This window comes from Eretmochelys imbricata, chromosome 25 (assembly GCF_965152235.1).
Source record: "Eretmochelys imbricata isolate rEreImb1 chromosome 25, rEreImb1.hap1, whole genome shotgun sequence".
NCBI lineage: Eukaryota > Metazoa > Chordata > Testudines > Cheloniidae > Eretmochelys > Eretmochelys imbricata.
The window spans coordinates 15,280,650-15,341,597 of NC_135596.1; the positions used below are offsets into that span (position 1 = coordinate 15,280,650).

The window sequence follows — 60,948 nt, forward strand, 5'->3', positions numbered from 1 at the left end:
AATGGTGCAAATAAACCTTGGAACAGTTTACCCAGGCTCATGGTGACTTTTCCATCACTGACGATGTTTAAATCAAGCCGAGATGTTTTCCTAACAGATCTGCTCAAGGAATCATTCGGGGCAGGTCTCTGGCCTGTGTTATACCACAGGTCAGACTAGATGGTCACAGCGGTCCCGTCTCACCTGGGAATCTTTGAATGAAGGTCACACAGAGAGGCTGTGGCCGAGCTGGGAATTGAAGCCGGCTCTCCCGAGTCCCAGGCCGTCCTCCCCCTACAATAACAACACAAACACATTGTGCCTCTCCAGCGCTTTTCCTCCCAGAGTCCCAAAGTGCTTTAAAAAGGTGGGTCAGTATCACGACATCCCATTTCACATATGGGGAAACTGAGGCACACAGTGGGGACAGGCGCTGCCCAAGGTGATGTGGCACAGTCAGAGATGGAACCCAAGAGTCCTGACCCCGAAGACAATGTACTCTAATCACCCAAAACACAGGTGTGTGGCTGTTAGGGGTTGCTGTTACTGTAAGGTTGGTTTTATTTTTATTAAGGGTAGCCTCTAATTCAGGCCACTAGGCCACAATTTACACTGTGTTTCCTGGCTGGGGACGAAGCTTTTTCCTTCTGCTTAGCCCAGTGCCTTAACCACAGACCTTGAGGTCAGGAGGGCTGGGTTCAAGACCTGGGTCTGCTAAGGACACCCTTTGCGCTGTTAGAAAGGTCATTTGGGGACAGATTTTTCAAAGGTATTTAGGAGTCTAAAAATGCAAGTAGGTGCTTAAGGGGTTTTTCCAAAGCTGCTGAACAGATTAGAAACATCAATACCTTGGCAAGCCTGGCCCTGAGCGCTCACTGCGGCAGCTGCATGATGTAGCCAGAGGACCAGGAACTCGATGACCTCCTGCTGCCAGTAGCGGCTGCAAGGTGCTGAGCCCGTCCGAAAATTCTCAGTGTCTCCAACCTGCCTCTGTAACCCAGGGGTGCCAGGGACACTTCCCGAGCTCACAAGCCAGACGTGAGGCTGAACGTGTTAATGGCACCAAACTGCAGGGGAATTTGCCGGCAAAGGGAGCTGAGCCAAAATGTGACATTGAAATGTTACCCTTGACTGCTGCTACAGACCCCCAAACTCTGGCCAGGTGTGTAGGGGAAAGGTCTGCGAACGCTTCCCTACCTCGGGCAGCAGAAATTCCGGGTTGGGCCAGGTCTGTGAATACCAAGCGCTACACGAGGACCCACGCTGCTGGTTGACGACGATACTCAGCTGTAGCTGCTTGAATTTGTCTCTTCGGCACAGGACTGGTTACATTGCTGCAAGAAAGGAATCAGTTCAATCCACCCAGTGCCTTTTCCTCACTTTGGAGTGTGGCATGTGAGCTGGGTAGTGAGACCGTGTCTCAGATCATCTCTTCTGCTCAGGAATTGGCTTCACTTCATGGCCTGCAATATCCTGCTGATTAACATTAGTGTAAGTAACTCTTTACCATCAGCAGTTACTGTTAAAGGCGCCTGTGGAGATCTATACTCATGTGAGCAATCCCACTGAAAGTCATACCTACGGGAGTAAAGTATGCACATGCTGGATCAGAGCCTGGCTGGCAGCGTTACTGGTTGCACAGGTGCAGCTGTTAAAGTTAAATTTACGGGCCAGTCCCTTCGTTGGCGGAAGTCAGCACCTTGTGCTGTTAAAATCAAGGGGGCGCCACCAAGTCACACCTGCTGAGGATCTGGCCCGGGCTTTTCCCCTGGGTCCAGAAGGCCGTCCATATGTGGTAACCTTCCAGGCAGGCTGCCAAAATGCTCTGGGGGACTGGCTGCTGCCTCGATGAGGAAGAGGCAGAAGGGAATTCTTGTAGGTGACTGGCTGGCGTCTTTACATAGAAAGAAATAACTAATATTTTTTTACTCCTTTTCTTTTTGCGAATACAGACTAACACGGCTGTTACTCTGAAACCTAATATTTTTGACTGACCCATCTTGAGCCAAAGAGAGACACAGGGACTAGCTGACTTGCCCGTCCAGGCAGCTTGCCAATGCCCGAGTCCCTGGGCTCAGAGTGCTGCGTTAGCACAGACCCCAGCTGTGTCCCTGTCTCCAGGCACTTCCTCTTCCGTAAGTGTCCTAAACAGGCTTCCCGCCCTCCTCATCTGCACTCCACAGGGCTACAGCCCCTGCAAGGAGCAGAGACAAAGGAAGACAGATGTGCAGAACATGTGGATGCCAAGGGAGTGATTTCCCTGGCAACAGGGGCTGTATTGTCAGTCGCTCCTGTCTCCTACCACCACCAAGTGCTTTTAGAGAGGTATGGAGGTTAACCCTTCCTCGGCTGGTCCTTCGCAGATGGGCTGGGGAATCGTCCGCTGTTAATGTTCCACTGCCATCAGTGGGACACACTCTGGCACACTCAGCAGCAGCCCCGGCGCCTCTACCTGGACGCACCTCTTTCATTCTGGTGTTCCACTGGGACAGTCAGCAGCATGGCAGGGCCTCTGCCTAGACGTCACTGGTACCTCGGCAGCTTGGCGGGCGCCGGGTTCTGCCTGGCTGTACCTCGTGCGTTTGGCCACGGGATGGGTCTCCACCTGGAATGTTCTGCAGCACCCCTGAACTGGAAAATAAGCGGAAGAAGCAGAGCCCGATAGAGAAGCAGCTGAAACTCACAATGGCAGAACACCTGGCAGGAGACTCTCTCCGTTACTCCCGAGACACCCGGCAACCCCGCTGAATTCAGCGTGCCACCATGCCCACTCCACGGACTCCACCCCCTTGCCACCTGCTGGGGGTACATATCCAGTGGCTGCTGTGGCTATAGAGAGACACTCAGCTACTCTGATTCTCAGCGCTGAATAAACACCCAGCGAGGTCCGGACGAGGGGTCTTGGAAGGTCTGGCAAAGCACAGGAGGTGACGAGCAGACTACGTCATGCTTTGGCGCGTGGTTCTTCTCGGTCAGTCACCTCCCTCTTCATTCTGCTTAGTTCCTTTTCCCAGAGCACATGAGCAATCTTCTGCCATTGTGCAAAGCTCAGGCCTCGGCGTTTGCACTTGAAATTCACATGATGCAACTCAAAACGGCCCTAGCAGGCTCCCAGGGGTGGCTGAATGCACCCCTCTCTAACGGGCTTCCCCTATATGCCCTCTCCCTGCAGCCGCTTTGCCTGCACCCCCTCGCCCCAGCTCCCTCTAGGAAAAGGGCAGCCTGGGTCCCTGTCCCAATCCTAGTGGGGCCACATCACAAAACCAGCACCACAGTCCCAGCACATTGAGAGTGAGCACCCCTCTCATGCTTCGGCTAGGCCCCTCCTTTGGCAGGAGGGCAGCATAGGGCAGGGGGGAGGGGGAGCTCACCCTGCCACTGCCAGCTTTGCAGGCCAAAGGAGGAGTTTGGTTCCTCAGAGCTGTCACCATCTTTCCCTGGCGCTAAAGCCCCTAAAAGAAGTTAGAGGTAAAAGATACCTACGGGGGGGAGTGGGATTCCAGGCCCTTCTGTACCCATCCTGCTGCCTAGGATGATCCTCCCTCCACTCCTGAGAGATAGACACAGGAAGGGCCCGGGGGGCAGGGTTGGAGGGGAGCAGCCTGTTTATAGATTGAGGTACCAGGGGGGAACCTGGAGCAACCCAGGTGAGAACTCTGATGGCAAAAGGCCAGGTAGCAAGTGACAAATCGGGGAAGCCCTGCTAGGATCGCTTTCCTTTTGATCAAAAACTTCCAAACCTGCGTTTGAAGTTTTTCCCCCAGCAGCTCAGTTACAAAATGGAGTAATTAAAGGAAGTTTAATCTCTGCCCCTGACAGTCATTTCCATGCCAAAGATACCGTTAAGACATTAGTCACTAGGTCAACTTATTTAGTGATTTGCAGGTGTCAGTTATCCAGGGCTTAGGTTCCCTCTGCCTTTAGCTTCCGTCTGCCCGGGATCATATCTGAACTACAAAGACTCATGTCAAGGCAATGCTAAAGTGGAGGAATAGCGTGTCTGAAAGTCGAGTGATTCCAGACAGGCTGCCTCTCCCACCAGGTTAATCCAGCCCTGTTACTTAGCCAGTCTAAATTTTATGGCTTGCATTAACTCATGACAAAGGCTGGGGTGGTCAAAGGAGTTTAAGGGTGTTAGGCACCCAGCTCAGATTCTGTTCTCTACTCTGCCACAGACTCCCTGTGTAACCTTGGGCAAATCACTTAACCTCTGTGCCTCAGTTCCCAGCTGTATATTAAGGATTTTATTTAACAAGGAGGCAGACCATGCTACAGGGCAGGTTGATGTTGCAGGAGACATTTTAACTGTCTTGGCATTCGATTGCTTGATTTGTCAGCATCACTGTTACATTCAGGCTGTGTTTTTGCATTACATTTCCAGGGAGTTGGGGGGGGCATATTTAAGACATGAAGGAATCTGGTGGATGTGAGACAATGCGGGTGACAATGTCACCAATGAACCCCAAAAGAGCTACAGCCCTGCAGCACTCAGACGCTCCACGGGACTGGGGCTAGAAGAACTGACAGATTTGCCCTTACCTTACGAGAGACATCCTTTAAAACACATGGGTAAAAAAAAAAAATCCCTATTGAAATGTATGAAGGGGCATGCACAGAAGAGCTGATTTGTACACTCAGCATGTACAGCGCCGCAGCTGAACTGATTCCCTTCAAACATGGCTTGATTTTCTTCCCCCCCCCACCCCCGCCCCCGAAGCAAATGATGCCAACAAGCCAAGTCTGACATGTCCACAGTGTTCCTGGAGTGATTCAAGCACAACCATTCGGACTGGGACGCATGCAGCCGTGAAGGATTTTCCCCTTTCACGTCACTCAAAAATTGCTGAACTGATTTTGATCCAACTTCCTCTCTCACACGCACCAAGAATTCACTATCGGGCTAAACCGAGCATGGCCAACTTCAGCAGGCTCTGCAGAAACACCTCCTGCTCCGGGGCCCCTCCCTTCCTGGAGACAGCATGGCCAGGAGCAACGTCCTCTGCAGAACACCTCCCAGGCAGCTCGTGGCACCTTGATACCACAGCGATGGGTGCCGCTGAACTACCTAAAGAGATTAGATGCTGTAAGAACAATTGACCCAAACTGGACAGAAAGGAATAGAACCCAGGCATCCTGGCTCCCAGGCCTGTTCCCCTGCTCCGGTCCCTCCCAGGGCTGGGGCTAGAACCCAGGCGTCCTGCTCAAGGAGCATGGGCTGCACGGCCTGCTCTCTGAACACACCCAGGGCGGCAGGAGCAGGCAGCGAAGCAGACACTGCTGGGGCGAAGTCGGCACCGAGACAGGAAGCAGGGTGCGGCGAGCGACCCATGACGCCCCCCAGACTCCCCCGGCTCGGAGGACTCCACAGCTGCCACCTCCCAGCACAGCATTCCCACTCCTGAGAGGGCCCCTGGGCATCTCCCCCCAATACACACACGCCCCTCTCCCGCCGGAGGAGGCAAGCTCTGGAATGGCCGCAGAGGGACTCGGTCCTGGCACGTTCCCTGGGAGCCCCGGGGGACTCCTGGCCGGCCAGCTCTGCAAGGAGATGTCAGACCAGGGGAGGCTGGGCGCCTGGCCCGCTCCCCGCTCCGGCCCAGAGAAGAGTGCAGGTACCGCGTCCTCCCAGCAGCTGCAGGCCCGGCCTTGTGCATCCTCCCCATTTGCCTGGTTTGCTGAGATCCTGCCCCCCAGTGCATTTAAACACACACACACCCCACCACCATGCTGGCCACCTTTCTCCCACTGGGTGGACTGGGCACCCCCGCCTCCTTGTGCACCATAAAGTGACACCCCCCCGCCCGCCCCCCGTACTGCAGAGAGGACAAAATGACGCCTGCCCATCCAACCCCCTCCCAGCTTGGGAAAGGGCTCTCCTCCTTGAGCACCCATCCCCCCACGTGGGGCTGGGGTAGCTGATCCACAGCCATTTCCCAGCGGCCATTATCTGTCGAGATGGAATTTAGGAAAATAAAATAATGGAGCTGGGGAATAATCTGGGAGACCCCCCCACCCCGTATCCACTCCTCGGGCAGTTCCATCCCGGGAGGCAGTTTCACGGCCTGCAGGCTGCAGGACTCTGGAGATAGGCACCCTGCCCACCCTGGCCCAGGCACGGTAGGGAAGGTTAGAAGCGACACCTAGTGGGAAAGGAGCATCTTGTCGGCCTCTAAGGGGGACTCATATCCATGGCAATATTCATGGCACAGGCCAGGCAAGCAACAGCCCGGACGGACCCCCACGTGCCCAATGGCTGTAGCGAGATGACGCAAGGCGCCCCAGCCCCCAAGACGATCACGAGATTGGCTTAAAAATCACAAGATTCTGGAGGGGAAATAACAATGTCGGGGTTCTTCATGTGGATCGTTCGGAGTCACGTTAGCAAGCCTGCCTCTGCAGCCAGGCAGGTGAGACACTTCCTTCTTTTTAATGAAAGCCCAGAGTCTCCCCTCACCCCATGACTCCAAAAGCTGGGGCTTTAGGGAAAGCACGAAATTCGTGAGAGCTGGTAACACGGCAGAGCCAATCCAATCAAGCTTTCTAGGACTAAGGTCTCAGCTGAAGTAAGTGGGGGGCTGTAGGTGCTCAGCATCTCTGAAAATCAGGCCCTTTCAAAGTGTTTTAAACTGGGACCCAGAAGTCCTGATTCCCAGCCTTCCCTGCTCTAACTACTGGACCCCACTCCCCACCCAGAGCTGGGACTAGGACCCAGGAGACATGAATCCCAGCCTCCCCGGCTCTAACACAGTGTCTCGCCTCACTCCTCTCCTGGTCCTAGGAATAGAATCCAGGAGTCCGAGCGTCACATTCGCCTCTCCAGCTGCACTCGCCTGCCTTAGTTGAATGGAACCCAGGAGTCCGGCATTGTAAACGCCAATGTCTTCCCTTGCCCTGCAGAAGTTCTGTTTACACAGGTGCCCCTCTGTGGAGGTCAGGGAACCAGTTCTGGGGTAAGTCTGACTAAATGGAGGCCCCTCTGTGCAGCCCTAGGGGCTCTCTGTTCTGCTTTCACACACCCCATCGTCCTCACAACCCTTTTCATGCTCTTCCTAGGAGACATAAATGCCGTCAGGCGGTAATGGAAGGATAAATCCAGGCAGGGAACCCATTTATCTTACAAGGAAGACTTGGGCAAAAGGACACAGCGCATGGGTGAGATTGTTACCATCCGTTCTGAAGCACTGTCGCTCCCATCTCAAGGTAACACTGGGGGAAGGAGGCATAAAATATGACAGAAATTCGCATATTTAAAAAATGACATATGGCAGCCTCTCCCCATTAAACGGCCCGGAGTCCTGCTCAGAGAGAGAAAGGACTCTCCAACGCAGCACCCCAGACAGTCGGGGCCACAGGCTGCAAATCCAGCACCCGCCACCCAAGCAGTTAATTGATTTGGAGGTTAATATTTTTGTTAGTCCCGGGGAAAGGGCTCAACCTGGCAGCCCCAGAGACTGGATTCTTCTGGACTTGGTTCTCCATTGCCCTGCACCTTAGGCAGTCATTTGCATTAGTGGATGTAAACCACAAGTGTTTCATGCCCACTTTGCACAAGTGTTAATGATTCCACAAAATGCAATGCAATGGAGAATCAAGCCCATCTCTGGGTATGGCACAGGCAGAAGCTCCCGCACCTGACACACTACCCTGCCAGTCTGATTCACCCCTAAACCAGAGGGATGCCCCTACAAGCTGGGAGGTGAGAGAGGAGTTCAGTCTCTGCCTCCAGCTCGGTTCAGGGATACTTGCCCTCTAGAACTGGACTGAGACCAAACTAACTCATAACACCAAAGAGCCAGCACTGCTCACCTGGTCCAGGATTGACGCTGTGACTGGCCCTGCAGCCTGGCCCGGCCTCAGTCGCCCAGAGCAGAGATGCACAGTTAACTCTGCCTTTTAAGCATTTTTGGTAACATTTTGTGGGTGAGAAGGGAATCTAGGGGCACAGGGGGCATGAGTCTCTGAGTCTCTCTAGTCCTTTACGGAGGGTGGGGGAACCCGGGTAGTATGGTCATTTCCAAAGCACATGGGCAGAATCATAGCTTGTAAGCATTCTGCTAAATCCCTCCTGCTGCCCCCTGGCCTGAGTCCAAGCCACCATCCTGCTGTCTCTCTGGAAGGCCAGGAACTCTGGCCTTTCTCTGATCCCTAAATGTGGCTTCCAGTTTATACTGGGATGCTCAGGGATGAGGACACAATGGGGTGTGAGCAGTACCTGCAAATACCATGTGTGTCTGTGCGTGCATGCCTGCTGCCTGCCCAGTGTGTGGGTGCCGTATGGGGGTGTGTGTGCACCCATTTGTGCCCTGTGAGGCTGGAGTGTAGCTGTGTCTGTGTGTTTGCACAGGGTGTGTCTGTGGCAAGGTGGTGCGTGTGTGCGCTTGTCTGCACTGTGCACCCACTGCTCTTTGTTTAGCAACCTCCTGTCAGAGTCCATCAGCAGAGCGGGCTGGTACGGCTGCTGAGAGGCGCTTTCGGGATTTTATCTCGAGTGTAAGGAATCTCTTTGGTTTTCGCCCAGAGCTCTCACGACTCATGGTTGATTTGCTCCAGGCTAGGCCAGCTGAGAAGCCCAGAGCCCCTTTACTGTTAATTAGGCAGAGAGGCATGCAAAAGTTCCTGCGTCTCGAGGCATGCTGCCCAGGGTCCAATCTGCAGAGACGAAGAGGGGCTTCCGGCTACACAGACTCACTGCAGCATCTACCAGCTCAACCTGGAGACACACCTGCCAGCTGAGCAGTCCCTAAGCTTAGCCTTGGGGGGAGCAACCCCACAGGCAAGACCAGCTCCGCACAGCTCCTACCAGCTGAACCCAAGGGCAGAGGACTCCATGCTAGAAGCAGAGTAGCAGCCAGCCTGGCCAGGCGTACGGGATTCCCAGTAGCGAACAACTCAGCCTCGGGCTGGAGGAGTTCCCTTTTGGCTCAGCTGATAGATCTGCTGCCCATGCACTTGCCGGGTACCCGGATGCAGTCTGGCCACCAGAAAGGTTACACTGGCTGACCCTAGAGCATGACCCTGAAGAGGCTTATAATGCTGAAGAGCGAAAGACTCAACATCCCTGGGCTGCCTGGGGAGAGCCGCTGGGAGCACCAGCCTGACGGGCACCGAAACGAGGGCGGCCAAACTCCTCACGTTCCTCGTGAACATGCACACGGGTGGGAGTGCTAACTTGCCTCTCTCCCTCCGCCTGCCCCCCCTTTACCGTGCCAGGCTCGTCGCCTCCCGTGGTTCATATCCCTGGCGCAAGGGGCACTGACTTCACTTCACCTCTCCGTCCCTCCTGAAATGGGAATACTAATAATTCATCATAGAATAAATAACCCAGCCCTGTCTCACCAGGGGTGAATGGGAGAGTTACTTCATTGATGTTTCCGAGACGCTTTGGGATCCTCAAGCTGAACGGGGCCTTTTAACGGCATCGGGTTGTAATTAATTATTATTAATTATTATTTAACGAGGGTCACCAAGTTCTCAAGCACACTCCAAGTACACCAGAGACCCCTCCGGAGAGGCGGGAGCCAGCTGCTACAGTGTCGCCCGCCCACTGCACATCTGGAGAGCCGGCAGCCAGGTGGGGGGCAGGGTCACCCACCCAGGACACATCTGGAGGCGGCCGAAGCCAACTGGCTCCAGAAGCGTGACGCACGGGGGGGGGCAAAAACTACAAGTCCCGACATGCAACGCGCCGGACCCCTGAGCACCGGAAGCAGGTGGGAGAGGAGGAGCGGGGCCGCCTTGACCCAAGCACCTCTGTGCCCGGAGTCAAGACCCGCCCTTCTCCCGGGGACTGCCCTATCATTGGCTGAGCCGCTGGCAGTCACCTGCAGGACGGCCTGTGATTGGTTGTGGGGAGGGCGGCGTTCCGTGCGCTGGCTCTCTGCGGGCAGCTGGCGGCTGGTCTCGGGCGCGCTCCCCGGCCCCGGCCCCGGTATGGTGAGTCCAGCTGGGAGCAGCCCTGGCTTGGCCGGGGGGCGAGGGGCGAAGCGGGGCTGGCGGGGGGCCTGCGCTGGAAACTGGCCCTGGGTTGGCAGAGCCCGGGAGCGTGCCTCTGCGCAGGAGAGCGGTCGGCGGGGGCCCGCCAGCTGCCTTGTAGCGGGGCCTAGGCAGCCGGTTAGAAACCTTAGGGACTGGTAACCTACCCCCCGCCCCGCCCCCCTGGTAACCTAATCCTCCCCCCGCCCTGGATAACCTACCCCCCCCGCCCCCTGGTAACCTAGCCAGCCCCCCCCCCCCCAGGCCCCGGGTAACCTAATCCCTGCCCGTCTGCCTTGGGTAACCTACCCCCCCGCCCCGCCCCCTGGTAACCTAGCCCTCCCCCCCCACCCTGGGTAATCTACCCCCCCGCCCGTCTGCCTTGGGTAACCTAACCCTCCCCCCCACCCTGGATAACCTGCCAGCCCCCCCCCTCCCCCTGGCCCCAGGTAACCTAATCCCCGCCCGTCTGCCTTGGGTAACCTACCCCCCCGCCCCGCCCCCTGGTAACCTAGCCCTACCCCCCCCCCCCGCCCTGGGTAACCTGATCCCCGCCCGTCTGCCTTGGGTAACCTACCCCCCCGCCCCGCCCCCTGGTAACCTAGCCCTACCCCCCCCCCCCGCCCTGGGTAACCTGATCCCCGCCCGTCTGCCTTGGGTAACCTAACCCTCCCCCCTGCCCCGGATAATCTACCCCCCCGCCCCGCCCCCTGGTAACCTAATCTACCCCCCCACCCCCTGGTAACCTAACCCCCCTGCCTCCCCCCTCGCCCTGGGTAATCTACCCCCCCCTCTGCCCCTCTGGTAACCTAACCCTCCCTCCCCCCAGCCCTGGGTAACCTAATCCCCGCCCGTCTGCCTTGGGTAACCTACCCCCCCGCCCCCTGGTAACCTAGCCCTCCCCCCCACCCTGGGTAATCTACCCCCCCCCCGCCCTGGGTAACCTGATCCCCACCCGTCTGCCTTGGGTAACCTAACCCTCCCCCCCGCCCCGGATAATCTACCCCCCCGCCCCGCCCCCTGGTAACCTAATCTACCCCCCACCCCCTGGTAACCTAACCCCCCTGCCTCCCCGCGCCCCGGGTAATCTACCACCCCCCCGCCCCCCTGGTAACCTGATCCCCGCCCGTCTGCCTTGGGTAACCTACCCCCCCGCCCCGCCCCCTGGTAACCTAGCTCTCCCCCCCACCCTGGGTAATCTACCCCCCCCGCCCTGGGTAACCTGATCCCCGCCCGTCTGCCTTGGGTAACCTAACCCTCCCCCCCGCCCTGGATAACCTATCGCCCTGCCCCCTGGTAACCTAATCTACCCCCCCCCACCCCCGGATAATCTACCCCCCCACCCCCGGTAACCTAACCCCCCTGCCTCCCCCCCGCCCCGGGTAATCTAACCCTCCCTCCCCCCAGCCCTGGGTAACCTGATCCCCGCCCGTCTGCCTTGGGTAACCTAACCCTCTCCCCTCCCGGTAACCTAACCCCTGTCCCCCTGCCACCCGCCTCTGCCTTGGGTAACCTAACCCCCCTGCCACCCGCCTCTGCCTTGGGTAACCTAACCCCCCTGCCATCCCCCTCTGCCTTGGGTAACCTAATCTCCCCCAACCCCCCTGTCCCCTCCCGCCTTGGGTAACCTGCCCCTGGCTCTGTCCCCCCCCACACACACACATCTTGCCCCAGGTAATCTAACCCTCCCCCCCACTGCCCCCCACACCCTTCCCCGGGTAACCTGACCCCCCCACACACACACCCTGCCCCGGGTAACCTAAAGCCCCTGCTCCCCTCCCATCCCCTGCCCCTGGTAACCTAACCCACCCTACTGCCCCCCTCCCCCGCCCCTGGTAACCTAACCCACACACACACACACCAGTGCCCTTCCCCAGCTCTTTACCAGACCCAAAAGCTCCCTGCCCCAGAGCAGTGGCTGCTCTTCACTGGTGAATGAAACCCACTGGCGGGGGAGGAGGCCTGGGCCCCAGGAAGATGCTGAGTATCTGGGCTGCTCTTCCTGCTCCTATAAATAGGACTTCGCCTGGTGCCCTTTCTGGGGCTTTGGAAGGCTTTGCTGCTGCAGGGGCGGCATCCGTATCTGGTTTCCAGGCCTTACGGGCAGCGTGAAATGGCTGCAGAGTGTCTGCAGACGTGTCTCATGTCTCCCGCTGATTGTCAGAGGGTCTTTTTCTTTCTGTTCTCCGCAAGAGAGGTACAGTAGCACTCTGACCGCGCTGTCCTGGGTGCCGTGGTGCTGCCGCTTAGTGGTTTATGCGTCGGGTTTGAAACATGCAGGCTCCCGTCAAAAGCCAGGTTTGAATCCTGGAAGGATCTGCTTGGGCCCCAACTTTCTGAATTAAACAAGTCCTTCCGGAGGCACCAGGACTAAGAAGTTCATGTCTGACTGGAACCGGGGGGTGGTCACGGGACTACACAAACCTCTGTGCACCAAGTCCCATGTTGCGCCTAGCATAGGCCCTCTGCACTCAGCTGGGTTTCAGAGAGCACCGGCCATGTGGAGTATAGCTTTGGAAAACCCAGACGATAACCCTTGGACAGAAAAGCCACTGAACGCTCGTTCATGTGCCCGGGAATCTGGGCAGGGGTGTTCTGGCTCAGAGGACGCGCTGTGATGGGCAGGAGCCCTGTTGCTGACTTCACGGTTCTGATTGTCTTCGTTTCCTTGCCAGGCTGTGTTGGGGGTGCAGCTGGCAGTGAGCCTGCTTACGGCGAGCATCATGCAGAGGTTGTCCCCGCACTGCTCCTTCGCTCGCTGGCTGCTCTGCAACGGCAGGTACAGAAGGTTTTCCAGCCAGCTCCAAATCGTTGCCCCCATTCTACTCTTGCATCTCTTCCTTCAAACACTGCCCCTCAATCCCCACCCCTTTGCTATTCCTGCCTTGAGCTCCCACCAGCATATACACCCAGCTCTGCCTGTGCACCACATCCCAACTCTCAGCACCCTCCCCTGTACAGCCCTGCCAACGTCCTGCAACCCTGACCTGCAGCCCCTTCTCCAGTCGCCTGCAGTGTTGCTGGTTTTCACTCCTCCAATCAGACATTTCTGACTCTCCCCAGCTGTTTGTTTATATTTTGTCCCATCATTGACCCCCTCCTGTACCTCCCTTCAGCCTGTATCGCTACAAGCACCCTTCGGAGGAGGAGTTGTACGCCCTGGCAGGGAAGCAGAAGCCCAAGGCCAAGCGAGACCGGTGAGCGGATCCCCTGCAGTCCATGCTTTGTTATTGGGGGTGACGATGGGATGGTTTGAAGTGCAAATTAGGCCTCTTGTCTTCCAGGCCTGACTTCTTCAACCTGCCCCCATCTGTGGAGAGAGATGGTTTGGTGAGCAGTCAGGGCAGGGGGGTGGACCTAGGGTTTAATAACAGTAGCACCCAGAGGCTCCGATCGGGGACCCGTGGCACAAGATGCACACACACCCATCCGAAAAGGTGGCATCTGCCCCCATCAGTCTCAAGCCTTGTCTAGACGCACAAGTCCTGTTGCTTTACCGACACTGGTCCAGCTGAAGCAGTGCAACGTGCACTGTGAGTGTGGATGCAGCTGTGTCTGGATAAGTGTGCTGGCGGGGGAATAAGTTATATCCATGGTGCTCAAACTATGGGTCGCGACCCTGTTTTAATGGGGTTACCAGGGCTGGCATTAGACTGCTGGGGTCTGGGGCCAAAGCTGAAGCCCAAGGGCATGGGTGGCAGGGGGAGCTCTGGGTGGCAGGGCTCAGGTTACAGGTCCCCACCTGGGGTAGCAGGGTTTGGGTGGGCTCAGGCTCCCCCTCCCTCCCCCCAGGGTCATGTAGTAATTTTTGTTATCAGAAGGAGGTCGTGGTGCAATGAAGTTTGAGAACCTTTGAGTTATACTGATAGACGCTTTTATCCTGGGGTAAATGCATCTACACAAGGCATTGTACCTGTATAACTATACTGCCCTAACTGACCTAGTTCTACCAGAACCAAATCTATGTGCCGACGAGGGCTAAGTCCAAGGTAAGTGACAGCAGCTGGATACAACCAACGGTGGAGGCAGGGAGCCTGAATTCCAGCTCCATGGGCTGCTGTCCACCCTCGCTGTGCTCTGTTCCTGCCATTCTGAGCCTGTTTCTCTCTTGCAGGAGGCTGAACGGGGTCACAGAGGATAAACCCCTGTCAGTGCCCAAGGACATCAACCTGCATTTGGAGACCACCCCAATAACCACAGTGGATGCTCTTGGTAATTCCCACACACCAGAGTCAGTCTGTGACCATCACCACAGTGGCTGAAGGCTTATGGGATAGGGAGGGGGGCGTGACTGACCTGAGTTTTCTATGGCAGAGCCAGGGAATAGACCCCAGGAGTCCTGACTCACAAGTCCCCCCACCCCCGCTTTAACCTACGGGACCCCAGTCGCTTCCCAGAACCTGTTACAGAACCCAGGAGTCTTGATTCTCAGGGCCCTTGTTCAGGCCAGTGGCCCTACGAGGGCCAAAGAGTTCAGTTAGGGAAGTGTACCTCACTGCCCCCCCCCCCGCCCCCCCTCTCCCCACACACACACCTTGCTGCAGGGGGTGGGTGGGCAGGGTGAGCTCGCTTCTTGCACACTGGCTGGTAGTGACAGCCCCGTGTATCTCTGCCTGTTACCAGTGCTGCGCTATTTCCTGGAGTACCAGTGGTTTGTGGATTTTGCCGTCTACTCCACCCTCGTCTACCTCTTCACTGAAGGCTACTACTGCCTGGTGGACCCCCGGAAGGAGATGAATATTGGCATTCTGTGGTGCCTGCTTACAGTTGTCTTCTCCATGTATCCTTCCTTTCCTACCCTGCCTGCTCCGCCTTGGGGGCTGGCAACAGGCTTCCCTAACCATGTGCCAGGGACTGGAGGGAGAGGGACTGTCGGGGCTGGGAGCCAGGAAAGTGACCCTGATGGCGAGGGATACAGGGAGTATGATGGGGAGGCAGGACGATCTAATGGATACAAGAGACACCTGGTTCAGTTCCTGGCTTGGCTGAAGGCTCCCTACGTGACCTCGGACAAGGCTCTGGGTCTGCATGAGGCAAGGCTCCCGAGCTGCAAAAAGGGGGAGGCGTCCCCCTGCCTTGCCGGGGCGGCTGAATCCAGGAATGACTCCCATGTGCTCAGATCCTGCAGTGACGAGGGCTGTGTAAGTACCTGGCCAGAGACTGTGGGTGAGCCTCCCAGAGCAAGGGGTAGAATCCCCGTTATTTATTTACCGTAGCACTTAGGAGTCCCAGGCATGGCTAGTACCACCTTGTGCCAAGCGCCGTGCACACCGAGAACAGGAAGAGGGTCCCTGCATGATGGACCCCCAGAGCTGTTCTTGTCTGGATGGCTTTGGATCAGCTTTAAGATCCTCTCCTCCACGGGCAGGTCATGCCTGAATCCAGCTGACCTGTTCATCTCGCCCCCTGCTCAGAGCAGTGCCGGCTGCTCTGTAAGGCTGCCAGTGACAGGCAAAATAACGGGGGAAGAAACCCACCATCCTCTTCAATTAGAAGCCTAGCTGAGGCCGAATGGCTTAATTTATGGACTTATAAACAGCTCCCTGACAAGTTATAAAGCTGTGTAATGAGAGCCTTCCCCACCGTGAACCGGGCAGGGGCCTGATGAAGTGCATGCTTTACGAGGTGCTCATGCCGTGGCGGCTGCAATCTGTATGGATGAAAGGGCTCCCGGACACTTTTACAGGCTGCTGTAAAGCAGGGACGGCTGTCTGTCCCCATTGAAAGGGCGGCTGGCCCGCTCCCCGGTGGTTTATGTGAACATCTACATAGCGCCACGTGAGCCTGCCTGTCCCTCCGCTTTCACTGCAGCTGATTGATACAGGGCACCCGGGGATTGGCAAAACGGCCCGAGCCTTGGGGCCTGGCTGCTAATGGGGGTGGGGAACCAAATCCTGGCTTGGGGACCCTAAGGAAAGGCCTTAATTGTTTCCTTTTATTACCCATAATCACCCCCTTGCCAGCAGGTGACACCCCAATGAGTCCCTCTGAGTGAACCCCTTAGGCCTTCTCTCCTCAGGTGCAGTCAGACGCTTCTCCCCCTCTCCGGCCTGGTCCCGGGCTGCGGCACCCGGTAGATCGACCGTGCACAGCCAGCAGATCGGGCCGCCTCACCCGCGGGCAGCTCTTCCCTGCAGAGCATGTGGCCAGAGGTGGATACAACAGCCAGGCAGCCTCCCTAATGCAGCGTATTTAACCTCAGCAGTAGGCACAAAGCATTACGCCCCAGGTCCAGATTGTTCGGGGAACCCCTTTTCCCCCCTACCCAGAGTTTTCTCCCCTACAGGCTGAGGCAGGAGCCGTTCCTGGGGTGAGATGTGGACCTGAGGGCCGGGGGTTGGTACAGAACATGTGACAGATGCTGCAGAAATGAACCACGCCCAGTGTGGCTGCTTCTGGGCCCTATTGGGACCGCAGTGGGCAGAGCCAGCTGCTGGTGGGCCTGGGGAAGGATCACCCCGATTCTCCCCTTGGCAGGAGGCTGCACTCTAAACCCCTCCCTGCCGGAGTCACCTGAGAGGGGCTGCTGGCAGCCAAGTCAGCCTTGCCTATGCTGTGGTCACCCAAATAGAGAGGGGAGAATCCCCTTTGGGCTCTCCCTGTCCCTCATAGCTAGCAGGGGCTGGGCTGGGGGTGCCGGGCTGTGCTTCTGAGAGCCTGCCAGCGTGACAGAGAGTGAGCCCTGGGATCAGGCTCCAGTGTGTAAGACAGGGTGACAAAACCTCCCCGGGCTGGGCCACCTGTTGCTTTGATTGTGTTTCCCCCACATGCAAGGACCCCAGTGAGGAGTTGTTACAGGAGCCGCCTCCCACCGCCCCCCCCAACCCCCCCAAACGAGATTGGAGGCCCATTGTGCCAGCTGCTCCCTAGGCCTGTGCTAAGAGACAGCCCCTGCCCCATAGGTAGACCAAGGGGGTGGGGGCTTCACCTCCCTGCCTTACAGATGAGAACTGAGGCCCAGGTTGGCTAAGTGCCTTGCCCAAGGCTGCACACAGAGTGAGTGACGCAGCTGGTCTCTCATCACAATGACTACAAGGGCCTTCCTGACAGCTGCAGCCCGGGGTCTCTCCCAGCCCTCAGACGGTGACTAGACAGAGGCGTGTGTTTGGTTTTATACTGGTTTGTATTCCCCGGTGAAAGGGGCCGGCTCCATGTTCCCTGAGGCTCAGATACACACGTCCCCCCACACCTGAGCGCTGCTCCTCGTCCCTGTTTGGGGGGGCTCACTGTCAGGCCCGAGAGGGCAGCTTGCTCTCCGTGGCCCACCCAGCCTTTGGCATCTCTGCCAAGGCCTCCAGCCATGCCCACGGCAGTGCCCACACATGAGAGGGAGACGTTTCTCCATGAGGAGTTACATCGAGGCCCAGCAAGCTGGCCTCGTCCTGGGCCAGCAGGCAGGAGCCGTCCGAAGGGGGAGAACTCTCTTTAGCCACCAAGTGGGTCCCCTGGTGTGAGCAGTCTGTTCAGTGAGCGTTTGGGGGCACGGGGGGCAATGTAAAGGCCAAGGCCAAGCCCAGCTGGTTTCTTTAACACCAACCCCCCCTGCGCCTGCAGCAAGATCTTCTTCATGGTGATGCACCACTACTTCCGCTCCGAGGAGGGGGGCGAGCGCTCCGTCTGCCTCACCTTCGCCTTCTTCCTCCTCCTCATTGCCATGGTGGTGCTGGTCGTGCGGGAGGACTACTTGGAGTTTGGCCTCGATGCGGGTCAGCGAGCGGTGGGGCTGGTGCCAGGTTCAGGGAGGGAGCTGAGGATTGGGCGGACAGGTGGATTTGAGCGCCACTATGGCAGATCCCTTAGTAGGGATGAGCCGGGCTGCCCACGAGCTTAACAGTTGTGGTTGGAACCGTCTGCAAATGTGGTTGTGGCAGGGGGATGCGTCTGCATGCAGTGACCATGCTAGCGTGCTCCTGCGGGTCTGTGCTTCTGGATCCGATTGTGGGATGGGGGCCCCTGTTACCTCCATGTGTTCAGATGTACTGGGGGGTGGGTCGTGCATAGCACTGTTCTGTGAATGATCCCAGTCTATGGTAGATGCGAGTGTGTGGCAGGAAATCTGCCCTGTTTGGCCATCGTAATATAAACCTGTCCCCATGCATGTTAAACTGTTAGACCCCTGTTTGTCGCAGGCGGGTTGTCTAGACTAAGAAAAGCAGCTGAAGTTAGTTTGGGGTGACCCAACCCATTCTGGCTAACCCCGATCTCTCTCCTGGCGTCAGTGCAGGTTAACCCTTAACTCAGTCAGCTAACCCCACCCTAACGCCCCTAGCACCGTGATGCAGCTCAGGTAGCCACTTTAAATGGATAAAAGGGAAGTGCTTTCCCATGCAATACACAATTAGCTGGTGGAACTCGCTGCTGTAAAACAGCGCTGAGGCCAAGAGCTCAGTGGGATTTTGTGCAAAAAGATGAATGTGGAGGACAAGACTATGTAATGTTATAGCAGTAAGGGTTAAAAAATCCCAAGGGGTTGAGAAGGGCTAAAAATCCCCAAGCTCCAGGGCATGAGCCAACGCTAAGTAGCAGGGGTCAGGAAGGAACATTCCCTGGAGACAGGTTATCCCAAAACTGCCGGGTTTCCTGTGCCTTCCTCTGAAGCAACTGGTACTAGCCACTGCAGGAGACTGGACTGGGTGCATACTGGCCATCCCTTTTCCGATTGCTGAACAGCGCACAGGCCTGCCCTGGGCATGGCTCTGGACCCAGCTGTGACAGCCTGCCAAAGGACCACCCCACCCCCCAGTCTTTGCAATGAGGTCATGGGAAGTGATGTACCACTGTGGGCTCTGAATCCCCCCCTGCTCTTGTCTAGTTACGTGCTGGATAATTGCTTTTACTGCTGGCTTTTGTCACCCTTGGCCAGCCGCGTTGCTGGGATGGCAAAGGAGCCTAGGAAGGGCTGTCTGACTGGTGTGTGGTTCCTGGGAGCCAGCAACTGCTCGCAGGAGACGGCCTGATTCTGCTCTCGCTTATCGCCGGGGATGTCTCCTGACAGCAATGGGGTTACTCCTGATTTACATCGGGGGAAGTGACAAGGGATCAGGATCTCTCGGCCCAATTAACTGGTGCTGTGCAGAAAACTGACTCCAAAACCCCTCTCCAGATGAGCCGTTTAGGGGGCTGGAGGGTGGGATGCGCTTGCTTTCAGTCTGTGGGTTTTGTGGTTCTGATTCCCCACTGGCCCTCATAAAGGGACCCAACTCGTTACAACCCCTTAAACAGACAAATAAATAAATATTTATCCGAGCCAGCTCCTTGCACTCTGAGGGATCTCGCCGGCACTTGTGCATGTGCGTTGCTTTAAGGCCCAGAGTCACACATGTCGGGAAGTGCTCTGCTGAATCAAAGCGCTCCCAGGGTGGGCATAGCGGCACTTGTACCGGTGTAACGCTGTGCTCCGGGGGGTGGTTTGGGCAAGTCGGGACGAAGCGGAGCTTTGCCAGTATGGCTGCATCCACATGAGCAGCGCTTTGCTGAAATAGTTCATTCGTACGCTGGCTCTCTTAAAGCACACCAAAGCCGTTTAAACCACGTCCAAAACAGCATAAGCTAAACTTTAAAAAGGCCCCTTTACTGGATTCAGGGTGTCCGCACAGGGGATTATATACTGGTGTTACTGCAGGGGTTTAAATTCACACCCTATCTTATACTGGTATAACTTTCCCATGTTGATGAGCCCTTAGGTGCTTTTAACCATTTCACCCTTAGTGACTTACTCTTAGGAACCTGCTGTAGCGATTGGAGTAAAGCTACACCGTTACTTTCCCCATCACTTGCCGCCTCTTCCCTTCCAACACAATCTCTCCTACTCACCCACGTCTCTGTTTTCTGCAGGGCTTGCCAATGTCAATGATAACCTGGAGATTTTCTTAAAGCAGCGAGGATGGGAATGGACGTAAGTCTGGTGGAGCAGATAATAGAAAAGCACGTGGGATGGGGGAGGGTTGAGCTTTTTGAGTCTTTGCAGCTGATCCGGTCACCAGCTCTTTGTGTCACCAGTTCAGCAGCCTTCTGTAAGGTGGTTGCATTTCAGTTCCATGGGGGAATTATTTTTATTTTCATGGGGGTTTTTTGTTGCTTGTTTTTTAACCTTAGAAATATCAGGAATTTTGCTGGACGATTTCTTGGAGGTCTCAGAGATGTAAACTGCCTTTAACAGAAGATATGGGAGGGCTTGAATCTTTAACAAAGAATATTTTTCTCCTAAGAGTGTTTTGGACATTGGCGTTAAATGAATGTTAACTAACCAGACCAGAAACAAAGACTGAATTAAAAAAACCTTACCCATCAGATTTCTCTTCTGTGATGTCATAGTTCCCCAGCCACCCATCCTCTTCTGGGGAAAACCAGGGTGAAAAAGGCCTGGAAAGATTCTCTTAAGGCTAGCATTGTGGAGAGAATCTTTCCAGGCCTTTTTTTATCCATCAGATAGAAGCATAAAAAGGGCACAAGGTCTGTGTGTTTTCTCCTCTGCTGGTCCCTGAGGCAGAGCCTTCCCGGTCCTTGTGCTAACTCTGCTGCAGGCTGAATTCTATCCATTAGCATGTTGTAGCCTTATCTGACCCTCGATGACCCCTTGCTCCATGTTTGCAGAGTTCCCATCACCAAACTGACCTTCAAGCTGGGGCTGGTGGCCCTTTGTTCCTTCATTGGCGCGTGTCTGACGTTCCCGGGACTGCGGCTGGCGCAGACTCACCTGGACGCTCTGAAGATGGCTGCAGACAGGCCAATGACCCAGTTGAGTAACCTCCCGCTTGTCTGTGAAGCAGCCAGAGTTATGGGTGAGCTGCGAGACGGACACAAGGCCGCCACCCCTGGCTGCTGTCTGACAGCCGGTGGGGAGCTCTGTTCCCCTGGATACTGCCCCACCCCAGAGGTGGCAGCATGGCAGCAATGTGAGCCACGCACAAGCCCCGTGGCATGGGAGGTGCTTTGCAGATGTAAAGCAGGGGTATCATTCAGACACTTGGGGGAGTGTAGAGGGAGGAGCTCTGCCAGGAAATGGACCTCTGATAAGTTTGGCCGGTCTGTGGAGGTGCTGACTGTATGCTGGGGGCAGGGCAGGGGCCAGGTTACCTGGTTCTGTCCCTCTAAAAAACCCTCCCCTGAGATACCTGGAGGGTGTTGCTTTTCCTGGTGAGCTTTGCATGGCCCTTGCTGGAGGGGGATGGCTGGCGGTGCCTTCAGGTGAATGTCGACAGGAGCCTGTGGTTCAGGGTGCCGCCCTGGGGCGGAGGTGGGGGAAAGCTGGGCTCTGACAGGCTCTGACTCCAGTTCTTTATCCTCCCCCCGGCAGGATCCTGCTCCACGCGAGTTTCTTGGCACCCCTGGTCACGGTGGTGATGTGGATCAAGCCCATTTCCCGAGACTTGTTGCTTCATGCACCCATGGGGAAGCAAACAGTCCAGATGTGAGTGCGACACTGCAGTCAGCAGGCAGGCAAGGGGGAGGGGGTATCCGAGTCTGTTCCCCTCCCCTTCCACCAGGTGCAGACACGGGTCCAGCCTTTGATAAAGAACCGTCCTGTACCCTGCGCTACCCTCGGCCATCGCAGTGTCTGCCGGTGCTTTATTAGATCAGACTCGCCATCCCTGTGAGGTCAGTGACATCAACCTCGCTAGTGAGGGGAAGGGACTTTCCACCAAGGTCACGCAACAGGTCAGTGGTTGGTAGAGCCAAGAAATAGAACCCAGGAGTCCTGGCACCCAGGTGCCTCCTGCCTCTAACTGCTAGACCCCACTGTCCTCCCGGAGCTGGGAACAGAGCCCAGGAGTCCCGGCTCTCCAGCTCTGTTCTGCTGTCGGTAACCTCCCCGACTTGTCTGGCAGAGCTGGCTAAACTCCCATCAGCCCCTGCTGTTTCTGATGTGTCCCTTGCTGTATGGTTCAGGCACGGGCCAAGCTGTGCCCTGTGAAGGTGAATTCTGCCCCCTTCACGCTAACGGCCTCCTGTCCTCTTGCCCCAGCATGTCGGACGCTGCCTACAACTCCACGCGCCTCTGGACCATTGTCGCCCTCTGCCTGCTGCGCCTGGCCATGACACGCCACCACCTGCAGGCCTACCTCCAGCTGGCGGAGCGCTGGGTGGAGCAGATGAAGAGGGAAGCTGGGCGCATCACCGCCCTGGAGATCCAGCGCCGGGTAGGCACCCGCGGGGCAGAGAGTAACTCAGGCAGCTGGGGCAAAAAGCAGATTCAGGCTCCTTGCTGTGCAAACAGCCCAGAATCTGCAGCCAGTCACTCTCCCGCCTCCTCGGAGGCTTGTGAACCAGCTCCATTCAGCTGGCCATAGGGCCTTGGGTCCAAGCGCCCCTCAGCTCCAGGGAGATTCCCCCCTCCTGGCTGTAGCTAAACTGTCCCCCCTGTAAGCACCAGGTCCAAGACGGGTGCCCGGGCAACGCGCTCGAGAATCTAGACAGCACTGGCCTTGGGCAGAGAGCAGCTGGGCAAAGTTTCCTTTCCCAGCCCCTTCCCTCTCGGTCTCTCTCCTTCCTGACTCTCTCCTCTAGTATGGGTTTGACAGTAGCACCCCGCGGGCCTCATCCTGCCAGGCCCAGCACCGGGAGACAGTCCCTGCCCTGCATGGGCAGGACTGGGTGCCAATGGGAGAGGCACCGAGAGGGGCAGTGATTTGCCCAGGCTTGTAGAGCCTCGGGTGTCCAGAGTCACCGTCCGGAGTCACAGTCTGGTGCTGCCCTGCATTGCTCACGTCCCTTCTGTGCTGATTCCCTCTCGTTTCCAGGTCACGAGGATTTACTGCTACGTCACTGTGGTCAGCTTGCAGTACCTGGGCCCCATCATCCTCACGCTGCACTGCACGCTGCTTCTCAAATCGCTGGGTAGGGAGCCGGCTGGGCCGGGGTGACGGGCTCAGGCCAGGGGATGAGTTGCCCTTTGCAACTTGCCATCCCAGGAGTGGGGGCAGAGAGGCTTTCAGAGCCTTGCTTGAGAGATGAGGATCGTGGCTGCGATTTGGAGCATGTCACCGGAGCTGCGTTTGCCTCCAGCTGCTCTTCCTGGTTACCTCTCCGCTGCAGCTGAGGGGCCCCTGTGAAATGAGTTTGTTGGGTCTCAGGCCACCACCTGATGGGCAGGTGTCCAGGGCCCAGACTGAACTGGGGTCCCTGTACCTGGGGCTGGCTGGCAGGGGAAGGGTGCCCTGGCCCTAAACACCCAGCTTGGAAGGAAGGTTCAAAGTCCTGCTGCGGGGGTTGGGAGAGCAGATTGTCCCACATTAGCAGAGGTCATGCACCTCCCCCTGCAGTGGCTGGTGCTGGCCCTGGTCTGAGCCAGCCTGGGGGGCAGTCCCTTGCCCGTTTGTAAACTGGGGCATGCCTCCCCAGGCCCTGAGTCACCGTTTCCAGCGGGCTGAGCAGAGCCGGGAAACGCCCCAACAGCTGGGTGACAGGACAGGTGCTGCAGGGAGGAGCTGGAGGGACCTGTCCCTGCAGGGCTAGCTGGGACTAGAGGGGTGCACTCTGCCCCTGCCAGGGGTGGCTCCCCCCCACGCTCACCAGTCCCTCTTGTCCCCTCTGCCTTGCAGGCGACTACTCGTGGGGCCTGTTCCCCGAACCCCCACCCGTCTCCCCGGTGATGGGCATTGCACCGGCCCAGCCCACTGCTCCCTCAGCTGAGGAGGAGGGAGGAGAGGACATGCAGGCCACAGTGGCGCAGATCACGGGTGTGCTGGGCGCCATCCTCACCCCGCTTTTCTACCGCGGACTCTTCGCCTTTCTGACCTGGTGGGTGGCCCTTTGCCAAGTGATCACCAGCCTCTTTGGCCTCTACTTCCACCAGTACCTGGCAGCCTCCTAACCACAGCTGTAGCAGGGCCAACGGGCCCCAGGACCTGCAGGCCCCTGGGTGGAAAGGACCCTGTGGGCTACAAGCCATGTGCTGGGGCTGGGATGAGTTCCCACCTGATGGCTCTCTGCCCTGCGTCCACCTGGGTGATGGCACAGAGCTGCCCTTGGCCCATCTCCTCCCCTGCCCGAGCTGGGGGACGCCAGCTGCCCCCGCAGTGTGTAGAGACGGAACCGGCCTCCCCGCTGGGCCACACCTGCCAGGCTGAGGCCGCTGCCTGGTTGTCTCTGCCCACCGAAGGGGCAGGAGTAACTCGCTGGGGGTGGCGGCTCATCAGCATCTTCTCAGCCTGCATTGGAGAGGGTTGGGAGGTGTGGAGCAGGGGCCAAGGGAGGGGCCCCACGCACTGCCGGCATGGGGACAGCATCTTCTAGGCGATCTCCCCAGCTTGCTTTGGCCGAGCCGTTCCCCTCCCCACTCCACGGTGGAGGCTGTCTCACCTACCCAGCTTCCTGGGCGTGGCCGGCATCCCCTGAGAGCTCAGGGACCCTCTCAGCCAGTGGTTCCTGATCCAGCCTCAGCCTCCTCCCCACCTCCCACCCAGGGAGGAGCCTGCTGGTGGGTAACATGAGATGGTTCAGCGGGGAGCCAGAGACCTGGAGGGCTGGGGTCTCCGGGGGCCCTGCAGTCGCTGATACCAGTGTGGGGTGCTCCTATTCTGCTCTGATGACTGGGCATGCTCTGTACGGCTATAAATGGCCCCGCAGGGCAATGGCGAAAGGGGGACTAGGCCTGCAAGTCAAATGAGCTTGGCCCCAGGTTCCCGGCTGCAGCAGGGCTCTGGCGCTTGGTGCTGCAGGGAGCTTGGGGGTGGGGTGACGCTGAGACTGGGAAAGTGGGGGAGGACGCTGGCTCATAGCCACGCCTACAAGACGGAATGGAAATCCCAAGGGCAGCCTCCCCCATGGCAGACACAGCGATGGCTGTGCAGCCATCTAACGCTCTCGAGAGCATCCTTCCCTTGGCCCATGGGGCAGGCGCAACCCAGATCCTGGCACTTGGGGTCCTGCTGCTCTAGGGACTGGGCCCTTTCATCTCTTGCTAGCAGGACCCCAGAGCAAACCCCATCCCAGCAGGGAACTTGCAGCCTTTCCCTTGTGCCTTGCCAGGCTTGCACCAGCCTGCCCTGTGCTGGGGGCTCATGGCCTGCAGGGCACTGTGTGGGTGCAGGTGGGAAAGCACGGGATGATTTATTAGAACTAGCTCTTTTCTGGTAGCTTTGTTCTTCCAGAACTCGGGTTCTACCAGGGCAGAGGCACCCGCTCCGCCAGGGAGCTTTTCTGGGGTCATAAAGAGTGATTCCCCCTAAGACTGGCTGAAGGGGTGTTTTGCGTGGGGTTTCTGGGGCCTGCATTTGATTTAATTTCTCCTCAGGAAATCATCCCCCTCCTCTGTGTAAAATTACCCAGCCCAGTGGCCTTATTAATTCTGACTTCTAGAATAAATGCAACCAGGTACAAGGATATTTTATGAATAAACACACAGAACTGGTAAGCCACTTGCTGGTCAGATTCCTGCAGTTGTAGCAGGACAGAGGATTCTTCAAGTCACCATCCAAATGCATGCCACAGTGTTGCTGTGTGCTGTTAAAGCATCTGCTGTGTTCCACTCCAGAGGTGGCTGCATTTGAGTAATGTGGGCGGGGAGGGCACTGCCTCTAGAAGGACCCTAGGACAAGCCTGGGGATCAAAGCTCTTGCAGCAACTTACGCTAAGGCAGGACCATGACCCCTCCAGGCAGCAGCTCAGCCCCTGTGGGGGGAGGAGGGGCAGAGACCGCAGGCCCTCCGGGTGGGGTGGGGGGAGATGGAGACTAGAGCTGCCCTGGCAGGAGTGAGCCAGGGTCACAGCCGGGCCGAACATTTCGGAGGGTGGGTGGGGAGCTTTTTGCAACATCTTGCCCCTGATGTAACCAGTATCTGTCCCTGATGCATGGGGCCTGAGGCTGTGGGGGGGGGGGTGTTGCCCCAAAGTGTGTGGGGGGGAACCCCAGAGATGCCAGGCAGCTGGGCTCCTTGCAATCAGGGATGGGCTCCCTCTGCAGACTGCACTATGTTGGGGGAAATTCCTTCTCCCCAATGGTGGTGGGGCAGCATGGCAGAAGTTAAGTCCTTGCAGCAGGAGGGCAGTTGCTAGGGCCCTGGGTTGTGCTGCGTTCAAACACGCAGACAGTCTCTCCCCAGAGATCTACCCAGATGCGAGCTCGGGGCTGGAACAACGACTGATAGACTAGCCTGGAAAGGGGGGAGAGAATTCCCAGGCACTGTAATCAGGCCACAAAAACAGAAACCCACCCAGCCCCCGCTGCAGAATTATTTGTAAATAAAAAAGCACAAGATGCTAATATAGGAGCATCCCCCAGGCCCGTCCCAGCTCACGCAGGGCCCCATTCCCCAAGCTCAGCCGAGGGGAGCAGCAGTTGGGATCAGTTCTTCACTTGGGGTTGGAATTGCTGGTGAAGGGAGCCAATAGGCCAGCGGCCGAATCCACCCCTCAGCACTAATTGCCCCTTGTGCACAGAAGTCCCCCACTTTGACCCATAATTCTCCCCTCAGGAGAAGAACCATCACCACGGTTAAAGGATTCAAAATTAGGCCTTAGAACAGGGGCGAGCCACATACAACACTCTTCAGAAGTTCAAGAGCTGGGGCGTCTCTGCTGGGGCTCGGCCTTTCAGCCCTGGTCCTGCTGAGGCCCCAGCAGGCACACCTTGCAGGGTTGAAGCCCAGATAGCCCCCTCCCTGATAGGCAGCAGCCCCTACTGCACCACCCTGCTGCAAGGCAGAGCTCCTGAGCTCCCCCCACGCTGGTAAGTGGAGAATGGGAGCAGGGGGAGCTCCACAAGCCACCCTTTAACAATAAACAAGCTGCATGTCACTTCCAAGCCATGGTTTGGCCACCCTTGCCTTATAGTGACAAGATTCCAGAAGCTCAACTCATTTCGCTTCCCAAGGAGAAAGGTAAGGGGTGACGTGATCACGCACTGTCACTACTTGGGGAACAAATATTTAATTCTGGGCTCAAGGTCAAACACGACCCACAGGCTGGAAGTTGAAGCCAGGCAAATGGAGCCTGGAACTAAGGCGTAAATTAACTATTGGAACAATTTACCAAAGGTTGTGGTGGATTCTCCATCCCAGACAGTTTTTATATCATGATTGGATGTTTTTCCTACAAGCTCCGGTCCAGGAATTACTGGGAGGAGGTTCTCTGGCCTGCGTTAGGACAACCCTTCTGGCCTTGGGATCTCTTGTAGCAGCTCCACAAGGGTCCCTCAGCCCTCCCTTTATCACAGCACAGGGACAGATGGGGCTAGAACTCAAAGCCCCCCTGAAATGTCTGCACCCCCTCACTTAACCTAAAGGCGACTCCTCAGTAGGCCCCGTACTGCTGATACCTATGACACACAGTTGAGCAATTCCAACACTGTACAGCAGAGGGCAGCGTGAGGCGTGCACAGTGGGGGTCACATTCTGTGACCGAGCTGGAGCCCAGAGTCTGGTTCAGGGCCAGCGCTGTGGAGGGAGCAGAGCACCACTCCCTGCATGCGGAGCGTCCTGCCTCCTAGATCATGGCCGGTTTGAGAGGAAGGTGACAGGCCCAGCCTGGAGAGAACTCGCTCACCTCATCAAGGCAGCACCTTGTTCCCTTACAGCACACACAGATTAGAGCCTCTCGGGAGCTCGCGTGAGAGAAAATGGGGCATTTGCTGAACAAACCCAGGGGCACTCGCTCCACTGCCTTGGGCTACAGCCCCTGCCCTGCAAGCAAAGGCAACCAAGGCTGATTTTACCACCACTCCACCCAGAGCTGCCCCATAGCTAAAGCCAGCTGGCCAGAAAGAGAATAGGAAAGACACAGGAGAAAAGAAATGAAACTAAGCTGTCCCTGACCCTTCCCATGCACAGTCCCCACGGCCTGGCAGCTTGTAATTACACATTCCACTACGGACAAGGAGAAGCTTCCCAACCTGCCCCCAAGGTGAGGCATCAGCAGCCCTTAAATGAAGAGCAATCGTGGCATAAGGAAGAACACAGAGCCCAAACCTAGCCCTGCTCATGAAGCATGTCAGGGTGCTTGGTGCTGTACAAACTCCCAGGCTCCAATCTAAACAGCCAGACAAATGTACTCCATAAGGGGCAGCTGGCCCTAGGAGAGTAGAGGGACAGCGCAGTGCTTAGGGTGCTAACCCCAGAGACCTGGCTTCAATTCCCTATTTCCCTCTTCTGCCACAGACTTCCTGTGTGACCGCGGGCACGTCATTTAGCCTCTCCGGGCCTCAGAGCCACACCCATCTAATGGCAAGACCAGCACCGGCAGCACTGGAAGCCAGGCAAGGGTCCAAGAATTAGAAATTGATTCTTACAGTGCAAGAAACCAATAAACGAGAAAGCCGTTGCCATCTTATCGGATGCATCTTGCAAATTCTGCTAAAGAATTGAGAGTCCTCCCTGCTGAATGCAGCACCGAGGATTTTAGCATCCTGCCTGCACCTTGCAAACTTCAGCTCAAGGCCTGACTGGGCCTGGCACATGCACCTTTCCCAGCTATTGCGACTAGCCCTGAACTTCTCCCTCACAAAACCCAGCAGCGCTCTCCTCTGCCAGAATGCTCAACAGTGCCCTTCTTTTCAAACTCCTGGCCCGTACACAGCTGGGGTCAGACACGCCTGCAGCAGCAAGCAGGTTGGGCTTTTCCTCCTCTGTGCCTGGCGAGGAGGCTGCTGCCCTTCCCCCAGATACAGACCCTGTGCCTGTCATTCCTGCCGTAGGCACGTCAACCTTAGACCATTGCACCTTGGGAGGGTGCTAGGAAGTCTGGGAGTTGGGTGGTTGGACTGGGGCGCGCATAATGCAGGGTAGTCAATGGGACCCAGGATTCACTTGGGGTTACAAATGAGTGTAGATGCTCAAGTGCTAGGTTAACAAACCCAGGGTTTGCCAGCGCAAGTTTAACCAACCCTTGGCTTACGCTGCAGTGTCAACGTGCCCTCAGAGGCCGGTCTTATGGCTAAGGCCCTGTGCTGGGACTCAGGAGATCTGAGCTCTGCAGAGATTCCTTCTTGGGCAAAGTCGCTCTGTGCCTTAGTTCCCCACTTATTTTCAGATGATCCCTCCTTTCTCCCCCTCATGTCTCTCTAGCCTGTAGGCTCATTGGGGCAAAGATTCTCTCTCACTCCATGTGGGTCCAGCACCCAGCGCAATGGGATCCTAGCAACAGCACTAGAAAGCCACATCCCAGAGATTTCAGGGTTTTCTACAGATTTCAGGGGGTCCTTTCAAAATAAGAGCCCCCATTGGTGAGGGGGAGGTTTCTGACCCCCACAGAGCCAATAGCTACAGCCAAAACAAACTGACCAGCAATTTTCCTTCCATGCAGCTTAGCCGGGCATCAACTGCTGAAAGAAAGTTGCAATGCTGTAACTTCCGTGAGAGGCACCAGCCCATACCTTCCATGGACCAAAGTCCCCCATGCACCCAGAGCAGCTGCCTGGGCTCAGCTCAGAGCCAGAGGAAGTTCAGACTCCACGGCCCATTCAGTCCTGGACACCTGAGCTAAGAATTGCCAAAAAGGGGCCCAGTTTAGTAGCCTTTGGAGGTGGGTTTTGGGAGTCCAGGCACCATGGCTGAAACCCTGGCTCTCTTGAAGTCTCTGGGAGTTTTACCATTGAAGTCAGGGAGGCTAGGATTCCCTCAGCACCCCATGGTTTTGATATTATATCTTACTGACTGTAGTGATGTATTGAACTTTAAACAGTGTGGTATTCTGGGATTACCCTTTATCAGAGAAGTCGTTAGATAGAATACTAGTTCATCGTTTCCTTACTGCGTTGACATACCCGGCTACCACAGCAGTTGCCTTTATCCGGAGTCATGGCATCCCTGTCATACACTGATGCTCCATCCCCCCGGAGAGGGCTGCCCACCGGGACTCTGAATCGGCTGTCTCTTCAGCACAAGCTGGGCTCCACCAGCCCGGTCTCACGCTGGCTTCCTCTTTGGGGTTCTGTAACTGTTCCGAGCGGAGGTTGTTTGGAGGACAGGTTATTGACCTATCACTCATCCCCAGCCTGGAGGGCCAGCAGGCGGTGCTTCCTCTGGTCCCTGCCTTTGCCATGCCGCTCCCAGGTCAGTGGAAGAGAGGAGCGTCCCCCTGCGTTACCATGCCATCCTCAAGGACAGTAGTCCTGAATACACAGAGCCAAATAGTCTTTCAATACCCTGAATACTTAGGGGCATGCTCCTGTGCCAGCCGCTTTAACTGTGACCAGGGTGAGGACGCTAGGAGGTTTCTAGGAGAATGTATTTGGGAAAGACAAGGGGGGTGGGGACCGGATATTGATCTGGGAGCAGAGAAAGTCAGAGATGCCCCCCTCAACCCACTGCGGGAAGCTCTCCCAGAGTGTCTGGCGCCCCGGCCAGCTAGAGCAGAGTCTGCGGTGTGTAAGAGGCAGTACCTGGAGCACCCGTCGTGCTGGGAGAGGGGAGACATCTCTCCTTCTGCAGGACTTCGAGTCAGAGATTTGAGCAGGATCAGCGTGCGCTCGATTCAGAAGAGCTCGTTCAGTGTTGAGTGCTTTGCCGGTACGGGACACTGTTGAAAATCCGGTGCTAAACGGGCCCATTGCTAGTGGCTACAGCTTCCACTTTCTTCCCCTCTCAATGCTGGCCCCAGTTCTGCTGAGTAGAGACGAGAGCCCCTGTTTTGTCCTGTAAAACGTATTGTGAGTGCGACCAGCACCTCCTGGTAGTAGAGATGCAACACAGAGGACACCCAAAGAGAATCCAGAGAGCCAGTTAATTTTTTATTAAATATACTCCTCTCTTGGCACAAATTTTAAAATATATATATAAACATTATATAACAGTGTCATCACTGCATTAAAATAGAACTCCAGACCCAAGGAAAGCAGTCAGGTTTGACACACATTAATGGGTGAGAACATCTTTACAAAAGGCATTTGTTCTCCGTGCATAGACAGTCAACAAGAGTCCCTGCATAACGTGGCATTAAAGGGTACAGGGTGGGTAGGAGGAACCAGACATTGCAATGAAAAAACCTTTTTATAAATCAAGTCTTTTCCATTTCTGGCTCCAAGCCATGGACTGAGCCCAAAACATACCACATTAGCCCTAGTATAAGAATTAAGTAACTACATTCAGGTATTTCCTCATAAATCATAAGAGATGAGTAAAAGTTGCATCGAAAACAATAGAGGCTGAGGGAACTGGGGTTATTTAGCCTGCGGAAGAGAAGAATGAGGGGGCATTTGATAGCTGATTTCAACTACCTGAAAGGGGGTGCCAAAGAGGATGGATCTAGACCGTTCTCAGTGGTAGCAGATAACAGAACAAGGAGTAATGGTCTCAAGTTGCAGTGGGGGAGGTTTAGTTTGGATATTAGGAAACACTTTTTTCACTAGGAGGGTGGTGAAACACTGGAATGCGTTACCTAGGGAGGTGGTGGAATCTCCTTCCTTAGAAGTTTTTAAGGTCAGGCTTGACAAAGCCCTGGCTGGGATGATTTAGTTGGGGATTGGTCCTGCTTTGAGCAGGGGGTTGGACTAGATGGCCTCCTGAGGTTCCTTCCAACCCTGATATTCTAGGATTCTATGATCTCCAATATTTCGCTTCCCCTTTGCCACCAATGCTGTACCCACTGATGCCGGATGCCAGAGACTTCTCAGATTGCATGGTAGCACCACAGTCCATTTATCAAGCACTTGTTAAAAAAGTTTCTTCTGAAATGCACTGACTGCTTCTGTGTTAAAGCAACCACAGTGCAAGACCTGTAATGCTTAAGCACTGCCAGGCCCATGGAGGTCAGGTGGAGTTACAGATGTACCAGCATTTCCTCAGACCAGCTGCTGGACTGGGCTTCTAAAAAATATACCATGAAAGTTTCAGTGGATATTCCCACTCCACTGCCTGCCTCGCAGGGACCATCATCCCCGTGACTTCCACTGATGGTTAATTCTTACACGTGCCAAGGCTCCTCAACATTCCCCTTTCCCCGTCAAAGTCCTCTGCACGCACAGAGATCTGCCTTCCACCTTGGTTGCTGCTGGCCTGTCTTCCCATCCCAAAGCTGTATTGGCACTCTCAGGCCCTGCGGCCATGTGTTCCTGGAGAACAAGGAGAAGACTGCTTGGGGCATGTGTCCAGGGATCAGTGAGGGCTCCCAGCAGCAGCAAGGGGTCTGCACCAAATGGGTAAGTTTTGTCTTGACCCTCTGCTGGAAAGCCTCCCCAGCTTCCCACACCAGTGCCCCTTACCTGGCCCTCAGAACTCCACCCAGGCAACAACCAGTTCACACAGCCAAAGAACTAGGCACTGGGAGGAGCTGCCATTTCACATCCAGTGGGAAAAAGGGAAGGAATCACACCGGACAAACGATACTCGAGGACTTTCCAAAGGAACACACATCCCTGGTATCTAATCCTCGTTAGAAATGAAAGCTCTCACCCCTGCATTCGACAAGGAGGGTTCTGATGCTGGACTGTTCTGGGAACCCAACATCAATCTTGCACTTATGCCAGTTTAGCTATTCTCCATCAGACCTGCCTTCCCCGAATGGCCAGGGGTGGACCCAGGGCACTAGACCATGGTAGAGGGGAGCAGAAGAGAAGGAAATGCAAGTTAATAGTGTTTGGCTGCTAATTATCATAGTAAGACAGCTGACCATTTTAAGAGAGAGTCACATAATTTGGGATCAGATGGTCAACAATTCCAGAGAAATGGGAGGGGAAGAGAGAAGATTTACACGGGACTTGTCTCCTTTTTGGAGGGATACAGAACATACTCGTGGGAGATTCCTGAAGCAAACTGAAGGTCATTCCATTACACACAGTAGCACTGTCCCCTCCTACCCAGCATGCTAGAGGAGCTTCAGGGTCCCTCATTTCAGGCAGCAGATTTGGAACAAGTTTTAATTCATGCAAGAAAGTAAAAGAATTAAGAGTTTTGGGTTTCCCCCTTGTACATCCCAACAGGGGGAAACCAGCTACTTAAAACGTACACAGCGCACACACGCACAGACAGACAGAGAGAGTTATTTTAAGAACTCTTTTGTTCAAGAAACCAAAGACAACTGCTAACATAATTAGACTGAAATCAGGTCTGCTTCTGGACTAAACAAACACAGTCAGTAAAAAGGTTTGTCTAAAAGAGATTTTTAAATTAGCTGCAGCGCTAACAAAAAACCCCCACCCATTCACCCCTCTGGGTCCAGCACTTCCACACCGGCACTTCCTTAGAGTCTCACGTCTCTCCTTGGAGTTTTTGGTACAGATACCCCAGGCTTCTAGACAGAAGAATCACCACCCTGGCACTGGTCTCACTCCTATCCAAGTAGGCACCCCCAGGAGTTATGTGACTGAAGGCTACAGCCCATCAGGACTTCTTGGTTCCAGTCTCTCTTCAGACCAGTGCTCATATTTAATACAATGGGTTGAGGGGGAAGACTATTGACGCAGGGAAGATGTCTCAGAAGGACTCATGCTCCCAACTCAGTTCCATCCCTGAGTCTGGGGCTTTCCCCGCAAATGCATCCCCTTTCGCCAGAGAGTCAGGGTCCTACAAGGAACCGAGCACGCTCCGCTGCTACTGACTGCAGTGGTGGGCTGAGGGGCTTCAGCACACAGGATCAGGCCCCTAAATGAGAGTCCACCTTCAAACGGCAGGTGCAGCTCATTCACTATCTGCAGAGCTGGGTGACCCCCTCTAGTGGTTACTTCACTGCCCACCAGGATGCGGTCTAACCCTGACCATAGTGCAGACAAGGGAAACCAGTCTCCTCTTGCGTGCACACAGCTCCCATGCACTCGATGATGCACCCACCACACAGGAAGCCTCCGCACATCGAGAGCCTGATAGCGATTAGACGTACCTTGGACAACACCACACATGCCACTGGTATGGTATCTCCACTCAGGGAGTCATGCTGCCAGCTTGATACTCCCTCCCCTCCCCCCATCATATAATGGGGACAAAGAGAAGTAACCAGCTTTTCCCCCACTGGGGAAAGGAAAGCGTCAGAGTTCTTGCAAAGGTGCGTGCCACCAATATAAAGAACTTCACGCACCGGATGCTGGCTGGACTCCCCTCCCACCAATGGCAAGGGCTGTTCTTTTAGGGCTCGTTTGTCTCATCTGTCACAAGCGTTTCCAGTTTCTTAAAAATCTTTTAAAAATTGAATTACGTTGTACTTCGACGATGTGACCAGAGACTTTGAGTTTACACTGGATATTCTCTTCAAGCCGGAAGCGTCAGACATCTCACAGAGGTCATGTCCCATCTGGGCACCGGCTGTTAGCACAATACTGATGCTACTCTTTCTAGCGGAAGAACGCGCACACCAGTACTCCAGCATCTAGACTCTCTGGCCAATCTCACGAGAGGATTAAGAACCCAGGGCCAGAGTAGGTGCTTGTCATTAATCACTAGGAAAATATTTGGCATTAGAGGCAGGTTCTGCTCCAAAGAGTGAATGAGTGCAAAGACTATTAAAAAAAAAAAAAAAGACGGGTTTAATTTTACCAATTGCGATTATCTTCATTTTGGCGAATGAACTCTTGATACAAGGTTTGAGCAACAATAATGAACATTTAGTGTCTGGAAGGGACAGATTTTAAATACAACCTAGTTACACACTCTGCTCCATTTCTGTTCCACACAAGCAGCAGTCCTGCCACATGGAAAGGTGTGTTTGAGGGGTATACTGCTTGGGAGCGGGGAGACATTGGGGTCATTAGAGATGGCTGGACAATTTCTTCCTCCTCTCTTGTGCTCCAAGTTTAAAATAAAGCCACTCGCCCTTCCAAGTCTCTCAGTGCTCTGTTCCCAAAATATTATCAGCGTTGAACTGTCACACTCAAAAGGTGCCTTACGGTTCATTTCACACTTGCAGCTGGGAAGGACTGGCACACCTGGCATGATTCCCAATGGGTGACAATTACATTACTCTTGGTAAACTGAGTTTATTTTCTATGAGCCAAGTTGGTCCAGTACAATTCTAGAATAAGCTAATGGAATCAAAGTTAATCAGCTGAGGTGACATGACCTACGGAGTGCGCACACCGAGGGTGTTCCAAAGCAGGGCCGACAGCTTTAGACAAAGATGAGGTTGAACCCATTAAAAACAGCCACCTTGATAGGTTATTCATAGGTGTGCTGACACCCACCCCGGAGTTTATTCTCACATTGCAGTTTAAGCAGCAACCACAATAATGAAGGATATAATTCATTAAAAACTTTGAGTGTGTAACACTTCCCCCTCTTAATCTCCAGTCTTAATACTGCAATTTGCTAAATCCTTCCGAAAATGCTGTGTTTAAAAATACAACAACTCCGGATAGAGGGGTTTTTAAAGTAGTCTGAAAGCAACACTGTTTCGACTGAATCCAGGCAGTGCTGATGGCAGGCACAGGAATTCCAGATTGAAAGTTGATCTAACTCCAGAGTCTTTGCTAATTTTATAGAGGGACATTATAATGTTTTGTTCAACACAAAGTAAAACCAGAACAAATGATATCTGAAGGAAGGAACACTTCCACACTTCCAGCCAGAGCACACATCCAAATTCTGGAGTAAAAAATTATTTTTAAATAAAAAACTTAAATCCTGGATGTTCCATTTCAAAGGCTATTAACCCTCTCAACTCACATGTGAAGTTCATTGCAGACCGACTGAAATACTGCTTGCTAGGGTGCTTACCGATGTGTAGTTACTAAGAACTGCGTAGCTGGAACAGCTTTCACCTCCCGGATTTCCAGCTCCATCCAGGAAGACTGGCGTCCCCTTCACACCACCTCATCAACCCAATGAGCCCAGGAGAGAAGTCAGCAATAGCTTAGCGTGTATCGAAGAGTTAAACACAAGACGGAGGCAGCTACCCTAGAGAAGGCAGCTCTGCTGTCACCCAGAACCACAGGGAGAATTCCATTTGGTGAAGGTTAATTGCATGTCTGGGTTTGGGGATAACTGGGAGGCTCATTAAAAAACAAACAAAAACAAGAAGTAAAATCTCAGCAGCAGGGGGTAGCACTAATAAAATGGGACAATGCTAGTGTTTGCTAGACACACACAGAGTACTTCTCCCCTGTAATACTTTGGAAATGAAGCCACTACCTTTCAATATTAGTGCTGATCTGTAATTTACGGAGAAGGATCTGGGTAAGGTCAAAGGTTGTGAAACTTATTCCCACTGCGATTGGACCTTTGACCCAGTTCATGCTGAGTCCTTTGTACAAGCCTCGGATTAGTCCCTCTTCTCTTATAATCTCTCGCATGGTGGGTAGGATGGAACCGTACACGTGTCCCATGACTCCGGCCGTCTGCATTCGCCGACGCACCACGTCCAGAGGGTAGGAGGCCGACTGGCCGATCAAGCCTGCACAGGCGCCAAACGCGAGACGTTCCAGGGGGTATGGCTGGGCTCTCCCACTGTGATCTGGGAAAGAGGGAGGAAGAGGCAGTGTATAAATTGCTTCCTGGAGTAACTGCATAACTACAAAGTTACATGGTCTAATGGCCAATACAGTAGAGAGGGCGTCAGGAATCCTGGGTTCTCTTCCGCTAGCAGTGTGACCCTACGCAAGCCCTTGAGTGTCAGTTTATCCAGCTAGAAAATGGGCACGATGTACCACATCCTGCTGCTTCCCAGTCCAACAGAGGTGAGGAGAGAGGAGACGTCCTTTGGTGCAGGATCGGGGAGGCAGCTTTAAACCTTTTATGACCAAGTGCTAAAGCTCTGAGAAGCAGTTCTGCTGCCAGCCTGAGCTGCCGTCACCAGGATGTCAGCATTCTGACCCAGGGTGCGCTTTACCTGCATGCAGTTTCTTCAGCGACTCGTAGGTGAAGAAGCTAAGCCCGGCGTACGGGATCACCCCAAGGATGGTGGGCGCAAAGCCCCTGTACAAGGTCTTCAGCCCCTCCTCCCGGGAGATTCGGATGAAGACATGGAGGATATTGCTGTACCTGTAGAAACACAGACCCCAGACATTACCAATGGCCTTTGTGTGCAGGCAGTAATGCTTCCAACCTGACTCTCAGGGGGACCCACAGGTAACCTGCTTGCTCAGCTGGAGAAATCCACCAACATTTAGCTCTGAGCGTACGATGGGGAGCTCAGAAGGGACTTGATTAAGATGCAGTTTTACAATAAAGCTATTGAAAAGAGCTGGCTTTGTCATTTGTCCATGACCTGTTGACCTAGCAGAGGGCATCCGGTTGGGCCTCTCCTGAAGGAGCAGTGTCAAACTGGCCTCTTTGTCCCAAACCAGCACACAAGGTACCTCTCACTTGTGAGCTGATCACTATTTGAATACTGACCTTGTGCGGAAGTCTCTGGCCTGTGTTACGCAGGAGGTCAGAGTAGATGGCCTTGGAATCTATTAATCTCCTTCTGGAGAAGAAAGGTCACTGGCATATGTCAGACTTGCCGATTCCCAAGGCTGAGTCACCAAACCCAGAGTTACACCAAAAGCTTAGAACAAGGCACGAGCCGGAAAGATGGATTAAAAATCATGTGACCTTCAAAACCATCCACCTCCACCCCGGATGCTTACACCCATTCCCATTAGCCACTTACATCTCCTTCGGCGTGACAGCCATTCGAGCTCGCACCAGGTCCAAAGGGTAGGTTAACATGGCAGCTGTTGTTCCTGCCAGTGAGCCAGCAATGAATCTGGGCAAAGGAGTCAACGTTCTAAAAACGAAAGGGAGACAAAACCAAACCGATCACACCTGCACAGAATAAGGATGGTACTTTTTCTTAGGCTTCCTCCCACAGCTACACTGAGCTGGCTTCCAGCAGCTACTTATACTGGGAGGGGGCAGAGGGGAGCTTGGTGCTGGTGACAGGCTGGGGGCTGCAGCAAGCCTGATTTGGGTCTTTCAGACACATCTGCACTACAGCATGGAGAGGGGAGTAAGAGGCCATGCACTAAAGTGCAGGGTGTTTGGTTTTCAGCGCTCTGGGGAGGCTGCGTCCCGTTGCTTCTCTTGGCAGTGCTAACCCCAAATGCTATCTGGGCCACTCCTTGCTCACCCCTCTAGAAGGCAGGATCTTATCAACCAGAGGGAATCGGCCTGGGACACAATGCAGACTCTAGGCAGCAGGGACACCCCACATTGCTTAGCTCCTGCCCCACAGTGCTCTACACAGCTGCCCACTATCCTGGGCTCTCCACCAGTACAGCGTTCAGCTGAGCAGCGATAGGTTCCCACAGCCTAGAGGCACCCGTCACCTACATAACAATCCTAATTCCCACAGGCCTCCAGTCCATACAACCCCTCTCACCCCAACAGTCAGACTCTGCTCCTACGACTAGGCTCAACACCGGCGGCATCTTACTTTCCATGAAAGCCGTAGTAGCTTCCCAGGAGTTGCTTGTACTCTTCGTGCGCACAGAACTGGATGGCAGCATATGGGATCACCCGGACCATCGTGGCCGAGTTCCCACGCCACAGGCTCAAGAAGCCGTCATTGAGGTAGGTGCGATAGATCAGCCTATAGGCTTCCTGCAATCAACAGAAAATGAAAACGGGGTCGAAGGTGAGAGGAGACAACGCTTCCCACTCTTCACCTAGGATGGAGCCAGAACGTCTCCAGCGGGAGGAAGCAAGTCCCAGCAAGACGGCTTCCCTTGGGCCCCCAACCACAATGAGGTGGGAAGACAGTCGCTATTTACATTCCCTCCTTTGGGCTGTGCCCCGAATACACAGAACAAGAGCATCAGCATCTCTCAGATAGGAAAAGCATCTTTTAAAAGAGAATTGGACACAAGCAAAGCTGGAAAGAGCCAAAGGGCTCAGAGCGGTTTAAAGACGACATGCCTTTTAGTTTCCTCTTCCAGGGCTGGAGTGATGTCTGCACAGACCACTTTTCAACCCAAATCAATAGACTCATTACAGCGCAGAAGGTTTGGGGGATTATAAATATTAGCATGCGCTATCTGTAGCATCAACCTAGCACATACATCATAAAGCACTCTACAAACCACAGGGAGGGATGTCCACCCAAACTCGACTGTGCAATAATCTTTTAAAGAATCCCACTGCTGGCTGAGTGATCACATTGGGTGGGGGAAAGATGCAATACCACATTATGCCCAGCAAGATGGAGCCCAGGGTGCCACCGAATGAAGAACTGATTATCTGCGGTACAGCAGCACCCCTAGGCCCAGAACAAGTCTACGACTGCCACTGTGCGAGGTGCTGCGCAAAGGTAGGATGGAGACAGCCTTGCCCCAAAGAGCACGATCAGTTACACTGTTACAAATCTTTTCCTCTGTGCTACTTCGCTATAAACACTGCTAATAAAATTCAAGCCAGACAGTTAAATACAACAGAGCACTTTTATTGCTATTCCTGCCATTAATCAAACCCTTTACAATCAACAGGAGACAGACATCACCTCACCTTGGCAGAAAATCTGTTTGCAGACACTAAAAAAAAAGAAAAGAGAAGAACATTAGTGTGAGGACTTGCTGCACATTTAACTAGACAGAGTCCGACGGCCATGCAATTTAGCGAGTAAAATCTATGGGGATGAACTTGGGCACCACAGAAGCTGCAAGCTGTTATCAAGCCTTTTCTAGTTCTTAAGTCATGAATTGCATAAAGGAGCAAGATAGTGAAAACTTGTTCACATGTGACTGTTGCATGGCCTTGAGAGGATTACAAATCTGTCAGGAATTAGAAAGCAACCGCAGAAGGTGCTGGATTGCTAAAGAAACAAGGTTTTGTTGTTTGTCTTGTTGTAGCCCGGCTTCACACCTGCAATAGGAGTGTTATTAGAACAGAGCATTTAAACACCCTGTAATTTCATCACCAAATACCTTGCATGTCACAGTTAAAGGAAAGCTGTCAAAACTTTGAACAGATGCAAGAAAAGAAATTATGCCCAATCTTGCAATGAGCTCCAGGCAGGTATCCTCCCTCCTGCATGGAGTCCCGTTGAAGTCCTGCCCTGTGCAGGATGGTGGCCTCCGGTTGTAATTTGTGCGTGGAAGGGATCTATTAAAATATGCTCGACTCTTCACCTGAGAGATTGGCTTATGGGCCACAGGATCTGTGAGCAGCCGCACAGTAACTAGCAGGCGCCGTACGCTTGCTGAGGAAGAAAGCTTCATCTGCTGAGGGCTGTCTGGAAACTGTTTATTGCAAATGTCCACTGCACTGGAACCAGCTCTTCTGCCCTCCCAGCAGCAGGCCGCCACACACTTACTAATTTACAAGGGAACTTTTGTAGCCCAGATGGCCCAAGGCTGCTTCCAGCTGCCTGAATAGGAAAGCCACTGCCAGCTAAAACCCCCAGACAGTGAGAAAGATAAGGAAACTCTGCTGGATGCCAAGAGATCAGCCAGAAGTGGTGGTTTCTAATTAGATCGTTCACCTCCTCTGCAGAGAGTTTAACTAGACAGAGAACTTGGCTATTTATAAAACATAGGCCTGTACAAGTTAATGGTGATTTGTACAAACAGCTGCTAATTCACCCCTATTCTCCAGCTCCCATTACACCCTTCAGCTCTCAGTTTGGATCTCTTATGGAAAGTCTTAAACAGGGGAAGTGAAGGGCTCATTCCAGTGAGGTAGACAGTGAGGTGCTATGCTACACACAACTCTGTCAATGCCTCTCTATCCCAACCTAGAGTCACCCTAGCTATCGAAGCTCTCAGATCTCTCCCCCACCCACCCACATTAGCTCTGCTGATGCACTTCTGTCCTGTCCTGCAGCCCCCTGCTATTCCAGAATGGGGCCTCTGCTAAGCCGATATTGATGATCAAGTCAAATCGCCTCAAAATGAATCACATCTAAGGGATTAGATTAAATCGAACTCATTTAATCGGAGATGCAAACCAGATTTAAATCCTTGGCCTCTCTAAAAGTCTACTACGTTAGACATGTTACGCACACACACTTACTTGTAATATTTAATATTCCTGGGTCGTTCTTGCACTGAAACAGGGATTTATCAGCCTATAGCTGCAATCTGACAGATGATAAAAATGCTCCCCGTTCTGATCAAATGCATGAGGATGGTCTAGTCAAAGCAGCTGAACTTGGGTTTTCAGTTACGCATATTTAGCATATGGGATATGAACAGGGATTTGTAGTATAAAGCCAGATATTTTGGACTCTACTTCATTGACTCTTGAAGCAGTCTGTAGAATTGATTTAACTTACAACCAGAATATTTTAACTTAATAATTAACAATGTAAGTTTGAGTAAATATGTTCTACTTACCCATCCTTTTACAGGAAACCCCTGGTGTTTATTTACTTCCGTCTAATTTTCACCATGTCCCCATTCCCTCCTTCCCCTATTCCCTGAGGTTAAGCAGCCCAATAGCATCTTTGTACTTTTCAATGTATATCTCCAAACTGACCCGTCTCACGAAGAGCAGACGTGAAACCCAAACCACTACGCCAAGCCTTCAAAATGGCATTACCCTCCCCCCCTTCAGTTTTAACTGCAACACCTTACAATACATGGCTGCTGTATGTTTCGAGAACCTCCCGCACGCCCACGGACGATAAGAGCATGCAAGACCCACACTCACAAGCTGCGCTCATCTTCCACTAAGAAACAGTGGGCTCAGTCCTACACCATGGAAGTAAGTGGCAATATCCCTATGACATGTGGGCATTATCCTAACAGATTTGTGGCCGATTGTCACCTTTCGGGATCAGAACCTCTATCCCAAGCAGGAAACAAAGGTCCCACGCGCCTGTCAAAGCCACACAGGGTTTCTGCAGGTTTAGGAAGAGCAAAGCGTCAGAGCACAGAGCAGCTGTTCTGCTGGCAGAGGAGAACAGGCACTCTGCTCTCTTAGAAGCTGTCTGCTTTCTCAAGGGCTCACAGCATTCACCTTGAAATATGATTTTTGTCCTATCTAGCGGGGCTACTGCTGTTTTTGCAACAGCGCCAGCCAATGCACCAGACATCAGGGAGTTGATCACTTTCCTTTTATCCGGGCTCCCCTAGGAAAAAAACAAAAAACAAAACACATTACATTGCTCAGTGAAGGGACAGAGTTGGGTGACTGGGATGCAAACAAACTTTCCTGTACATAGCAACTAAGCATATGCCTGCACAGCAGCGGTCTGGGCACTGAGATAGGGGAACCAGAGTTAGTTACACTGGGTGAAACTGTCCCTGCTGCTAAGCAACACGCGAGTTATACCTGTAGAGCTGTATCCATGCTGGAGCAGCACTAACCCAGGTTAGCCCCAGAACGTCCTAGCGCCTATCTCAAGGTTCTTAGTGCTGCACTAAGCTGCTCTCTGAATTGTTTTCCTAGTGCATTATGGGAGAATTTGTCTGTCCTTCCTAACCCCTGGAGGGCTATGGGCACCCAAGTTCTGGAACCCAGGTTACAACCTGCACCTGCCCTGCAAAGCAGATGGGTTAGAGCCTGTGTTAAAGTGAAGTCCTGGCTCTAATCTATACACCCACCAGGTAAGGAAGCCTGGATTCAAAGCACGTATAAACCCAGGGAAAAGCTGTGTGCGGGTGGACAGTTTATGGCTAAAGCCCAGGCACAATGCAGACATTCATACAGCTGTCTCAGGGCTCTTGGGAGTACATTTGCTTAAACAGTATTTCAACATGTGGGAAACAGCAACTGGCAGTTCTTTACTGCTCAGTTTCTTTCATGAAGCCTTTTATTCACAGGGACTTAGGACAAATGGAAACCAGCGTCAGGGCTTCGGAAACTCAAATACCACCTCCAAAATGCCAGATACTCCAAAGCAGAAATTCAGCTCTGAGCTGGACCCTGAAGAACAAAGATTAAAACTAGCCTACCAGAGTACAAAGTTCCAAAGTCAATGACCTCTTACCCAGAAGGTGGCCTATCCCTTCCCTGCTAAGATTACAGTGAAAAGCACTGCCCCCTCTTGATTTAAGTTAAGTACTGAAAGCAAGTTTCTGGTTTTATTTTAAACCTGCACTTCCAGGGACACCACGACCTTATTTCAAACTGGCCCCAACACCATAGAAGCATAAGGCAAGACAAGTTTCTCCTGCGAGATAACTGCAAAGGAAATAGCTTGGTTTCTTATATGCCTGTCATGTTTCAGATTTAGAGTGCAGTTTGCTTTTCATAATACATGCGCAGAAAGCAAGCCAGAGTGTTAAATCTGACACACTGAAGGCAACAAACTGTCAGGAAAGCACAGATTAGTCTTGCCCATGTTAGCTTTTAAAGACACGTTTTATGTTTGCATGGCATGTATTATATGTTAAGTGCTCTTTTTTCTCAGATGGATTTGCCCAATTATGAGTGTACCCCTTGGTAATGTTGTCTCTGTTCCCCTCGACCAAAGATCTTTAAAAAGCTACGTTATCAAAAATTCTGCTCAATTGTAGTCACCTTCTGACCTCTGCCTGCCCAACCTTAGACGCAGGCAAGAGGTGGGCTCATCTTCAGCCCAAGTTCTGGACAAATAAAGTAAGGGGGAAAACAAGCCGTAATTACTTCTTTATTCGAGGCCTGTATCAGCCACACGCAGCCCTTGCTAACGTTTGCGGAGTTCTTTAAAACAAACAAACAAACAAACAATCTGCCATGAGACTTCTGCAAGGGGTCAGCCCAGTATCAAAGGCAGCAACACATGCTGCCATAGGTAGGACTCCCAGGTGGTGCCTCAGCGCCCAGAGGGCTGGGAGCTGACAGTGCCCCACTCTGGCTCCCTCCCCCGCTCTCCTCCACCCACAGCAATCTTAAAGTGACTCCAGACTGAACTACATCCCAGCCAGGGCAGGAGAATGTGTTGAGCTGGCTTACCCTAAGCCTTTGGAGGGGATGAGGAACAGAGTGAGCAGCCGGGGAAAAAAAAACATTCCCAACCCCATTTAAATAATTCAGCATAGCGCCGAGTTGTATGGAAGAGTATCAGGAGAATCTTGCTGGAAAATTCAGGAAGCGTTTCCAACTTTAGCCTGCTAGAGTCCCAGAGAAGCAAGAGTTGGAGTTGGCAAAATTGTGTGGCTTGTTCTGTTGATTCTCACTAACTCTGACCTACACAGGGACTAATCCAGGAAGGTTGGGAGCAAGCAGCTTCTCCGTGCACTGACTAGTTCTCAAAGCGTCACTTTTGTTCCTTTTTGCCAGTTCCTTAGAACTGCATTTAAAAACCCTGCTTCAGACACTCTTGCTTCCCAATCATTTTTCTGATGCCAGCCAGGGACAAACTCATACATACCAGAGTTTTCTCCTCTCTTCCCCAGATTATTAATGTAATGAAGGAAAGAGAGGTTCTCGTGAATTTCACTTTGCCCCCCTAGGCACACCAGGCTTAGCAGAACACTACATTTGTAAAAAGGACATTGGGAACAGATGGTTTGACCTTTCCATGAAATTTAAAATCCACTGATTCCGTTTATATTATTTCCTATTCAGTACTTTAAATACTTTTCCTATTTTTACAACAGCAGCTTCATTACTACTGATACAACACAGCAAACACGCTGACCTAAGGCAGAAAGAGGAGATGTTGGTTATTAGAGCAAAGGCAGGAAACCAAGACTTGTGGCTTCTATTTCCAGATCTGCAACCAAATGCACAACCTGGGACATGGAACGAGTTCTCTGCAACTCAGTGGGATACCCATCTACCTCCCAAAGGGTAGGCAGGAGACCAGAGGCATTTCACTGATGTTTGTAAAGTGCTTTGAAATCTTCAATGAAAGCCACTGTTGTACAGCATAATACTTGTAAGCACTGCAGCCGTTTCAGGGCTCCCCATATCAGAGGTCATTTATTTTTCCTTTATGGAATAGCAGCCAGCCAAACCAAATCTCCCCTCCTCCCCCTGCAAATCCATCACACACACCCCTCTAGAACTGCCCGCTCTTACCTCAGATAGAACATGGGTTGGTACAATTGGCTCCACGCCATTCTGTTTTAAACCCACTTGACCTTCCTTCACACCATTACCCATACCAGTCGTGCTTACTAGGCAGAAGATTTGTGGCTCCTACATTTTGATAAAAAACAAAACAAAACAAAAAACAAAGCAGTGGTTACATGAGAGTAGAAATGAACATTTAGGGATTGTTACCAGCTTACACTGGAGTACACAACATGATCTGCAGTAGAGGCCACCTCCAGCTGGTAAACCCCCGTCTTAAACCACCCACTTTAAAAGTATCCCAAAAAGGTTTCCAGCACAGTTTATCCTCCACAAACCAGCCAACTTCTGCTTAGCAGCTGATTTCTAATGTTCCCTTAAGTGTGTGGTTTCCCTGTAGTTAAATACTGGGCTGTTATCACTCTGTTTCCCCTGTAAAGCTAGAAAATATGAATTTCACTTTTGGAATCTGATTTATTATTTCCTGGGCCTTCACTGATGTGTGTTGGACCTTCAGAGACCTCCAATCTTTGGAGCCATTGACAGTGTAACAGATCCATTCTCCAGTCTATTTGACTTCAGTGGAAATACATAATAATTGCATCTTTATTCCTTAATATTTTAATAGGAGGGAAAGTAGTAATCGTCATTATGCTTGCTAATATTACATATTAAGATTCCAACTGGTACTGAAGGTTCTAAAGGACAAATTTCCAGAATCGGCACCACAGCATTTCAACTGTTCTAAGAACCAAGATAGAGAGACAAAAAGGGTTCAAAAGGAGATTTTTAGATTTATTCCCTGTATTTATTTTTGTCTTTGTTACCATCCGGCACGTGTGTCATTGACATCCTCCTATTAATTTTTGATGTTCTACTTCTTCCCACAAAGGATTTCAGTTGTAAATTATATTACTCTTGCTAGGGAATCTTTAAAATTGTCTATTGCCGCTCTCCTCCAGAACATACTTCTTCTCTGTCCACTTCTAACATCCCAGCTCTTGATGACAAGATCAAAACATGCATAATTTCCAGGAGCTAAGAATCAGATACTAAAACTGTTTTACTCCATCATTTGCAGTGAAGCATCCAAGTTGCCAATCATTCGGAGCTTCTAGATCACATTGGACAAGGCGCATTGAAATTTAAGACCTATGCATGGAAAATGGAAACAAAATTGTCACAGCAATAACTTCAGGAAGTCTGGCTTGAGCAGCCAGGTGCTATTTTAGGAAAGTGATAGATCCAATGCATCATCACATCTTCCATAGAGACTATTCTGACAATGCCAATGATTTAAGTGCATAAATATAAATACATAAGTGTCTCCAGAATTTCGTTTATTCACACTAGTTTCAAGCATGTGTGCACTGCAGCTCATTTAACATAGAAGGTTTTTCTCACTTTGATATATGCTCTCCAACTACTCTCATCAAGGGAAGGGTTGCCCAAACCTTTGCTACAGAAGCACATGGATACCACAGATAAAGACCTGAAATACGAAACAAATTGTCATTTCAATTCCTAAACTTCTATCAGTATCTTGGCTCTTGTACTTTGAGTTTATATTTTCTCTACAATGAAAAAAAGAGACTCAAGGATACATTTAAAAATTCTCAGCAAGCAGCTTTTATCTGAGGCAGCAAATTGCACTAGACCTCTTTATGAGTGGGTCAGAGCTTTCCTAGAGGCATTCCTGCTCCAACATGATGAGCCTCAAGTGGTCCCATTTGGTTAGTCTCCACTGTAGAGGGGTCCCAGTCCCAGCTCTGACACACTCACTGTGCCCCCTTAGGCAAATCATTTCACCTTTGCCCTTGTTCTATACACAGGAAAGGTGAGGCCCACCAGCGGCCCATCTGAGAGAGGTGTTGCAAGGCTCTCTCAATTAGACTGAAATGGGGTGGTTTTTTGGTTTATTTTGTTTTTTGTTTAAATGAAAGGCACCGAACAAGCATTCTTATTGTGCTATTTTAATCACATCACGGCCATAAAACACTCCCAAAAATCCCTTGGTCACTGCAGCAACACCAATGTAAAGCGAGACACAGACAAAGCTCCTCTGTAATCATGCATGACCAATGTGTTAGTCAGAAAGCTACGCATGACCCATGCGCTCACTTCACAGCAAGAGAAACAGCCCTAAGTATCTTCTGCACCAGACACTACCTGTTTGATAGAGCCACAGCCCATGGAAGCACAGCGATTTGGAAAGCTTGCGATCATATTCCCTTAGGGTTCAGTCTGGGCAAATGCAAGCTGGCTGTACTTTACACAGCATGTGTGTGTGTTATTTATATTGCAGTAGCACATAGGGGCCCCAAACAAGGACCAGGGCCCCCACTGTGCTAGGGGCTACACAGATTTGTAATGAGAAGACATTCCTTGGCCAGGAGAATTTATAATCTGAAAGCAAAGCTTTTGGCCAAGGTGGGCTTCAAGACTGACTAAATTTAGTGAGTAACACACACACACACCCCGTAACAAGATTCTAGCCGGCCTGCAGGAGAGTGTAAAAAGAGATCATGACATCAACCAATTTAAAATCCGGTGAAATCCACTCTCATTTTTCAAGGAGCAGAAGAGGAGAAATTTCTCTATGGTCTAGCCAGATGGAAGGTGTAATTTAACTCATTAGGATTCTGCATCATTAGTCAGCAATCAAATGCACAATATATTTTCACCTCAAAAGAAGTTGGATCTTAGTCACATTTATCCACATGCATGTGTTACAGACAAGTGTGTCATCTGGCTATTTTATAAGCCACATATCTAGATTCTTTCTAGGCATCCTAAACGTATTTTAGTAATTGTGGAAATATGGGGGGAGGGATAGCTCAGTGGTTTGAGCATTGGCCTGCTAAACCCAGCCTTGTGAGTTCAATCCTTGAGGGGGCCATTTAGGGATCTGGGGCAAAAATTGGGGATTGGTCCTGCTTTGAGCAGGGGGTTGGACTAGATGACCTCCTGAGGTCCCTTCCAACCCTGATATTCTATAATTCTATGATTTATGTGAGCTAAAATGAACTGCCTGCCCCATGTCCATTACTGGATACACAGTACAGTCTACATATGTTAAAAAATTAAGCAGCACTGTTTGACTCACCTCTTTAGCTTTGCTCATTGAGTATTTGAGCACACTGCAGCCTCCAGAGTAATTAAACTGTAAAATTAACCCTTCAACAGGTCAGGTGTTCTGCTTTCTTAGAGGCTAGTTTTGGTAGCTCTCCCTGATTAAAGGAAGAGCAAAACAGAGTCAAGTTCTTCAAATAATGCAGACAACTCACTTGGAGAGATGTTGCACAAGGAAGAATTTAGTTCATTGCCCGGACTGAACCCTAAGGGAACATGATCACAAGCTTTCTAAATCGCTGTGCTTTCATGGGCTGTGGCATGAACCCTAAGGCATCAACAGCTCTTTCATTTAAAGAATTGATTATTTTTTTAAATATTTCAAATTTATAGCACAACTCATCACATAAAGATGAATTCACCAAGATACCCTGCAAGTTGCAATAATAGATGACAGGAAGGGTTAAGCCAGAGTTCTCTGGATATGGAGACAAAGTAACAGAGTTACATTGCAGGTTACTATGTGTTTCCCTTTAAACCGACTTCTCAATTAAACCTACTTACAAATAGTTTGACTTGATATAATCTGATCTACAGTACACGAAATCCTTAGCTTGTCACCCAGCTACATGCTTTCCTGGGGCAGCCAGCATGACAGGTACAGAGGGCAGAAAACAGCAACTAGAACAAGTTCTCTCTTGGCCCCCTGGCAAGAGCTAATCCTACACTGATCACGAAGACACTCACATTGCATGGATGTTTATTCACCGCTTCACTAATGCGGCACACAGATTTTGCAGTGCCCAGCTGCTCTTAAGCACTCTGACACCCTGGCAATCATAAAAGCAGACCTAGCCATTCCAGTTTACACATTTACTACTGTGGTCAGAATATAGCAGAAGACCAGGCATCCGGCACACACAAGCTGGCTTGCAGCCTGTCATTGCCAAAAAGACATTTGCCCTCAAAATACCCACTGGAATTTAGATCTATTGCAGGACACTAAAATTTCTAGTAGAATGTCAATTACTCCAGTGTGAATGGCCAAGATATTACAAAGCAAACGTTCAGCAGTGTCAGCTAGTTGCATGTCAGCTATGGTTATTTTCTAAGAAACATTTGCTTTCAGCTTGGAGAATGCCAGTGGTGACTATGGAAATGGTTTAGAACACTGGACACGGCGTTCTGACTGACAGGTAGTGGCCTAACCACAGGGCTCTGGCCGACGGAGGCATACATCCCATCTCCATGGGCATACGTCCCATTTCACAACAGCAGCAGGACAAGCAGTGCACTTCAAATTAGTTGCATTTTTCCAGCAGATGCAGTTAAGAGTTACTGTGGCTTTGTGCCACAAGAAATATGCTTTAAACACCCAGAAATACAGTTGTGATTGATCCAAGAGAAGCAGGTCTGAGGGTGAACAGGTACAAGGCATGCAGAGGCCTGGAAGGCATTTCCTTCTCTAATTAAAGCTCAGAGGCAGATGGCCAGTGACAAAGGGAGCATGGAACAAAATTGCTGCTTGTTTTTCAACACAAATTTACAGCATAAAATGGAGTCTAATAATTAACACCTACCACATGCCATTCATCCCCAAGGATTGCAAAGTACTTTATAAATGTATATACACAGACACAGATTACCTTTACCCACTACCGAGATACAGGTACCACAGCACAGACCAACATATTTCATATTGGCTCCGTATTAGCTTCTATCAAGAAATTGTAAATTCTGCATTCAGCTGAAGCTGCAGAGGAATTTAGAAGGCAGGAGGTAATTGCCAATGTTAGATGGGCATATGCGCAATGTGCCCAGCCATTTGATGGTGTCATCACAGCCAGGCAGAGCAATAGTAGCCTGCCGTTGGAATAAGTCCATGGGGCACTCGCCAAGGATATGAGACAGTCTGAAGTTGACCACAGCTGCGTTGTGGGTCATTAGAAAAACCCCATTGAAAGAGGTTGGCCACGCAACTGCCCTGTCCTGTTCGAAATTGGGTCAAAGTTGACCACCAGTGCCTTGGCAGATCAAAACATGGTGGACAGATGGTTGGGTCTGTGATGAGAGAGCGATTAATGACGGTGGTCACTGATCACTCGTTGCACCAAGCAGATTCCACCGTCATGTCGTGTGGTGGCACAAGTGACCATAAAGGATATCTATAAGACAGGTGAGCTGGCGGGTGGTTGAAGAGGTCTGCGTACAAAGGCAGATCGCTGTTCTCATGGATCTTGGCCAGCAGCATAACAGAGGCCTTCTCATGGTGAATATGGGGCAATGCTAAGTATCAGTAGCCATGGCAATGGAGTTGCCGGTAAAGTCCTGGTTAACAATACACATGGCTTTGTTGAGCTCTACATCGACCAGATGAGTGACACCAGACAGGAGAACAGTACTCTGCTGTTGAACGGCAAAGGGCAAGGACTGATGTTCTAAGCGTCCAGGTGCTCACACCCTAGATTGAGCCAGTCAATTTTCTGAGCAGGTCGTTCCAAGGGCTGACCTTGGCTGCCGTCTTCCTCAAGTGGTTGCAGTACATTAATGACCTATCCAACATCACACCAAAGTAAACTGGGTTTGGATTATGCTGCAGGTGTTAGCAGTTGAGGAAAACGTTTAACTCGTGGCTTGCACTTGCATTATGCAGATTAAATATACTAGAAACCATCTGGGAAAATCTCAGCTGCAGGTGCCATCGACTACAATGGTCTGCCATGAGCTATTTTGCCTACTAACACCTGTTTTTACTAGAAGTATCATGTTCACATCTCCTTTTCTCCCATTGCTTTGCACTAGTTTTTCAGACTAAGCTTCTCAAGGAGGGAACCACATCCCCTTATATCAGGGTACAGCACCGAACACAACAGGACTCTGTTCCTGATTATGGCCTCTAGGCACTACCATAATATAAACACTGTCTGAAGTAGGAATTCACACCAGGGTGGAATTTCAATTTGATCAAAGGAAAGTTACATACATAGCTCCCACCGCTACAGGGCCATACAAGCTCCATTCAGAAGTGTTGGTCTCACTCATTGACCAATACCTACTTAGTTCCTACTTGTTCAATTTGTTCATCATCTCACTAATGATCATTCCTCCCCATTTTAGTTTAATGGGAGATCACTTTGCAAAAGAGTTTTCACACATTTTCCCAGACAAAGTGAACACTTAACTGAAGTTATTCAACATCAGTCAGGAAAAAGAAAAGGAGTACTTGTGGCACCTTAGAGACTAATAAATAAAAAATAAATTTTTGTTAGTCTCTATTTATTAGTCTCTAAGGTGCCACAAGTCCTCCTTTTCTTTTTGCGGATACAGACTAACACGGCTGCTACTCTGAAACCTGTCAACATCAGTCAGGAAAGTCAATTGATTAGGTTTGCCTCAGTTGTTAAACTGAGCGATTGAGCTTGACAGAAAAAGAGGTGTGGTAATAGCTGAAACTCCAGAGGCTGAGGGCTTGTCTACACTGGCACTTTACAGCGCTGCAACTTTCTTGCTCGGGGGTGTGAAAAAACACCCCCTGAGCACAGCAAGTTGCAGCGCTGTAAAGCACCAATGTAAACAGTGCCCCAGCGCTGGGAGCTACACCCCTCGTGGAGTTGCGTTTTTTAGTGTTGCCAGTGTAGACTAGCCCTAATTCTTCCTTCAGATGAAAGCCACATTGCTTTTCACATTTGTCAAGCCAGTTCTGAAAAAGCTCACTCCATTGACTTGGATTGGAGAATCAGTCCAAACACCGATTTATGTACAAACTTGACCCTGATGCATAAGGCCTGAAAAGTTCATGGAATTTAGCAGTTTGCACCCATGTTTTTTAGCACAATGCACACTTCAGTGATTCATTAATGAATCACTGAACGGACCTTTCGTTACCAGAAACGTATCTTCAAGTTCAACATGTTTTCCCAGTTCTAAAGTACAGGCAAACACTGCTTGTTTTCCCCTACTCCCAAAGAGACAATACTATTCCAACCAGCACAATAACATGTAAGAAAGGAGATAAAAATTCCTTACATGGTTTTAGACTACTGGCTTGAACTGAGAGAAAGTCACTGGCCACTGGGGAACGCTTATTTAAAAAGCCCAGTAATTAAGCCAACTGCGCTAGTCAGTGCTGTCAGGCCCTACGGTTTGAACTGAGCTCAGAATGCCTGTTCCACAAAATGGAAAAACTTGGCAACTTCAGAGACCACAACTGATTCTCTAAAGTGCAGCTGGGAACTCCTCCACAATACCTTCTATAGCCAAAGACTGGAGATTAGTTCTTTGCTGCAAGACAAATAAGCAACCCTGTTGAACTGGGAGGGGGAGAAATTAATTCATTAGGGAAGTCTGAGGAGCCAGACTATCAAGGTGAGGGAGTACACTATCTCTGACAACTATCCTCACAGCAAAAAGAGAGGAAAAAAAGCAGTCTCCCAGAAGCCTGCAACACTCTGGTCAGGCAAATTCAACCTACCCACTATTGATTTTCCAGCCAATCGACCTCAGTCCTGACTTACAACACCCCTGCCACCAGGGGCACTGGAACAGGGGGGATCTGGGGGCCACAGCCCCATCACTTTTTACTGACTGTAAGGGTCAGCGATGGGGAGGGGGCAAAAAGGAGCGAGGGGCAGGGTCTTGGAGGGAAGGGACAACGTGGGGGCAGGGCCACAGTGTCGATTCCCCCCCAGTTGGGGAGAACTTCCGTCGCCCTGCCTGCCACCCTAGTGCAGGGTATTTCCTTTGCAGAAGGGACTGGATGTTCAAAAATGTACAGAGACAAGAACACTGTTGAGGAAATTTATCACAGGTGACACGAGGCAGATATGACGCAGAGCTGCCAACAGATGTAATGCCAGGGTCATTCACTCAACATACCCTGAATCATTACCACAAAACAAATGAGGCTTTACAACTTCAGAGGCACGCATGGTGCTTTGCAGCATAAGTCAACAAACCCCTGGCCCTGCAGAGCTTACATGCAATACAAGGAGGCAAAAGCTAAAAGACATTGGGGGAGAAGGGGAAAGTCACTTGATCAGTTTGTTTCACATTTATCTTGTCAGCATCACATCTCTGTTAGTGAATTAAGCATGAAGCCAGGTACGAGCAGAGGATGGGAATGGAGGCAGCAGAAAGCTAGCCTGAAGAGAGGAGTTTTGGGGAGGAGATGGAGGCTGTTGGCCCATGGGATGCAGAAAGGGAAAGAGGCACCAATCGCCTAGCTGGGAGGAGGCAGAGGGTTTGTTAGAGTGAGCAGTGATGGCACAGAGGGAAAACACAGGCCGGCAAAATGTTACAAGAGTGACACATGGTTAATAGGCATAGTATCATCCTCACAGCTGTCTGTACACAAAAGTTCTGCCTACACTTGCTTTTTACCTGGTCCATCACTAGGGTTCCTACAGTAAATATAAATAATACTTGGTGTTCTAGGCTTAGATCAATTCCAATTAAAATGGCTTAGAACGTGGCTGCATGGCTTTTGGGAGAAAAATTTGACAGGGGGGATGATGCGGGCAGCCATTGTGGACTGACTGGAGGCAGGAGTCAACATTTCGATAGTGACTGAGAGATGACAGGTAGCTTGGGGACAGGCTCTGAAGGGCTTTGAAAGCGAAGACAATCAGCTTATGGTTTGAACCAACAGAGAAGGGGGAGCCAAGGAAGGGGTGCAAAGAGAGGGGTGACATGGTCAAGGCAACAGGCTGGGAGAATAATCTTGGCAGCAGCATTCTGATCAATGTAGCACTAATCAAGCTGTGAGATGCTGAGAATCTGAATGAGAACTTTCCCTGAGTGGATGGAAAGGAAAGGTCGTATCTTAAAGGTATTATGCAGAAAGAATCTACAAGGTTTAGACAGAGAGTCTGGAGGTGAGGGACTAGACAAGCAGATCCCACAATAGCTAAAAGCAAAGCGTTTCCCCTTTCCTTCCTGTTACTGACTGGAATACAAGCATTGCTAGTCCGAATACTTACAATCTTCATCCGGAGCTATTTCAGTACAACAGCTTTGATCATTATAGCCTCTACCTTAAAACCCAGATTTTATTTAAGAGGGTCAGAGCTCAAGATGATAAAACATTAACTCAGTCTTACTTCATTAAACCAGAACTGAAGCGGATGTGCCTTAACAGAAACATTATTTTTCTTATTTCTCAATAGTGATGCTCTTTCATGTTGCATATATGGTCTGAACTTCAGCTGGAAGTATCCAATTATTTCAGTTCATTTTAACCATGCTATGGCACATCTTATATTAAGTTGCTACCGTGAACTTAAGCATCCATCCTGCCTAACCAAAGCACTTTGTACAACGCTGTTAAGATACACCCAACTTGGTAGGCCCAAAATTTGACATAATGGCGCATATTTTGACTGCCATGCATGACAACAAGGTCCAATGGATTAAGAGCAGATCTGGGAGCAAGGAACTCCAGAAGTCTAAAGTAAATCAGCCTGGGTTTTGGGGTTAAACAACTTACTCAAAGTTGCACAAACTGTGCTTCTGCTCATCCTCTCTGCAAAGCAGGGAAAATACCTTCCCTTCAGAATTGCAACAATTAATATTTCTACAGCAATTTGAAGGACAGCACTAACTACATCAGCATTAATGCATTAGTGCCAGTTTTATATGAGAAAGAGACATACATCTCAAGGGTTGGTGGGTTGGGTATATTTAGCAGCAGAATTGCCAAGGAAAAGGTGACTGGTTCCTGTACCTTTTCTAATACTAAATTTGTTTGGCCTAGTATGTACTAAGCCCATGGTAATCTGCTTCAAGAGGTAACAATACACTCATTTCAAATCAGCACTGGCCACCTGGCGTTGTATAGTTCTTAACCCTTAAGGTCCGCATGCCAGGTACAGTACATCTATGAAACACCTTGCCTCCAGGTGGCCCTGGCCCTGCCTAAGTCAGTACATTGCAGCAGCTGTTCACAATGGCTGTACAAAGATGCTACCGTGGCAGAGGCTGTGAAACTGGCCTGGAGCCAGCAAGACCTCAAAGCTGGTGCTCTCTCTGCCCCAAGGACCCAGTCATTCTGTATACAGAGTTCCTGCTGAAGTAAAGGGGAATACTGAGGGAGATCTAATTGAGAGAGACTGCAAGACAATAAGACCAAAATCTGAAGGTTGGGGGGGGGGGGTTCAGTGTGAATGGCTGATTTCCAGAAAAATGTCAAGCACCCACAATTCCAGCTGAAGTCAATGAGATGTGCAGATACGCTGTGCCTCCGACAATCCAGCTCTGGTGTTTCAAACCAGGCAACTAAATTCAGTGGCCACTTTGTTAAACATAGAAAATAGGCCAACATTTTCCGATTGGGTCATTTTTAACTGCATTCACTTTTAGATCATGGGTGAGTCATACCAGTCCTCTAGAAACCCTTACAATACAGACTCTCTTCTCTCCATTATTTTGTCACACTCACTGACTATAGATACCTCCGGTTCCCCTCATCACTTCAGCCATTTAAAAAAAATAAATAATAAAGCATGTTTCCAAAACATTCCAAATTGCCCGTGGGGTGTTTGTGTGGTTGGTAAAACAACCTCCAGAAAAAGCCTTGCATATTAAGAGGCTGTGAAGCACAAGGATGCAACCTTATCTTCCAAGTGAGGATGAACTTCAACCCACATTTTTTAGCTAGCTGACTAGCATATTCCTGTGCAACTGCATTCATTAACTTCACTGCCATCTTTAAACCCTCAGCGCTACCCAAGAGAGCAATTGTATAGTGCAGAAGCTTGACATTTTATAATATAATAGCAGTAATTAGTACACCTTTAGTGTAGTACTTGGCATATTCAGCAGAACTATAAAATGGCACTGATTAACTTACATGACCCTTTCCAACATATTCTGCTTTTTGTTGTTGTTTTTTTGTTCCACCTTTAAGACTAGTTTGAGCATGTTTTCCCACTTCCATGTTTGGAGGCAGAGCCAGGGCAGTGGCTAAACTGGAGTGGGATAAGGGAGGAGAGATTCAGAGTGCTCAGTACTCCATGTGTTACTTTCTAGCCCTCTTGTATCTATCCCTGAGCAACAACATCCAACCCCATATTCTTCCCACAGTTATTTCAGCTTACAAAAATGCACTTATCTAGTGGTCTGGAAACACATATCTGAAGGAATATTTGGCTTGAACAGAGCCTTGAGATGATCATATTTAAGGAACAAACACCTGATGCAGAAGATTTCTGTATCATATGTATTGTATTTTCAGATTTGGTTCTAAAGTGTTAAACGTGATATTCACAGGGAAACTGTGCCCCTTGAACACATATTGTTTGTGCAGAAACTTGATGGTGGCAAGAACAGGAATAGCAAGTAGGCCTTTTACCATCAGAAGATCATGGGGGAAGGGAAGAGAAAACAGAATTATATCAAGTCAATATTAAAAGGAGATATTTGCTCAATATCTCCTCTGAATACACTGCATCTGAGAAGTCCACTAAGAAATTATTCCTAGTTGTTGGTCAGCTGACCAGCACAGTAACTCAGCTTTACCCTTCGATTGATCTTTAACTATTCATGGTAAATAGGCCCAATGGCCTGTGATGGGATGTTAGATGGGGTGGGATCTGAGTTACTACAGAGAATTCTTTCCTGGGTATCTGGCTGGTGAGTCTTGCCCACATGCTCAGGGTTCAGCTGATCGCCATATTTGGAGTCAGGAAGGAATTTTCCTCCAAGGCAGATTGGAAGAGGCTCTGGGGGTTTTTCACCTTCCTCTGCAGCATGGGGCACGGGTCACTTGCTGGAGGATTGTCTGCACCTTGAAGTCTTTAAACCATGATTTGAGGACTTCAATAGCTCAGACATAGGTGAGAGGTTTATTGCAGGAGTGGGTGGGTGAGATTTGGTGGCCTGCATTGTGCAGGAGGTCAGACTAGATGATCATAATGGTCCCTTCTGACCTTAATATCTATGAAATCTATGATTGCCAAATTTGACAGGAAGTTGAAAAATACTATGCAGCTTATCACCTGATCATTGACCCAAAGACAAAAAGAGAGGGAAGAGAGGGTGGTTGGGAAACATTGCAAAGTATCCCCCAAATGCACACTAAGATGCTTTTCCACCACCAGAAAGACACCATCAAACAGATCGGAGCTTGCATGCTCCAGGCTGACAGAGCCAGTGACCAGATCCCTCTAACCCACAAGCCAGCGCTGTCCACTAACACAGGGCACCAATGAAGAGGGTGAAAGGAATATTTACACAATATCACAAAGCTAATTCAGGGGGGCCTTGTCCCACAATGAGGGGGGCAAAGGGGTGCACCAGGAAGACCCCTAACCCACACTTCAGGGTCCCATGTAACTCAGGAATGGAAGGGAGAAGGTTTCAGGTTTTCCCCTGACAGCAGAGCGCTGGGACAGGGCGCAACTACCCCACCCACGGAGAAGGGGCTTGCCATGACGGTATCAAATCCTTGTGGGTGCTGCTCCCCCTCTCAGCCCTTAGCATCCTCTGGGAGGGGACCTGAGCCGAGAGCAGAGGCACCAGCGCCCTGGGGAACGAGGGGGCCGTCCAGGCAGGGACCTAGGTGACAGCTGGGGCTGCTGGGCCAGTGAGGAGGATGCCCCACAGCAGGCTGCCGGCCGCCCCCGAAGCTGGTCAGGGGCTCTGAGCCCCACAGGGCGCTGCGGGGGGGGGGAACTAGACCGTCCCTCCCGTTCCCCAGAGGGGCTGTGGTTACACCTGTGCCCCGGGGCAATTACTCGCCCAGCTCCTCTGCAGTTGGGGGAGGTTACCCCTGGGGGGTCCTCCCCTCCAGCAACAGGGGGCAGCCAGCACCTCCCCAATACGATACTGAGGGGGATGACCCCCCCCAATTCAGGGCTGGGGGGCAGCCAGGGGGACTCCCCCCATTCGGGGCTGGGGGGCGGGGCAGCCAGGGGGACCCCCTCCCATTCGTGGCTGGGGGGCGGGGCACCCAGGGGGACCCCCCCATTCGGGCTGGGCGCGCCCCTCCCCCCGCGGGGGGCTCCCACTCACCGGCTCGGCCCCGCGCTGCCCCGCTGGGTCCCCGCGCTGCTGCTGCTGCTGCCGCCGCGGCCTCTTGGGTCCCCCGCGCTGCCGTAGGCGCTGGGCGGGGCTTCACTCCCAACCGGCCAATCAGTGCTGGGGGGGGCGGCATTCTGCCCGGTGAGTGGCAGCAGCCCCAAACACCGACAGCTTCGTCAGCCAATCAGCGAGGGGAAGGGGGAGAGGGGAGACGGGAAGGTGAGCTGGGAAAGGGGGGAGTTGGCAGCTGCAGCGGGCGCTGCCCTCCCCCCCCCAGTCACTGGCCCCTCCCTGCGCTGCCCGCCCCTCACTGCCCTGCACCGGGCACTGCCCTCCCCCCCCCGTCACTGGCCCCTCCCTGCGCTGCCCGCCCCTCACTGCCCTGCACCGGGCACTGCCCTCCCCCCCCCGTCACTGGCCCCTCCCTGCGCTGCCCGCCCCTCACTGCCCTGCACCGGGCACTGCCCTCCCCTCCCCCCAGTCACTGGCCCCTCCCTGCGCTGCCCGCCCCTCACTGCCACTGCCCTGCACCGGGCACTGCCCTCCCCTCCCCCCAGTCACTGGCCCCTCCCTGCGCTGCCCGCCCCTCACTGCCTTGCACCGGGCACTGCCCTCCCCCCCCCGTCACTGGCCCCTCCCTGCGCTGCCCGCCCCTCACTGCTACTGCCCTGCACCGGGCACTGCCTCCCCCCCCCAGTCACTGGCCCCTCCCTGCGCTGCCCGCCCCTCACTGCTACTGCCCTGCACCGGGCACTGCCTCCCCCCCCCAGTCACTGGCCCCTCCCTGCGCTGCCCGCCCCTCACTGCCCTGCAGCGGGCACTGCCCTCCCCCCCCGTCACTGGCCCCTCCCTGCGCTGCCCGCCCCTCACTGCCCTGCAGCGGGCACTGCCCTCCCCCCCCCGTCACTGGCCCCTCCCTGCGCTGCCCGCCCCTCACTGCCACTGCCCTGCACCGGGCACTGCCCTCCCCCCCCCAGTCACTGGCCCCTCCCTGCGCTGCCCGCCCCTCACTGCTACTGCCCTGCACCGGGCACTGCCTCCCCCCCCCCAGTCACTGGCCCCTCCCTGCGCTGCCCGCCCCTCACTGCCCTGCACCGGGCGCTGCCCTCCCCCCCCCGTCACTGGCCCCTCCCTGCGCTGCCCGCCCCTCACTGCCACTGCACTGCACTGCACCCATCACTGCCCTCCCCCCCCTGTTACTGGCCCCTCCCTGTACTGCTGCCCTGCACCTGTACTGTCCTCCTCCCAACCACTGGCCCCTTCCTGTACTGCCCACTCCTCACTGCCACTTCACTGCACCAGGCAATGCCCTCCCTCCCCCCCAGTCACTGGCCCCTCCCTACACTGCCCACTCCTCACTGCCACTTCGCTGCTCTGGGCACTGCCCTCCCCTCACTGCCACTTCACTGCACCGGGCAGTGCCCTCCCTGTACTGCCACTTCTCTGCACCAGGAACTGCACCCAGCATGCACTCACGGCACCCTGTACTGGGCCTTGCACCCTATACTGTCCGCCCCCATTGCACCCAGGACTGCCTGACCTTTCCACTGCCCATCCCCCACTGCACCCTGCACAGGTACAGCCTTCCCTTCACCCCCCGTACACTGGGTACTGCCCGCCCCCGCACACTGCACCAGGTTTTGCCTGCCCTGAGCCACCCTCAGTGACCATCTCTCACTGCACCAGGCATGCACCTCGTGCTGGGATTTCCCACCGCTCACTGCTCCAGGCACTGCAATCCTGAACTGGATGACTAGGTTACTGCATGTTCTTCACAGGATCTTACTCACTACATGTACACCACTGCATCATGCTCGTGGTGCAACCTTGCACCATACAACGGATCACGGTGCCCGCTCACTGTGACCTGCTTACTACCCTTGCTCATGGAGCCACACTGTGCCGCACCGCACTCCCTAAGCTGTGCTCTGGTCACTCTATTTCACAAAGTGTTCAGTGCTATGTACTGTACTGTAGTGTGATGTGTCCTGCAAATATCACACTAATGCTTTACAACTCAGACAAAAACAAAAAAGAATAATTCCAGGCTTAATTCCAGAAGAGGGGCATTCAAGTACTTCGTATTGTTATTTATTTGGTTTGCAATAGTGCCTAGAGTACCCAGTCAGGGCTTCATTATGCTAGGCACTGTCCAAATACATAATAAAAAAATAGTCCCTACCCCATGGCAATAGGATCTGGTAACTTTATTTATGTATTTATCATGTGAGTTTCTTTCCATTGATATCTTTTGTTTTCTGCCATCTCCAAAGGAAATTCAGGTAAAGCTCAGTGGTTTGAGCATTGGCCTGCTAAACCCAGCCTTGTGAGTTCAACCCTTGAGGGGGTCATTTAGGGATCTGGGGCAAAAATTGAGGATTGGTCCTGCTTTGAGCAGGGGGTTGGACTAGATGACTTCCTGAGGTCCCTTCCCACCCTGATATTCCATGAAAGCAGAATTTAGGACAGAATGATTCTTGTTTTTTCATTTATGGCCATCGTGACTCACCCTTCAATGGCATGCACATTCTCTCACGTCAAGCTGCAAGGCCAGGTGAAAACAATCGATCCAAATATCAGCTGCAGTGCCGACTTTAAGTGTGGAATTGCAAATTCCACTCAGGGTTAGCCAAGAGCTGGAGTCATTTTGACATGATAAGATCTTCACAACAGTACTGGGACAAGACATGGAGCACGATGCAACACGTCCTCAACAGCGCGACAAGATGTGCAATGCTGCCAAACTGTACAAAAGTGTCAGGTATCTCAGGGCTCTGTCAGAGGCGGATCCAATCCAGCCAGGATGGGGTTAAGTGCTGTATTTTGGGGGGGAGAGACCCTGTACCCAGCTAGGAACAGATACGGTCTTTGAGACAGGGACTGATCTCAACCGCTGTCATGCAACATCAGAAGGCTTGGAAGGTTTCCGTTTTTGTCAGTAAATGTCAGTTTCACCGTACACACATAAACCAATAATCAAAATACTTCCACCCATGATCATAGAAATTTACAGATTGGCAAAGTAAGAAAAATGCTGCTTGAGTCTGATTTGAGGAAAGTGACTTGTATATTTTGATACATGATGCTGGCAATTTGTGTTTCAACCATTATAAAGCTTTAAACTTTTGAATCTCAGTGTCCGCTGTCATGAAATAATTGTCTGACCCCCTTCTATTGTCTGATCTCT

The 60,948-nt window shown here is 52.1% G+C and overlaps 2 protein-coding genes across 3 annotated transcripts; one reads left to right on the plus strand and one right to left on the minus strand.

Moving 5' to 3' along the window:
* Window positions 1-9,838: 9,838 nt before the first annotated feature.
* Window positions 9,839-25,310, plus strand: TMEM161A (transmembrane protein 161A). 2 transcript variants are annotated; one of them, XM_077842093.1, is made up of 12 exons: window positions 9,839-9,912; window positions 12,627-12,730; window positions 13,068-13,148; window positions 14,066-14,163; window positions 14,575-14,731; window positions 17,506-17,657; window positions 19,786-19,846; window positions 20,545-20,688; window positions 21,248-21,361; window positions 21,917-22,091; window positions 22,692-22,788; window positions 23,493-25,310. In XM_077842093.1, exons 1-12 carry the CDS (start codon window positions 9,910-9,912, stop codon window positions 23,762-23,764), a joined length of 1,458 nt encoding a protein of 485 aa, XP_077698219.1. In that variant the 5' UTR covers window positions 9,839-9,909; the 3' UTR covers window positions 23,765-25,310. The 2 variants fall into 2 exon arrangements, with proteins under 2 accessions (XP_077698219.1, XP_077698220.1); XM_077842094.1 differs by lacking the exons at window positions 9,839-9,912; window positions 12,627-12,730 and adding an exon at window positions 13,236-13,281 and having other exon boundaries at window positions 13,071-13,148.
* A 5,293-nt stretch (window positions 25,311-30,603) lies between these two features.
* Window positions 30,604-57,829, minus strand: SLC25A42 (solute carrier family 25 member 42). Its single transcript, XM_077842077.1, has 8 exons — window positions 57,753-57,829; window positions 44,679-44,798; window positions 41,688-41,799; window positions 39,234-39,259; window positions 38,167-38,333; window positions 37,402-37,518; window positions 36,637-36,788; window positions 30,604-36,261 (listed from the first exon to the last, which is right to left on the minus strand). Exons 2-8 carry the CDS (start codon window positions 44,760-44,762, stop codon window positions 35,936-35,938), a joined length of 984 nt encoding a protein of 327 aa, XP_077698203.1. The 5' UTR covers window positions 44,763-44,798; window positions 57,753-57,829; the 3' UTR covers window positions 30,604-35,935.
* Between the last annotated feature and the right edge of the window lie 3,119 nt (window positions 57,830-60,948).

Bases quoted from the DNA above. Each gene is read 5' to 3' on its own strand.
- SLC25A42 (XM_077842077.1), bottom strand. From the start codon at position 44,762: ATGGGTAATGGTGTGAAGGAAGGTCAAGTGGGTTTAAAACAGAATGGC. The intron at 38,334-39,233 runs GTGAGGTGATGT...TGTTGATTGCAG, and splicing joins CAAACAGATTTTCTGCCAAG to GAAGCCTATAGGCTGATCTA. The intron at 36,789-37,401 runs GTAAGTGGCTAA...GTGTTTCTACAG, and splicing joins GCTGTCACGCCGAAGGAGAT to GTACAGCAATATCCTCCATG.
- TMEM161A (XM_077842093.1), top strand. The intron at 14,164-14,574 runs GTAATTCCCACA...GCCTGTTACCAG, and splicing joins AACCACAGTGGATGCTCTTG to TGCTGCGCTATTTCCTGGAG. The intron at 22,092-22,691 runs GTAGGCACCCGC...TCTCGTTTCCAG, and splicing joins CCCTGGAGATCCAGCGCCGG to GTCACGAGGATTTACTGCTA.